This window comes from Ochlerotatus camptorhynchus, unplaced genomic scaffold (genome assembly GCF_037179485.1).
Source record: "Ochlerotatus camptorhynchus isolate MF236.1 unplaced genomic scaffold, CSIRO-AGI_Acam_v1.1 ptg000047l, whole genome shotgun sequence".
Taxonomy (NCBI): domain Eukaryota; kingdom Metazoa; phylum Arthropoda; class Insecta; order Diptera; family Culicidae; genus Ochlerotatus; species Ochlerotatus camptorhynchus.
In genome coordinates, this window is record NW_027040538.1 from 1 (window position 1) to 57,305 (window position 57,305).

The 57,305-nt window shown below is 38.0% G+C and overlaps 3 protein-coding genes across 3 annotated transcripts; 1 reads left to right on the forward strand and 2 right to left on the reverse strand.

Annotated features, from left to right (window-relative positions):
* Positions 1 to 1,632: 1,632 nt before the first annotated feature.
* On the forward strand, positions 1,633 to 2,435 carry LOC135717131 (ovalbumin-like; the record flags this gene model as incomplete). The annotated part of the gene is made up of 1 exon (XM_065239081.1): positions 1,633 to 2,435. A coding segment is annotated over one exon (761 nt), but the record flags the coding sequence as incomplete, so codon positions are not given.
* Positions 2,436 to 10,643: 8,208 nt separating this feature from the next.
* On the reverse strand, positions 10,644 to 30,665 carry LOC135717122 (solute carrier family 2, facilitated glucose transporter member 4-like). Its single transcript, XM_065239070.1, has 5 exons — positions 30,565 to 30,665; positions 29,799 to 29,995; positions 19,863 to 19,956; positions 11,654 to 11,773; positions 10,644 to 11,587 (listed from the first exon to the last, which is right to left on the reverse strand). The coding sequence occupies exons 1-5, from the start codon at positions 30,602 to 30,604 to the stop codon at positions 10,656 to 10,658; spliced, it is 1,383 nt and encodes a 460-aa protein (XP_065095142.1). The 5' UTR covers positions 30,605 to 30,665; the 3' UTR covers positions 10,644 to 10,655.
* An 8,878-nt stretch (positions 30,666 to 39,543) lies between these two features.
* On the reverse strand, positions 39,544 to 56,581 carry GCS1 (mannosyl-oligosaccharide glucosidase). The gene is made up of 5 exons (XM_065239071.1): positions 56,283 to 56,581; positions 44,970 to 45,118; positions 41,439 to 41,773; positions 41,204 to 41,346; positions 39,544 to 41,106 (listed from the first exon to the last, which is right to left on the reverse strand). The coding sequence occupies exons 1-5, from the start codon at positions 56,472 to 56,474 to the stop codon at positions 39,550 to 39,552; spliced, it is 2,376 nt and encodes a 791-aa protein (XP_065095143.1). The 5' UTR covers positions 56,475 to 56,581; the 3' UTR covers positions 39,544 to 39,549.
* Between the last annotated feature and the right edge of the window lie 724 nt (positions 56,582 to 57,305).

The window sequence follows — 57,305 nt, forward strand, 5'->3', positions numbered from 1 at the left end:
ATAACTAATTCCGATTAATTTTTATTCTCACAGCACAATAAACTCAATAAATTCCTCCAACAAAAAAAGCGTAAGCAATATTTAATCAAACATCAAGAGAAAGCTTGTGTAGTGATTAATGGATAATCGGGAAAAGGTTGAATAAGCGCCTTTCAAGTTCACACGCAACTAAATAGCAGATTAACAGCTGTATAGAAGCGTAGATGGATATGCAATAAGAACTTGTCCCAACGGTCCCAAAGGCCATAAGTAGCTAACTAAGCTCGCCAGATTTGCTTGTATAGAGGTTGAGTAAAGGTAGCCTTATATCGTATAATGTTTGAAAACAGCTTGAGGCTGTATAAATGAAATGAGTAAAGCGTTTAAATTGTGAATAATGTTAGTTGGGTATTGAATATTTTCGGAATCGGGTCAACTGGTCCGGAGAAACAACCTCAAAAATAGGGTTACTAGAAGTTCAAATTAAAAATGAGCTCCATTAATATGCATGAAGGATCATCCAAATTAACGGGTCTACACGGTACACTGAAAATAGTATTTCATGCGCTTGTATGGTGGTCTACACACAGTATTTCTATGCGATAGTCTACACTAATAAAATTTCAAATATTGTTCAAATTGCTGAAAAAATATTTTTTTTAAATCTTTATTTAAGAGATTTTTAGCCATAGGCTAGTTCATCTCTGCTGAAAAAATAATTAAAAGTTCATAAATTTAGCGTAAATGGCAATAACAGCAACAAAATAGGCAAAATTACCTACAACGAATATCACATGAATATTTCGCGATTAATTAAGATTTTATTTGATACACCTCTAAATCATAATAAAACTGAATCTGAGACATAAAAGAAAAGCAGAACAAGTCTTAGCAATATTTTCTCAACCAATCAATCATTCAGTCTTAAACGAAAAATATCCAAAATTTCCAAAACTTTTGAGTTTTCTTCCTAACTAACTAAGGTTGCAAATACTCATTTCAGCTAAAATAATGTTTTTGGGAATAATAATATCAAAAGATGGTATGATGGCATGTTTTACTTGTAACTTACAAGAAGAGGTTACAAAGTATGCGTTTGAAACATAAAACCTGTAAATTTTGCTTTCTATGAGTCACAATCAGCGATTTGCTGATCGCTGAGTGAGTGAGTGAGCGTGTGAAAAATCGCTGATTATGACTCTCAGGAAGGGAAATAAATAGGTTTAATATGTCAAACACATTCTTTGTAACCTCTTCTTGTATCCTACCAATTCTAAATATGATCATATTATCTAATTATTTCATAATTAAAAAAAAACATTGTTTTAGCTGAAATGAGTATTTGCAACCTTGCAACTAACCACCAAGCCCTTTAATAGTCCTCTTTGAAATATAAGGAGTAAATACTGCTTTACATTTTTATATCAACCTTATAACAGCATTATAATTGCACTTGTGTTGCATTGTGCATTACACTTTATGTGGTCTTGATGGTTACGTGGGTTGTTTGAATTAACAATAATTTTATAAATAAAATTTTCTTTTATAGTTTCTCTTCAATTCCGTAATTCATCAGTTAATCTATACTTTTCCTTTTTATGTAATTGCGACTAATCCTGTAATCCTGTATAGTAAATGTTATTGTTAATGCAGTTTTTTTTTTACTTTTTAATTCACAGCTCAAATGTCCCACTACGGATGATGGCTCCGAAATTTTCTTTCACATTATTGACGCGCAAGGTAAACGTAAGCTTATTGAGTTAGCTGCTGCAGCCTATTCAGGGAGCTTTTTATTCGGTTATAATACAGAAATGGATGTTACTGTTACATCTATTTTCTCTGAATCACGAGATATATCAACTATATTACTGATGCCAGGACAGCAAGGTGGAGTGTTAGAAAAAAATAGTCTTCTCAGTTTAGAAAACGATATATTTACTCATAATTTCCCATCAAAAATTAAACTACTGGAAACGAAACTGAAACCTCACCTTAGTAGTATCCTCCTTATTCCACATCTCAATCAGCAGTCATTTGTCAATATTTCGGACCAACTACATCAATTAGGATTAGGTGAACTTTTCAATAGCGAGTCATCAAATTTGAGAGGAATTCAAGAAACTACGGCTGCACCAATTCACCTTTCTGAAGTATTGTTGATAAATCGAGTCAGTCTTTGTAATGCAGATCGTAAACAAAGATTAAGTGATAGGTATCCGTCATTGATGGATTTGAAAAGTAATTTGAGTAAATATATAGAAAGCACTCAGAGCGCTAAAGATCATGATGCGATGATCTATAATGAAAATGTTTTAAAATTAGACAAACCTTTCCTTTATATTATAAGGCACAACCCGTCACAGCTTATTCTATATGTAGGTCGGTTTAATCCAGTAAAAGTAAATTATTCGTGAGTTGTTTATTACATTAGATAGAATAAATTATTTATGTCTCTAGGTTATAATATAATGTAATTCATCAATATTTCGAAATGTTCCTTTTCGTCTGTTTTTCCCAGCCCTCTAATAACTTAACAGCTCCCATGTGGTACATAATGGTGAAACAAATAGTTCAAAACTCTTCTACTCTACTATAACTCGAAAATAGTAGGCTGTGGAGTTTTGAATTCTTCAGAAGAGTTGTTTATTTTATCAAGATAAACAACTTTGGTGAAGATGTCAAGTCTTCAAAACGCCATTTCAATGCATTAAAAAAAAAGATATAGAAATAAAACGTGCTCCACTAAAATGATGAAATCTCAAAAACACCAAAATATACCTCTCTCAAATTTTGATATTTTGTTTATCGAGTATTGTTAAATTTTTGCTGAAAATGTCAGGTTGCGATTTTTTGCGCTTTCGGAGATATTAAAGTTCAAAAATTGTAGTTTTTTTCGGTTTTTCAACAATATCTTTAAAATTTGAAGCTTGAACCAGTATGTTGGTTCACAAAAGTTATTTATTTAATGCATTTGCATATGAGAAAAATATAACATTATATGGTTGTCAGCAAAAAAACCTGTGAACTTGCTTGTGGGGTGGCGCGGTGGTTCACCTAACACGTGTTTGATTCGCTAGTGGTAGCACTCTAGAGACGAACGAGGGCCCTACTGCGGAGACAGTGAACAGTCGGCTAGTTCGCTCGGTGGTTCGTCACTTGGTATCGCTTCCACCACTTGGCGCACACGTGTCACACAACTCATGCAGACGTCGCACACTTGTCGCCCCGTTTCGTCGGATGTTGCACACGGCCAAAACGGTATGTTTCGGGAATGTATCCTGCTGTCGTATGTGGGTGTCACTTCGACGTGTCCCGTGGAAGGTTTAACCTAGGGGTGGCACCTTCGTTCGAAGGAGTTCTTCGAACGAATTTCAAACGAAATTAGGTTCTGCAATATATTGTCGCAGACCAGTTATAATTACCTCTGGTTTCAAAAGTGTAGCTTTATAATTTTTATTGTTCTTCACAATACCAACTGACACTCAGTCTTGACGTAATTCTGACTAGTCGAGGAAACAATAGTTGGCTGGGTGATTGTTCGCACAACTGAACAATGGCGCTTACTTTTCAGAGGTATCACCTTCTGTCTGCACCACTGAACTACTCCACCTACTGGCACTTTTTTTTATACCATTAACTTTAATTGTTATTACTGACTATTTATTCCTCACTAGCACTTTAAAATAGCGTATTAACTGTTTGCTGATCAAACTAATAAAGAACGGCTCATGCAGATGAGGGTATGCTTTAACCCCAAGAACGAACCCGACGACCACTCATTCGGTAGCTTTCGTGTTTTAAATTGCGAGAAGAGTCATTTATGGACGAACCCTTTTATCGGAAATCAAAAATCGCTGATAGAACCCCTTTGGCGTTTCGTAGAGATTTTTTTTTTTTTTTTTTTTTCGTAAAAGTACGTTTATTTGTTGTTGATTGTTTCATTAAAATTACTTACATAATTATTTAAACCTCGACTTCAAAATTAAATTTCAGTGCATCAATATCTATCCTATCATTACAATTATCAATGAAGGTGATATAAATAAAAAGAATCTTCAGTATCAGTGTTCTTTTATTCACTGGCAGTCTCTCCAGTGAGGGCCAGAGGAGATTATCGAGATGGAGAGAGCGTCGACTGCCAGTCACCACCAGCAGCTTTTGTTGAAGTAGATCGTATGCAGCCTGTACTCTAGGGCAGCCGAAAAACTTGTGTTGAATTGTTTCAACCATCACATTACAAAAAGTACATTGTTCTCCATCCGTTCGCCTCATTATATTCATCAGCCGACGATGCGAGATTTTTTGGTTAACCCAAAAGTACAACACACTGCGCTGCAAAGGTAATAAATCACGCACGGCTATATTCTTCCATACACGGGTCCAGTTGATTGTAGGGTTTGTTGTTTCCACTTTTGGTCTGTCTGTACGATCTATGAAGAATCTATGGATGAGATCGGCGGAAGGGTGTTGTTGGATTTGGAAGGGGAAATTTTGGACATTATTAAGGATTAGCTTTAAGCATGGAAGGTCTGAAATGGAATTTGCTTGAGGAGGATTTATCTGGGTTAGGTAGGAGCTATAGTAAGGAAGGGATTTGATCTCGTGTAAGTGGCGGTTTATTAACAGCGCCTTACACTTCATCGCTGGTAGATGCAGATTAAGCCCGCCGTTTTCTCTACTGCGTGCTAGCTGCTGCATCGGAATGGTCGCACATGCTCCACGGAAAAGGTAATTCCGCATTGTGGCTGTCAGTTTCGCCACGTGGACTGCTTTTGGGCGAAGATTTGCAGCTATATACCATATTTTTGATGATAAGAAGGTGTTGAGCAGCGTTACCTTTTGATGCAAAGCCAAGCTGCGCAGTGAGTTTAGCCACACTTGCCGGGCAAAGTTAGTCACGAGCTTGTCCCAGTTTAGTGTGACCATCAATCGCACCGAGTTGGCGAAGATCACTCCAAGAATTTTGATGCTATTTTCTGTTCGAAGCCACAGTACCGTCAAAGGGCTGTTAATGAGGCCAACGTCGATTGCCGTTGTTTTATCTTCATTCAACCGTGCTCCTGCTACTTGCTCAAATCGCCTGAACAAATCTTTCATCGCGTCGAGTTTACCGACGCTGGTGACGATGGCACTGATATCATCTGCGTAAGCGACGATTAGATCTGCTCCACACACTTGTTCTAACCGCCGTAAAAGTGGGTGTAGATAGAGAACAAAAAGATGCATTGAGAGAGGGTCTCCTTGGCGAACCGAACGTTGGATCGGAAATGGTGCAAAGAGGTGCCCATTGATAAGCAGACGAGATGAAGAAGCTGCTGCTATACCGGAAAGTAAGTCAACAAGTGTCGTGTTGAAACCCAACGCTCGCATCGTATTGAACAAAAACCTCTGGTCCACACGATCAAATGCATGGTCCAGATCGAATGAAATCAGTTTGCCCTTCTGTTTGTTCGCTTTCAACTGTGCTATTCTATCTTTCACTGCTAGCGTAGCTTGGAAGATATTTCGTCCAGTGTTAGAACATTTTTGCGAGCCTGACAACACACCATGGGCTCGGAGCACATTTTCGAGACGCTGTTTCAGGATACGACAGAGAATTTTATAGTCCACATTGACCAGACTTATTGGTCTATATGAACGTGCGTTTTCCCCAGTACCGCGTTTCTTCACCAAAACAATCACCCCATCGACGAACTGAGTTGGGAAGTTTGACCTGATTGCATCATTCATTATCAAGTTTAGTTCACGGTGGATCACATTGAAAGTTCGAAGATAGAATTCTTTCGGCAAGCCATCGGGACCCGGTGACTTTTTCGATGCACTTGTTCGGATGGCGGAAAGAATTTCGACTGTTGTTATTTCGCTCATGCAGGCTGCGTTTACATCATCCTGCTCAGGGATGACTCTCTCACAACGAAAGGGACCGTCTTCTGCTTCTTCGTCCACATGACCTTGTGCGTATAGTTCGGTGAAGAATTGAACCATATGATCCTGTATTGCAGCAGAATCACCGATGATCTCATCTCTCTCGTTTCGCAGTTGCTCGATGGTGGTTCTGCGGCGCCTTCGTTCCCCAGCTGGTAGGTCGACAAAGGCTCACCAGCAACGTGGGTTTCGTTGATTCGCACGAACATCTCGGAAAAGCGTCGTTGATGTGAGAGCATTTCGGCTTTTGTCCGATTGATGGTGGTGAGCATGGCACGGTTGTGTTGGTAGCCGTCGTACGCTTGCCGTAGTAGCTCGTAGAGGCGTTGCTGTTCCCGATTGAAATCGTCGAAAGCGATTTTAGATTTCCAACGGAAGAAGGATTGTATTTTGGGCTTTGCGCACGACAACCACCATTCCATCCATGATTGATAATTTCGGCGTTGACGAGTCCAATATTGCCACCGTATTTGGAACTCGTCGATATTTTCTGTGGTCAGGAGGTGGGGACGGAGGGACCAGAAACCACGACCATGTGCTCTCTCGGGAAGAGGAAGGCAGATTCTCAAGGGTGACGGCTTTGTGATCCGAGAAACAGCACACATGGACAGCTGTTGATCTCAGCTGTTCTCGGAGACCGGCGCTTACATAGAGCCGATCGAGCCTGGACGAGGAGTTGTGCGTGATGTAGGTGTATTCTGTTTCGCGTGGCCGAAGCTGTTGCCACACGTCGTATAGATGAAGCTGCTGAACGGTGGCTTGTAGAGCAGGGCTCGAATTGTGCCCCGTCGCATCACATTGTCGAATCACACAATTGAAGTCACCACCGAAGACAATGTGGTCGGTGCGATGACGAAGGTAGTATGCGATGATGATATTGAAAAACCGTTCTCGTTCGGCGCGATAGACGGATCCCGACGGGGCATACACATTGCACAGCGTAGTATTGTGTACACGCAGTGCGAGTAATCTCCCGTCCAGACTCTTCTCTACGTGGGAAAATTTGATGTGTTGTTTAAGCGCAATTGCCGTTCCTCTCCTTGCATGGTCGACGTTGCAGACAACGTTGTAGCCGGGCAAGGTAAGCCCAACTAACAATTTTAGCTGCAGACTAGCTTATACAGCCAAAATTTGCCTTAGGCAGGTAGTTTTTGGCTGTATAAGCTGAATTGCAGCTAAAATTGTTTGTTGGGAGCTGTTCGTTTTCCACCTCCTGTAGGAACACGATGTCGAGCTCCATCGTGCGAACGAACGTGCGAAGGGCGTTTAGCTTGGTTTGGTTGGTGATTGTGTTGATGTTGATGGTTCCGATATTGCAGCTGACGTACTCCATCATTGTTGCATATCTTCAGCGGTAATTTGGACGTATTCGTGTTCGGTGGTGGTGGTGGTGGTGGTGTCTTCTCCGGAGTGTCGCATTTTCTTGCCTGGTGGTTGTATACGCGAACGTCGGCTGCTGTTCGAGGCTTGTGAAGCTTGTGAGCTGTCCGCTTCGTTGCCATCAGTCTTGCGATGGGATAGGATGGTGCCGATCGGGATAGAAGCCGGCGAGAGTTGGATGACAGCTTGCATTGCGGAGGGTTTTGTTGTAGCAGGTGCAGCGGGAGGCGGCATCGTGGTTTTCGGTTGTGTTGTTGCAGCTCGTGTCTCGCTTGCTTCAAGGAGATTTGGGGCCAGTCCCGAAGTACCTGGTTTTCTGGTCACAAACAAACTGTGTGCTGTATTCAAACCCGATGATGTTTTTCGTGGATCTACCCGAGATTTGTTTGACGGAGTTTTGATTGGTTCGGGATTGTTTGCTTTCCCTTTCGTAACATTCGCGTACGATTGATCTGCCACAAGCTTCTGCACCAGCAGTTTTTTGTTTTGTACACATGGGATGCCAATGTGTGCAAATTCATGGCAGTGCAAACAGGTTTGCCGCTGCCCCTTGTAAGCCACCGCAGTTTCCTCGCCTTGAATCGTAACGAGAGAAGGAATGTTCTTCGTTACCACTACACGCGCGACACGAACACCGGTTTTAACACCACCGAAGTCATTGTAACGGTTATCCCATAGTAAGTCACGAACGTAGATGACATCACCGTATTCGGCGAGGAAAACTGCGATTTCTTCGTTGGAGACGCCTTCGGGTAGCTCAAAAAACTTCACCTCCACCGCTCCATCCTCCATCGTAATTCGTAGTTTGTAGGACTTTCCGTCAAACACGAACTCGTGCTTACCATCGTGTTGCTCCACGATCTTCTCGGCAAGTTCGAGGTTGTTAACCTTCACGAAGGTACATCCAAGCCGCCTGCTTGGCTGGAGTTGAAGCACATTTTCGCGCGTTAGACCAAGTTCTTTCGCGACGAACTTGTGGATCTCGTCATGGGAAAGATGCTTCGGAAACTGCGAATAGTCGACGCGAAACGTATTTTCGCGGCGCGGCATCGCGAGATGTGACGTCGCGGCAGAGGCGAACGCGATACTTGGTACGACGGTGGAAAATAACCGACAAAAACGTACAAAATAGTCTGTGAACGACTTCCAAAAAATGCTCGTCCGAAAACATCGACTGATCGGCTCGGAAGTTGAGCGCTTACTGTCGAACCCGGTAGCTTTCGTGTTTTAAATTGCGAGAATAGTCATTTATGGACGAACCCTTTTATCGGAAATCAAAAATCGCTGATAGAACCTTTGGCGTTTCGTAGAGATAAGAACGCTGACTCTTGCATACAAGGGAAGGTTGTTTTCCAATTAGATATTTTTAAAGGTAATATCGGATATCTGTAACTACGTTACATTGCAAGTGTGCGTTAAAAAGGCAAGCTGATCGATAATCTTTGCAAATATTTTCTCCTATTCCATCCGGATAACTGTTATTGCTACTGCGAAGATAAAAATATTCATGTTGCAACAAAAACGTCCTGCAAAACATGAGCATTTTCACGGGGTGATTTCTATCGCAAATAATCAAAGTTGCGAGTTTTCAGGGATTTGTATCCGGCAGACTATGAATAAAGTGACTATAGAGCCGTTAGACAATCACATTTTTTTTGATATAGCATCAAATGACTATGATTTAGAGGAGAAAAACTATGGATAGATTAAAACAAATATACGAAATGAAACAATTTTCACCCGAGAGCTTGCTTTACTTTATTAATACCAAAATGCACTAAATGATGCGAAATAAAGATTTTCTAAAATACTGAAATAATTTCTGCAATGCATAAATAAACAAACTGCTGATGATGACAACTTGACATGTAGCGTCGTTTAAGGTTTGTGTGCTCTCTTACCGTGAGCTTTGCGGAAATCTTTCGATGTTATGAGACATTATGCTGCTTTGAAATAGGGGTTTCAACCAATTTAATTTCGCTGTCAAGCTGTCTCGATTTCTTCTTTATAGGAAGATTTATATTTGGACTCGCCTTGTGGGATTTTCATCCGGTAAATACAACTTGATATGCGGTCTGCATATTTAACATCCCAAGTAACATTGCAAGTTTTATAGTGGTTTTAAAGCATGCTAAAAGTCCAAATCATGGTCTACAGAACCCTCATAAAACCAAAATTGTTACTTGGGATAGGTCGGCCGCTGTCACCTTGAGAGTGAAGTGACAATAGTCAGTCAGAAAACTCTCTCACTCTGATACCAGTAGGCAACAAAGAGTGTCTGTGTTTATGAATGTGATGCGAGAATGGTGAATCATATCCCGCATACAAGACCGTATCTATCTCATCACCACTACGTAAGCTTAATAGGGTAGAGCGCCCGTCTAGCGTACTGAGAGTGTGGGTTCGATTCCCACCTGTAGGCGGTGTACCACCATTCACCATATTCGCAACATATCTCTCCACCCAAACAAATTGTCTTGCCTTCCGGTTGATGTGTCCTACGTAGTAACTGGAAAAGCCATGTGTGTCTGTTTGCTTGATAACTGTTGAGTAAAGTTTAAAACCGTTGGTTTTTTTTTATCTCGAGGCCCTCTGCAACTTCCAATAAACCTTCTCTCTTTCTTTATATACTCAGGTCTTCTTTTACACGGGGTGTGCACCGTGTCAAAAAAAAATGTGAAAAAGACTACCAAGATTTTGATTTTACACATGCAAAATATACAAAAGAAAAGATTTTTGATGACATCCGTAATTTAAAATATTGAGATTTTTTTTAAAGTATGCCATTCGATTACCTCTGGCTTGAAACGGATAATGGGATTTCAATCAAGTCGATAGGTTGTATAATCATCTAAAAATTGTTAAACTCATACAGTGTGAATTGCGGCCCCAACCGTGTAAAAAACACAATGCAAAAAAAACGTGTTAAAATAACTTGAGTGTACAGGAATTTTATTATATTAACAGACACCCACATTCATCAGAATTCACCCATCAAAGTTTTTCAAGTAAAGTTAAAAAAGGCGTATTTTTTTTAATTTACTAGCAGTAGTCAGATATGGACATTCTTTTTATTCTATTTGGATAAGACTGTAGTACAAACGCATTTGATCTTTTTATTTATATGTTTTGGTGTATTGGAATGTAAAAATATCGAAAACATAAACAACTTAAAACCCCCTTTCTGTCGTCCTCTTTTTTAGATTGCATTATTAATCATTGATTTGAACACACATTCTAAAACCAGCAGTTATTTTTGTTTTCCATTTTTATTTAATGTCCGACAGACCAGAAGTTCTGAAATTATATTGTTTGAATACATTCATAAACTTAAAATAATTGAAATCAGGCCCTTGATAGTTATAAATCATTCAATGTTTTGATAGTAATTGAACTGCTTCGCGAGGCGTGCTGTTCCGTGTATCAGGTATGACTAAAACACCGATTAAGCACTTCAGTAATATGACACTTCCAAAAACAATCGTTTTTATGTATGTACTCTGAAGATTGCTTGGTACGTTGAAATATATGATGTAAACCACCATATGTCCCACATATTCACAAATAAGAACCGAAGCTACCGAAAGAACCTTCTTTTTCGGGGGGAAGGCTTCAGAAAGCAATATTTCAGAAACCGGAAGCATTCCAAACGCGTTGAAAACTTCGGCGGTAATGTATAGAAAAGGAGCAATCCACGGTTCGAGAATATCGTGAGTTGCAAGCACTATACCAAACGCTAGAAGGAACGCTCCAGTAACCGTTGACGAAATGGCATACTGGAATCGACGAGGTAGAATGTCGATTATGAAAATTGCAACCAAAGCAGCTACCATTTTGCTGAGCATTTGAATCGGAGGTGCCCAATTGTGACTCGTGATGGTTAAAGTGAACATTTGCGACATGAAAACCATTTTCGCCATATTCATCGAATAGCCGAAAAACAATAAGTTGGCAAGTTTCAATGTTAATACCAACTGGAACGGTTTGAAGTTGCCTTCAGTAACGAATATTTTTGAAAGCATATTACTTTCTGCTACCAGTAATTTCATGTCATTAAATTCTTGAGTAGTATCAGTTGTTTCCAACGCTTGACCTCTTAACTTCAACAGATCCTTTTGTGCAGTTGTTTCGTCCTTGGTAATTAACAGCGTGTAAATAGGTGATTCAATTGTGAGGAAAAAGGCCAATATAAATGCTGCTAAGCTTATTGGTAATATAATGATCCCTAATGCTCTGTTTGGATGCATCTCAGGTTCAATTATGTACACCATATTTGTTGTAACCATGGATATAACAGTAAATACTAGAAACATAAAGTAAAAATAATTATTAGGTTCAACTGATCAATAATGGTTGTTATGTATATTACCTGCTATGCCTGCTACTATAGATGCTGTGAGAAATGTGATTAATTTTCCTCTCAAATGTTTCGAAGCCATTTCTCCGATGTATATTGACATAACGAGATGTGCAATTCCATGGCCAAAACCTGAAAGTATGTTAAGAATGGTAAATAAGTACGGATTAATTCCAGGCAAAATTGCAACAAAAAACATTGAATTTCTTACTCGATCTTCTCTGATTTGCATGAAAATTTGCATAATTGTTTGTTATAGTCATTTTGCATCTTGTAAAAAAACAATTTGGCGTATTCAATATTCTTTAACTCGAACTCGATAACTCGAAATCATCACTTCCAATCGAAATGTCGTCTGAGACCATGTTATAGGAAAAAAAAAATCTTTTTCAGGAAATTTAAAACGATATATCTAAAAAATTCTGGCAAAAAACTTCATGATTGCATATTGAATTTTAACGAAAAAATTAAGTTTTTATAAGCTAACCTCTCAGCTCAAGGAAACAGAAAAAAATGTATGGGGTCAAATGACCTCTTCTTTATTTTTCTTCTAGTTCCATACGATGAACATATTTCTCCATCATAATTTGATGTGTATCTTATAGGAAAAAAATCTCAACTTTCAAAAAGCGTGCTTAGTATATAAATTGATGGAAAATAAGCTTATGAAAAACTAATGTGTTCCAAAAACCCCAATATGGCGCCAAAAATCCAAAACATGCCATTCAAGCCCTGAAGTTTCCCTTTTTAATGGTATGCCAACATTAGCATTTTATGGAAGAATTTTTAGAGATATATTAATTTGAATCATGCAATATTTTAGAACCTCGAAAACCTAGTCGGCAGGTTTCAGCGAGAATCGCTCATATCTTTTCTTAGTACAGGAATCCCCCGAATAGAGCGGTAGGTAGTGTGGTCCACCCACCGCTATTTTACAGCTGTCTTGTTGAGCTGATAAGGGTGTAAGATTAGTGCAGGGGTATTCTACAGCTGTCAAACTCCCTACATTCAGTTTGAATCCAACATGTCTTCGTTTTTAACGTTCCGGTACCTATGGGATTAGAAGTTTTGGTACAGAGGCTTATTCTGATTCAATAGAAAAATTAACAAGTTGCTTCGATATTCCATCAACATGAAGGTTTCAAAATGTGGTTCAGTATTAGCCCCCTGGATTTGTGTCAACCATATACTAGTAAACTATAGAAAATCAGCTAGAATTGGTTGGAGGTTAGTCGAGAAATACCGGTGGGTGGACCACAGCACCCAACGCGCTAATTCGTGATCATTGAATTACATGATATTTTTACATTAATTAGATGTCATAAATTTAACGAGATTATACAAACATACAAATACATTTCCAAAGTTCAAAAGTTAAAAACTTAAAAGTATGTCAATTATAATGTATGTATGTACGTATATCTTCGAAGATCTTGTCTTGTATGCGGCTTCACTCAATAGCAATTCAAATCGATAGCCCACGATCTGAATTCACCAAAAGCGGAGGGGCGAACCCGTAAACAGAGACACTTACGCGACGGAAAGGTGGGAATCTCCTTTCAACGATACGATCCAACAAATCGAATAACATAGTTCGCAATACTTATTAAGATTCCCATGGGATGGTTTGTTAAGAAGGGCACGTCAGTCTCACTGAAATTCTTGGAGTAGAATTCATACCATCACAATCGAATACGTAGGATAATAAAAATGAGAGTGTTCATCCCTCCAAACTCCGGTTGTCACACCACTCCATCGTCTAGTTCCAGCTTGAATGCTACCCTGATGCTTTCTCGCAACGCAGTATTTAATAAATGTAATGTAGTATGTTTAGTATATATGAAATATACAAATACATTATAAAGTGCCTTCCCGTTTATGGCAACACGAATTTTTTTATTTCTTCACTTTTTATAAAATTCGTCGAACACTTATTTCAATTTACGACATTAATTAATCTTTATTTAGGGATCAGAGAAGGCTGGTAATGTGTTAACATTTATTCAAAAAGCCTTACTACACAACTGGAGATAAAAATAACTGATGAGGTCATGTTGCCAAAAATGGGAAAGCACTGTAATATTAAGTAATAAAAATACATTTGTATGTCAATGATGAATGTATTGCTGCTTCCTGCTTTTTTTGGACGTCGTTACAGAATGCGCTACAATAAATTAAATTGTTTAAAATGCAAATATGTGATGGGGTTTCCAAGACCTAGACTTAGATGCCAATAAAGATGCAGCAAGTCCCATTAAGTCTTGAATGACCTGAAATGTGTGTTACCGTGTTTAGAACTAGCGTTATTTTGAAAGATGTAATGTAATGCTATATAGTGTAACGTGGTACAATAAAACACAAAATTATTACAAAATAGCTACAGCAATATTGTTACGTTGGTCCTATACCGTATGCGTGATAATGTTTGCACCATTAAGCAATGTCAAAATTAAAAAAATTCTCAAAAATTTCGTTTTCGAGTTTTTTTATTTATTCAAGAGGGGGATGTTTCTCAGAATCTTAAACTATGTTAATCATCGATCGAGTTTCCACTTGCTGCAATTACGGACTCCATACGATTCCGGAATGCACGGCAGGTTTTAATAATGAGTCTGGATACATTTCTCTCCAGGTACGGGTCAATATTTGTCTGAGGCTTGCTGTACTCGGGTGGCGTTTAGAACAGGCCTTGGCCTTCATGACGCGCCATATTGAGTAATCCAGCGGATTAAGATCGGCGGCCACAAATCCTTCGACCAGAACGGAAGATGTTCCTGCAACCACTTCTGAGTGCGGTTCGAGATGTGGCACGGAGCCCCATCTTGTTGAAATACAACATTTGGCTTCGGACCGTACTTTTCATTGATCCGCGGAAGAACATACTTATTTAAAATCCCGATGTAGACCTCCGTGTTGACCTTGTCCGGGTTGGTTATTTAAAACAGTTCCAGTGTACCAAAATTGATGAAATTTTGGATTTCGATTCCATTTTTCATGCAGATAACGAATATGTATTTACTTAACAACCCAATTGGGTTCTTTAATTTTGAAAAATGTATCGTTTTTTATACATCATCTGAAAGAGCTTTGTTTTCTGAGCACAGCGATATTTTTTTCGAACCCACATACTTCCATCTCGATTTTTAAATCAAGATTTAAAGCAAAATAATAACTTCACTGTTTGACACTAAACTAACAAACTGACAGCTCGCTCCCATACAAAGTGACACAGAGGGGTGCTTATAAGGTGATTTTTGCAAATGTAATCGCGCTTATTTAAAATAGTTCCAGTGTACCAAAATTGATGAATTTTGGGTTTGGGTTCCATTTTTAATGCAGGTCACGATTATGCATTTACCTCAATACGCTTAAGGGGGTATTCCCAATCTTTTGCCTTTTTTCGGCCTGTTTTTCAATTAATTTTTTTTCAAGGAAAATGAATAGTAATGCGCCTAACTCTTTGGGATTCTTGTTTATTGAACATTAAAGTTTACAAATAATTTTTTTTCGACATAAAAAAAGACATTATTGACGTCACAAAATGGCGGCAAACAGACCCCTGTTCGCCGCAAACGCCTGGACGGGCGAAGACTTTTCTCTGGAACGGCTTCATCTGAAACAGATTTCGTGATGAAATTATAATCTGCATAAGATTCTCTGGAGCTTCTCCCGTTGGCAGCAAAAAATCTTGCAAATTAACAAAATGGCGGCCATATGAAAAAACAGGCGATTTTTAGCCCGCTTTTTTGCAGCTTTAAGGTGCTTCAAACAATGTTAAATGTTAATATTTTTGGCTGAAAGTGGGAGAAGCTCCAAAGAATTTAATAAGGAACAAAATGCGCAAAGATTCAAGTCAATATCTCCTATAGTTTCTGAGAAAAATCTTCGCCCGATAAAAAAATGTGGTTTCGAGAAAAACGCGTTTAAAGTTTTGACTTTAGTTAAAAACATTTGGGGGTTCTTACCATTAGTCAGCTATGCCTGGACACCGAATTCGCTGATCGGAAAACGGCTTGGGGGGATGAAAGTATATAGTCTAAAGTACAAAAAAACGTGAAAAAAAAAATTTGATTTTTTGAAAAAAAAGATCGGGAATACCCCCTTAAAGAAGAACCCAATTGAACTATAATCTTACATGTTTTAATTTTCAAAGCATGTAAATTTAATTTAGAGTAATTTGCATGCTCTTTTTATGTGGATGATAATTAATGTAAAACTACAGAATAATTTTAACTGTGTAGTATCCTGGAATATGCGGCCTCCGTCTGAAAACATTAGCACGCTTCGCTGATCATCAACATCGAAATAATTTAGAAACTTTTCAATCGATTCGCACTGCGTAATCTTCCATGGAATGACCCGTTAAATCTGCTTGATTACACTGCACGCTGTATGCTGATTGACTCGAAAACCTTGCGTGCTAGGCACCAAAACATTCAGTAATTGGACTGGTGGTTACGGTTTCAACAATCCATTCGACGCTTGCCTGCGAGCTTTTAACGGTACTAACATAGAGGTAACTCTAAGACCAGAAGGTCCCGAAGAAACGTGTCCAACTTTTTGGCTCAGCTCTGGTACTATCTTCGGTCCCAAGCTAATTGATGCACCCCTCGAAACATAGTTAATTTTTCTTTTCTTTTCATTGATAAGTTGAATGCTCGTGCATGAAAATGATGTGGCCGTCAGCATATATGCTGTTGCAAATCCACGAACCCCTCATTTTATCTCTCAAACTTTCATAGCGAATCAAAACAAACATAGTGTAGAACTAGAATTTCGACTAGAATGGGGTACGTTAATCGATTTGCTTGTGACCAATAAGCTAGTCAAGTACCCGCATAGAAAATAATCATTTCTAGAACAGTTAAAACTTTACTGACACCTTACTAGCTATGTTAACTTTATACAAACTAGTTTTGATATGGTTTACTGAATGTAATAAACACTACTTGTTACAGTTTCTGGTATGTTCCAGCTACATTTGGTTACGGTTGATGAACTATTCGAGACTATATTAAACTAGTACAAAACATTACGAAAAAAAATGTAAGCAACTTGTACAACGCTTACGTGTTTCGCTTATGGTTGCTTTATGTTTTTCATTTGGCACAAATAGAAGAAAACGCTTTTGTTTGGAACGGCGGTCGTGAGTACATTTTTTGGTTGATTTTTCTGAGTTATTGCATTTTTAAACCCTTACTCCAAATGAAAAACCTGTTTTAACCGGTTTTAACATCGAGAAAAATAATAACGTAAGTAATATCAGCTTACAGTATAAAGTATTCCTTAAAAGCGCATGTATTTTCCACAAACATATTTAAGGTCTTTGTCAATCCCAACCATGATGGCTACCCGAGCAGGAAAAAATAACTTATTAATACTAAATTCAGGTATGAACATAGCATAACTGCTGGTACAATTTGAATCTTTTGCGTCTTAAACGGAAAAGGGACAAATGGTACAAAAAGTTTTGTAGATCAAATAATGACAATCATTGGAATAGGTACACAATCGCGCGTAATAAGTATTCACAATCGATAAAGAAAACTCGTTGTGAATATGTTCAAATGAAGATTGATCAGAATCAAAACAACAGCAAAGAGTTATGGAAAATTATGAAATCTTTATTAAAACCTAGTAATTGCAAACCGCGGTCCACAACTTTTAATGGCACGTTAGAACAGTCAGAACAAGTAATTGCAGCTAAGTTTAATGATTATTTTGTAGACAGTGTTTCATTGATTAATCAATCCATTGAATTGGTCGATGAACCTGACGAAATAAAACAGCCAGTTAATAGTAGTTGTAGATTTGAAATTTTTCACCCAATTACATTAGATGAACTCAGAGTTATTTGTTTTTCATCAGGAAAATCGGCTGGAGTAGATAATGTTAATGCTAGAGTTATTCAAGATTGCTTTCATGTCATTGGCCACATCTTGCTGGACCTTATTAATGAATCATTACAAACTGGACATGTGCCACAAATTTGGAAGGAATCCTTAGTGGTGCCTATTCAAAAAGTTGCTGGAACGATTAAAGCCGAAGAGTTTTGTCCCATCAACATGTTGCACACATTAGAGAAAATATTAGAACTTGTTGTTAAAGGCCAGCTGTTGGAGTATTTAAATAGTAATAGTTTGTTGATACCAGAACAATCGGGATATCGAGAAGGTCATTCTTGTGGAAAAATAACTTGGAGTGTAAAGATACGATTGTTGCTGTTTTTTTGGATCTTAAACGCGCTTTAGAAACAATTTGTAGGCCTTATTGTTAAGATCAATCAAGCGCTTTGGAATTACGAGTACTGCATATAAATGGTTTGACAGCTATGTGTCTGATAGAACTCAACGGACTGTTTTTAATGATTCTGTTTCCAGTCCCGTGGGGAATAACCTTGGAGTGCCTCAGGGAAGTGTATTAGGGTCCCTGCTATTTATTATGTATATTAATGGCTTGCGACGTGTTTTAAGATTTTGCGACATTAATCTTTTTGCAGATGATACTGCGTTATTCATTGCAGCTAAGGATTTAGATGATGCCGTTTTACACTTGAATGAAGATTTGCGTTCTCTAAGTAGATGGTTGAAGTATAAGCAGTTGAAATTGAATACACACTGAAGTTCAACTCTCACGTTGACAATGTCATCAAGAAAATTGCCAAGAAGTATGGAATTCTATGTCGACTGAAAAACGATTTAACTATTGCCAGTAAAATACAGCTATACAAATCAATCATCTCTCCTCATCTTGACTTTTGCCCTTCCATTTTATTTCTGGCAATGCAACACAGATATCGAAATTACAGCGCTTGCAGAATAAAATAATGCGTTTGATTTTGAGATGTAATAAATTCACTTCCTCAACTTTGATGCTAGACGCCTTACAATGGTTGTCGGTGAATTGTATATTTGACTATGGTGTTCATTTTTAAAGTAGTTAACGGTTTGCTGCCTCGATATTTGTGTGATCGAATTGAAAGAGGAAGTGACTTTCATAGATATAATACTAGAAACGCGGTTGAAATAAGAACACCACATTTCTTGGTTTGTGCTTCACAAAATTCATTATATTATAAAGGAATAAATGTTTTCAATTCGATGCCTAGACATATCAAACGTTCAGCAACACCTACAGAATTTAAAAGACATTGCATTTCACACGTTAAAACTGTCTTTTGAACAGTTATACAGTGATTTTTTTATGAATTGACAAATTATGTATCTTTACGAAGTTATCTATAACGGATTATTTTATATGGATAGCTATCATAACGACTTTTTTTAATAATTATTGTAGCACTGCAAAAACTATTAAACTATTTCTGTTCGCCACGATGGTGATGATGGAATTTTAATATTTGATTTAATAGTAGATTAATTTACAAAAAGTAGTGTACAAAGGTTTGAGCCTCGCGCGCGTATTACGGATATAGAGGACTGAATTTAATATTTGATAAAAAAAAAGCAATTTTGGAAATTTATTTGGAAGAGTTGAGTTAGTAGTAAGTTTTCTGGCAAATGTTGGGGGTTCGTGAGCATTCCTGACATTGCTGAAAATTATGATAGCATCAGATTGCGGGGTTGCTAGTGTAATTTGCTTTGTTGATTGTTCACTAACTCGATTTTGTTTGCCAACCTGGTTAAAGTTCGATTTTGTTTGCCAACCTGGTTAAAATGTCATATTTAATTATCTTATAGATAAATCGTCCAGCTCAAACCTTTGCAGGGGTAAGAGGTGGGACCATCATTATCATCATCATCATCATCATTACTGGTAACCTAAACATGGTATTAGTGAGGCTGACATATGAGGTAAAATACCAAAAATAATACCTCAAAAATATTCTATGAATAACGAACTAATAAATAATTTAGTTATTACAATAACAAACGTATAACATACGCTTTTTAGATGCCAGAATACCATAATTTGTTATTTTGAAGGTCTTCTAATACCAATTCAATAACTCTTTTAGGTATTATTGTCAAAAAACTGAAAGATCCGATTTTGTTATTTTGGTATTCATTGCGTGGATAAACTTTACACCATTATTTAAAAAACCTTCCGAAGACTACATAACATTTTTTTTATTTCGGTGATGTATTACAAATTCTGTATACCTTTTATACAAATCTGCAATAGAATCTTACATTTACCAATTCGGTGTAGAAACGAAAAGAAGAACCGCCACTATATCATATAAAAAAATCACACTCACCTGCAATAATGCGTGTTGCAACGGTAGCTGGATAGTCAACTGGCATAGCTATGAAGAATATTCCATTAATCAGGAAGAAAAATGAAGACATCATCTGAAAGGAGAATTAATGCATAATTTTAAATCAATTAAAATAAAAGATTATCCCATTCATGACGGGAACCAAAATTTGAATGTTATGTCTTCAGTTTTTGCATATGTACACAGCAAAAGATTAATTTCGATATCACATCAAAGTGGATGCACCTCAATCGTGTCGAAAATATGGTGTAATTATACTTGCCAAAAAGGACAAAATTATTAATATAGGGAATGACATACATGAACTGACATTACGCTGCTTCTACTGCATTTGTTTATTTTTGTGGGCATAAAAATTACATGAGATTTTCGACATTGGATATTGGATGTAATATTAAAATTTATTTTTGGCTGTATATTACCGGAAAATTTTACGCAAAAAACTGGTACGAAAAGCTGATCGGTTGTGTTTTGTGTTAGCACCGGGCATGGCACGCAATAATATAATTTATTTAGTTTTTCGAATACAATTTGTTCTCGAGTGGGTTATAAGTTTTTCGGTTGTTTTTGTGGAACGGTGATATAATTTTATTAGCGGTGCTGTGAGGGCAGCCGAGCAGAGCGGTTGTATGTTCTCGCGTGTGATGATTTGATTAAATTAGTTTTGTTCTCTAGTGAGCTTTTTGGTTGTAATATTGTGAACCGGGATCGGATTATATTAATTCCGGGCCCAGGGCGCTGTAGTTCCATTTAACCTAATTGATTAATTTTTTGCAAACGTTTTTTACCGGAATTACAACTGCAATAGTGCATTGTGTGCTACTCTCATATTTTTTTTTTGTGTTTTTTTTTGTTTTTTTTTTACTTGTTTTTTTTTGACTGAACGAGTGTGGTGTGTTCGAAGTAGAAAAGATACCGAAAAGTACATTCGATCTTGCAGCGTTTGAGCTGGGCGGGAGTGATGGTGATATGGAAGATGTGTTGATCGTATCGTGCAGAGGGTGTGCCGGGAAGCTTCTATCTAGATCGCTACCAGACGCTGATAATAAGTTGATGTTGTGAGTGCGTTGCAGTTAAGGGGTGATCTTTTTACCCTTCTTACAAAGAAGGGTATAGATATCACTTGAAAAACCGACTATCGATCCGAGGCATGAAATGCATGAAATAGCAGTTTTACAGCTTTAAAACATTCCAACTTTAATCATGTACAAAAATCAGGATACATGTCATCGCTGATTGAAACCAACATGAAAAGGAACATTTAAGCAACCTGTTTTTTACCATTGATTCAGCATAGGACTCTAAACCAATACCTACCTATAATCCCATAGAAACAGAACGTCAAAATCGAACACATGTTGGATTGCTGTGTTCCATGAGGTAAATTTTCACTTACATTTTATACCCCGTTCACATTACAGCCTATATCACGTAATATAGACTGCCTTGCAATGAGCACTCATACATAGGATTTCCAGTGAAAACTAGATGTATAAGTGCTCATCGCAAGACAGCGTATATCACGTGATATACGCTGTCTTGCAATGAGCACTCATACATCTAGTTTTCACTGGAAATCCTATGTATGAGTGCTCATTGCAAGACAGCCTATATTACGTGATATAGGCTGTAATGTGAACGGGGTATAAAGTGGACCCTACACGATTACTTTTATTGACAATAATCGTATTGTCAATACATTCTATATTGACGTCAATATATCGAGATTGACAATATTTCTGAATTCACATCATCAATATTATTGTCAATAATTCCCCTTCGCGTCAATATATTGATGCGTGTGGGGTTTGCTTAAGGCTCTAACTTCACTATCAGGTAGAGGAAATTTTCCCCTATTTGATGGTAGTGTTAGTATGCGTGGGCAAGCTACCAGTTACGCCAGATCGACAATCAAATGCATTGTTTACAATCGAGATTTGGTGAATTTTCACTTGAATTTGACACTCGAAAATAAATTATAATGTTAGAAAATCTCTCTGTTGTTGATCATCCGGATTTCGAAGAATTGTTTGTCAAAACTGATCCCTGGTCTGTCAGAAATAAGTCTGGTAGAATAGCAGGTTTATTTTAAAATTTTACATCTGGCAAATTGAAGTGAAAATTCACCAAATGAACCACAGCCTAAATGTAGGGGGGTTGACAGCTGTAGTATATACCTGATCCCACTGTCGAATGGCATTTGCTATATAAGATGAGGTTGCGATTTAATTAAACAAATATGCTCTGCAAACAACGCTATTTGAAAAAAGTTTTATAAATATGTTAGTGGAAAAAAATGCAATTATTAAAAAGGAGGGCATTTTCGGGCAAAAGGAGGATGTAGAGAAATTGTTTAAAAAGGAGGATATGTCCTCCTTTAGGATACCATATGGTAGCCCTACCCTCAGTAAAGATGATATTTTGCGCTCTTTTTTTATCAAAACAATGACATCAAAATCAGAGGTGTCCCATTTTTCAATTACTCGATCAACAACTAATCGATTATTTTTTGTTCGCTGTGCAGTCATTTTTCCACCAATGAGAGTGCAGCACATGTTTGAAACCATGGTCGATGATCCTCTGGAGAAGTTAATGCGTATATCGGCATGATATAACCATAGAAGTAACTCTAAGACCAGAAGGTCCCGAAGAAACGAGCTCAACTTTTTGGCTCAGGTCTGGTACTATCTTCGGTCCCAAGCTTACCGATTCACCCAACGAAACATAGGAAAATCCACTAATCTCTCATTTTATCTGTCAAACACCGTTCGAAAAATTCATGTAAATTTCTGCGAGATATAGCGCACATAAAATTAACGCTAGATTTGGCATACATTTACGCGATATTTCGTGTAAATTAAAGCGCAATATCGCATAGATTAGCAATATTGTATGCAAGCTTAAAAACGATTTCGCTCTTTATGCCAAGTATAGCTCAAAATTAAACGAAGGGAGATTTTACGCGATAGTTAAAATTCAGAATTTTTTTCTGTGTAGTGTAGTACTGGAATTTATACTAGAATGGGGTACGTTAGTCGATTTGCTTGGGACCAATAGGCTAGTCAAGTAGTGAGCCAATTTAAAAACGTTAGTTTCGTATTGATTGTTGATATAACCGATTACATATATTTTACTTTTCGGTTCGATAATCGATTAATCGAAAATCGGCCATCACTAGATGAATGTGAAACGTCATTTCAAATATAAGGGCCATACATAAATAATGATATAATTTGAAAGGGACCGGGATTAATCACAAATTACGTCCCATGGTAACTGAATTAAACACGAGTGAATTAAACACCAACCGGTGAGTGGTCCAACCGTGTTTGCTTACAGAGTAGAAGACCGTTAGATTCATACCAGGCTACTTTACATTACTTTTGAGCATTGGCGTAGCTAATGGAGGTGCCAGGGGGGCAGGCCCCTCCAGAATTATCTAGGCCCCCCTCCAGATAAATTGTCTAGCTACGCCAATGCTGTTGAGTTGATAGGGTCGTATCAAAGAAGAATACTAAGATGAAACAGTAGGAGAAAAAACTATCGATTTCAGTGTCCTCTTTCACGGTCCCTTTCATCTAATGAATACCCCCCGTATGCAAGGTAATTTTGTGGTTTTGCTGCCCCCTCAGTAGAGATGATATTTTACGCTCTTTTTTTTATCAAAACAATGACATCAAAATCAGAGGTGTCCCATTTTTTAATTACTCGATCAACAATTAATCGATTATTTTTTGTTCGCTGTGCAGTCATTTTTCCACCAATGAGAGTGCAGCACATGTTTGAAACCATGGTCGAAGATCCTCTGAAGAAGTTAATGTTTATATCGGCATGATATAACCGATTACAAATATTTTACTTTTCGGTTCGTTAATCGATTAATCGATTATTTGAATGAAAATTGGCCACCACTAGATGAATGTGAAATGTCATTTCAAATATAAGGGCCATACGCAAATAATGATACAATTTGAAAGGGACCAGGGCTAATCACAAATTACGTCTGCACGGTAACTGAAATAATTATGAGTGCTGACCGGTTGGTCGTATCGCTTGCCTACCAGGCATTGAAAGACCGCACGTCTTATTCGCGTCAATTTCGGAAATTAATTCATTGTATCAAAACTACGCTCCCATCAAGGTGAATCCTGATCCATCGTACCTAACCTACTAACAAAATCTCCATCTTGTGACCTTTCTGGGGAAGCGGAGGTAAACACAGTCCCCAAAACAACAAAGGTCATTATAATATTTCAACCCTACTCCCACCCAACTCCCAATGACTTGGCCAGCTCCGTTATTGATCATTGAATATGGATTAACTGAAACTTGTACATTGAGAATGGATGGTCACTGCCAGTCCAATTCAGTTGATTCAATGTGTAATTTCACTAATACTGATCAATCACGGAGTAGCAACCATTGATATGGGCAGTCAGTCTAAGCTAAGCTATTACCGTAAAGTTTCAAGCAGTTGTGATAATTTTGTGTAATATGGATATTTTGTATTGTGTAGATATGTATTATTCGCCAATATGGGAAAACATAAATTTAGAATATATCACAAAATACTACAAAATGAGCGGAGTTAGGCACTGCGTGAAATTAGGGCAACTCACATCTTGTCTAATATAAACTTGTATGATATACGACGCTCCATTTATGTGCAGTTCTGTTTTGATATTTTCAACTTCATACCAGGGTGCCTTCCATTCATTTTAACCAAAAAATATTATTATGATAATGTTTTAGTTGTGTAAGCAACAAGAAAAGATTGTGAAGTTTGTATTTGGCAGGTATTATTGCCAATTTTGGTACATGAGAGTCGAAAATAAGCGATTTTGTCATTCATCTCACCCACTCTTCGTTCTTCACTTTTCGTGAAGAGGCGATCAGAAAATCGCTCCTTGTGACTCTGTCAATTCTAAATTTGTAGGTTTTATGTGTCTTTGTGTTACAATCTTTTCTTGTTAAAATATTGCTGATTGCATCTGAAACTGGACTGTCCCACAAATGCAAAAAGTGTGATAAAAGTGCACGTTTCCGTCAAATCGTTTTGATGTCTTCGGAGCACTTATTGCTTGCATCATAAGAAATAAGTGCACGCAAGACACCAAGACGATTAGACGTAAACTTGCAGTTTTATCGCACTTTTTAATAAGTGAAAACGCGCTTATTAGTCCAATTTGGTGTGAAACGCGCAATATCATAGTAATACCTTATGATCCCATAATTCCAAACAACATTATTTTAGTCAAAATGAATGAATGTAGCTCCGAAGGCGAGATTTGCTGATACTAAGTTCAACGGACGACAAATTGAAATTATTTATAAATTAATCAGCAATCACTCAAGGATGGCAGCTCATCTAAGATCTATCAACGTACACAAGACCTGGCAACTTCAAACTAGCGGAATATTTCAGTAAGCAAAGAAACGCATCTTAGTCCTTGTTTATTCTGTATGCCATGTTAATAGTGACAAGATTCGGGAGCTCCACCGAGGATGACCTTTTTTATTTAAGAGGTTTTCAGCCTAAACGCTGGTTCGCCTCTGATATGATGACCTTGAAACAAGAAAAATGAGTTGATAATTCTTCATCTATGCATGTATTGATGTCATTTCTTGATTTTGTTGCTAAGGAAACCACACTGACAAAGGGGCCCTCCTTTGGAGGGTGCTCTAATACCACAAACGAAGTGACAGACGGAGCGGCTCGAAAACTTTGGTGACTAACCTTATATTGCAATTTTTCAGTGTACCACATGGCAACACTACTATTGGATTGAACTAGCATTTTCACCAAATGTACTAGAATGTTTTGGTTCTATATGGTTCTATCTCTTTCACTCTACTCAAAACTGAAATGCATAAAATAATGACAAAATGATACACTCTTTGCACACTGTCAAAGAATCATTGTACACAAAATCAACTTTGTGCAAAACCAAAACAAAAATACTATCCCATATGGTGGATGATGGCACAAGCTGCTAAGAAAATTCTATTATAGCGAACCACATTATTTTAATTAATTTCTTCGCCAGTTAGTCGTCTGTAACTTCGTTTGTGCTAATACCATCGACAGACATGATTGTAGTAATGTTGTAATCCTTTAATCCAGTAGTGCAATCGCCGTAGTAGATTAAAGGAGTAGTTGGAAACTAACGATTTTAAATTGGCTCACTACAGATTACAGAATTTATTAAAAGAGGCATCGCAGCAATCATGATGGAGGCATATGGAGGTGCCAACAAGCCACGGAAAAAACGGAAATTCACGTTGCTCCAGCATACTTTCCTGGAGACGTGGGCCACGTGGGAGATGTACCTCCACCAGAGGTTGCACATTTTGTGTCTTACTGCAAGAAACAAAATAAAGCATTCATACTTGAATATGACGCAAATGCCCATCATACATTGTGGTTCAGTTCAGACATCAACAGCAGAGGTGAGTGCCTTTTAGACTTTGTCTCAAAACATGAAATAAATATATGCAATAAGGGGGATGATCTAACTTTTATAAACACAATTAGGCAAGAAGTTCTTGACTTAACACTATGTAGTCCAACGATTTCTGACAAAATCAAGAATTGACACGAATCTGATTAAGTATCTTTGTCCGATCATAAGCAAATCATATTTAATTATGAAGTTAATCAACAAATCTTTGAAACTATAAGATATCCCAGGAAAACTAGCAGGAAGCAATACAACTCAAAGCTTATAGTTGGAGTTAAAAACATGCAATGAACTAGAAAAATACTAATCAGCTTTCAAGCTTAATCCAATAAGTTTATTACGACAGCTGTCCTGCAAAACCTTAGATAAACTTCGGAAGAAAAAAAACCAGTAAGCTATTTAACCGGGCGAAAATAACAAGACAATGGGATCAATACAGGGAAGCCCTCACATGTTATATGTAATAAGGAAATCCGAAGATCTAAAAGGAAGGACTTGAGGCATACATGTGAAAACATTGAAAATACTCCAGTTGCTGCCAGATTGCAAAAAATTCTTGCAAAAGATCATTCTCAGGCTTAGGAACTCTTCAAAATGAAGACGGAACTTTTACTAGATCTGTGGAAGAAACATTAGAAACAATGATGAAAACACACTTTCCATGTTCAAGTACCAACATAAATGAAGACCAAAATACACGTGCAGCGCAAACTGGCTCTGAAAAAATCAGGACGGAAGTTCAGACAACAATGAACGAATCGACTGGGTTAGAGATTGCCAGGAAAGACGCTCGTAATCTGGCCAATAAAATTTTTACAGAAAAACGAGGCGAATGGGCGATCGATTCTTTTGCACTTTTCAAATCACCAGGTAGGGACATAATTTTTCAAGTACTACTTCAGAAAGGAAAAGGAACTATGCCACCAATTCTAACAGGCTTGTTTAGAGCAAGCTTAAGATTAAGTTATATTCCGATAACTTGGCGTCAAGTAAAGGTTATATTTATTCCGAAGACTAATAAAAAAGATAAAACTTCTTCTAAATCCTTCAGGCCGATCAGTTTATTATGCTAAAAATAACGGAGAAAATAATAGATCAGCATATAAAATCAACGTACTAGATTGCAATTCCTTTGAGTAAATATCAGTTTCCATATCAACCTGGTAAATCAACAGTAACAGCTCTTCACACGCTTGTTACAAAACTAGAAAAAATTTTGATTAAAAAAAATGTCACTAGCAGCGTTCATTGATATTAAAGGAGCATTTGATAATGCATCTTAGTACTACATGAAAAACACAATGTTGACTTTTTTGCAACTTTCACGAACAGTCAAGTATCTGGGAGTCATTCTTGGCAGTAAACTTAACTGGAATTCACATATAGAGCAGGTTGTTAATAAGGCAATAAATGCTCTTTGGATAAGTAAAAAAACTTTTGGTAGGAAATAGGGCCTAAAGTCAAAAATGATCCACTGGACTTATTTGACGATTGTAAGACCCAGAATATCCTACGCATCATTGGTTTGGTGGCCGAAAACTAATGAAAAATCGCCTCAGAGGAAGCTGGGGAGACTGCAAAGACTTGCTACTCTCTCAATAACTGGTGCGATGAACAGCACCAGGGCTGTCTTGCATCAACGTAGAGAGAGCAAAGTCAGTGATGAAAAATATTGTATCATTATCTACGTCGCACTCCAAACAGCGCATGACAAATTCCGTATAAAGACTGTCCTCTTTCAATTACGTCGTGAAAAATAAACTATCTCAGTACTTTCTCTCTCTCTCTCTATCTCTCTTAAGCGAACCCCACACGAATCAATATATTGACGCGAAGCTAACTGACCTAAAGCTAACGGCCCAGTATATTTAGGTAATTCGATCCGAAATAGTGTTAGGTTTTGAACGCTTGTAGCTTTGACATTTATAGATGAAATAATAATCCAAATACGCTAATCGATAGGATATTACATTACAAATCTGCTGTTTATCCAAATGTTCATAAAAAAAACTTTTGAAAAATGAACAAATGATAATTTTATCACTGTTTTCATGAAATAAACGTTTGTCCCAAATCCAGTCGTCATAATCAAGTACCACTTGGTTGCACATCGTTCTGCTTGAACCTGGAAAGATATAAAAAAGCACTGCGGCCGTGCCTCAGCTCATTACCGCTTCGGACGGCGTGGCACTGGGTCCTGCAGTAAGCAGGAGCAAGTCAGCGGTTAAAGGTGGATCACAGCGATGGGGTGGAAGGAGGCTTGGGTCCCGCTCAACTAAGGGGCTGTTCATTAACTACGTAGACAGTTTTGAGGGAGGGCAAATGTCCAATTGTATTGCTGAGATAATTTCCTTATCATTTCACTACACGATGCTCTATGAACGCGATGTTCTGAAAAATCCGAAAACTTACACTAAAATTTTCCACCCGAACTTTTTGAAGTTTTTATTCATTCAACCATAAACTCTACTTGTGGGCATAATTTCATAAAATTCTAAGATTGTTCGGTCAATTTTCTCTGCTAATAAAAAAATAAATCCCCATTTGTTTCCATGCACTAGAAAGTATAACAAACTTATTGTAACATTTCATCAAAATTGAGAAAATATGTGCGTCCGCAAAGTATGGTACCGTAAAACGGGGTATCTTTGATAATGCGGGTAACTTTGATAGTATAATGTAAAGATTAAGTTTACTCGTTGTGCTTTTTCCAAATTAGAAACATTGGTTCCATATTGTAGCTTAGGGTATTTTCGTTGATATTGTCTATAGTTTTTATATAGTATGTGTTACCTATTTTACAAAAATATTAAAAAAACAATTTTCGTGTTTTCGCCTGTTTGATAAAATAATCAAACCATCAATTATAAAATGTATTTCCGATATAGCCATCACAAATTCAATGTGGTAATCTTATTGCTTATGATGTTTTCTGATTATATACTCATTCAAAGTTTCATATTCAAAGAACAAAATTTTTTGAGTTTCAACCATATTTTTCTACATTCATCGAGCATTATCAAAGTAACCCCAAATCAAAAAACTGAAGTTCGGTCACAAAACTAAAAAATAGTACAAATGCTTTAATTTCATTTAAACATATTACTGACAAACTGACTCTTGGATCCTCAGTACTTGTTTTAAAAATATAAAATTTGAAAACCATTCATTGCTGTAAATATTATTTAGAATATACTTTAAATAACTATCAATGTTACCCCGTTTTACGTTGAAGTACCGTCCAAATTTATCTGAATTGAATTCAGTTAACTAGTCCAAATTGATCAGGACGGTGTATTTGATTACTGAGGTTTTTCATTGTTGTTTGTCCAGGTATTTTAATTTTTTCATATATTGTTGCATGCTATTATTGCCCTTTAATGGGAAATATTAGTGATTAAATTGACCCCGTTTTACACAACTAGCACGGTAATGATTCCTTCATTTTACTTACCAACCATATTCGCGTCGAAAGCCATTCTTTTGAGAAGGTCAGTATGACGAGTATAAATCCAACTCCAGTGAAAAACGATAATATCGCGAAACGGTACTCATCAATAGTGATTCCTACTGCCCATTTATTTCCTTCCATATACAAATGGAAAATACTCCATCCGATATGAATTCCTCCACAAAAGACCAGCAGTATACCTAAAAGACGTGAAATCAAAAATACATTGTAATGCTTAAAACATATATTTTGTCGACAAAAAAATTGCTCTTAGTTCGTTGGAAAGGTGTAAGGTGGGGCACAACTGCATCATGCTCTGACTCTTATTAAGCCGTATTCTAAACAAACTGTTATTATTCTTACTATGTACATCAATCGTGATTCTATGTAGGGGAAATGGCTCTAATGTTGGCTAAAAATCAGCTATTTATCCATTTTATCTAGATTAACGCGTCATTGGGACGGTACTAATGGATATTTTTTGGTCGCTATTGAAAATTTAGTCGATTGCTGAATTTATGTATGGGCCCAAATTAGGGGCATTTAGGCCGACATTACATCCATTTTCCCTACTTGTGAAGTGAGTAACTGAACACTAAAACTGTTGAAAGGATGATACTGAAAGTTGTTTTACGCATACCAAGCATGCATGCCAAGCACTGGCCTTGCACGACGAAGTAGTACTCAACCAGAGCAAAGGTTAAATCTCAAAGTTAAATCTAGCGATAGCTCTTATTGCAAGTAATCAAAATTTAATGTTGAAACGTACCGCTTAATACTGCTCCAAGTTGCCGCCCCAATCCAGACATTTTCACGTTGCAGCTTCGAAACAGTCAGCAAGGAACTAAATCGAGTAACATTTTATCGTTTTCACATTTCGATTGCAATCCCTTTATCTATTGCAAATCCATAGCAAAGATTAACCGCGGTGGTCGGATCGCTATCAGGAGAGAACGTTTACGTCGTTACACGTCGGTGATTCAGAAGCCAAAAGCTGAATAAACCCACATGAATTGACCACATAAATGTTGATAAATTTTAAAGATATAACTTTAGGGCTGCCTAACTTCTTGTTTAACGATAATTTTTTTGCTTTCGTTTGTACATACTCTCTGGGTGTGTTGGTTCAGGAAAATAATTCTTTATTGATTTATTCTACTGTTAAATTTATCGGCCCTGAGCTTATTTTCTCCAGTCTTTATAGACAAAGATGCATTATTTTGAGAGTGCAACTCATCATTAAAGAAGCTGAATGAAAACATATATGGCCTTGTATACCTACATAAAAGGCTGCCCATAAGCTACGTAGACAGGTAGGGTGAAGGCGGGAGGTTTCGGAAATGACTACGCGTGTTTACGGAGGGAGTGAGGGGTACAGCTACTGTCCACGTAGTTTTTATGGTTAACTGAAACCTGTTTGATATTTACATGCAGAACTTTTTGTTTTGATTAAAGAAATTTAAAAATCAAAACTAGATAAAATTCAAGCACAAATCTCTTTCATTGTATTAAAAAGTTTAAACCATATTTTGTTGTTGTTGTTGTATTTAGTTTCTTGCTGCTTCCCTACCAAGGGACGTATTTGGATCATTTATCACGGTTGCCAAATCATCGTTTAGATCTTCCGATGCATGCATATGCAACCTACCAACGCAGCCGCTCAACCAACCGGACTAACGAGGACAACAACGGACGCTTTCAACAACAGCGAATACAAGTCAACGAACTGCAACATCTGCAGTATAACATAGCATGTGAGCTGCAACGACTTTCCGAGCAGTCAACATAACTATACACCTTCCTGCGGAGCTCGACAACGTGTTCATCGGACGTTGCAGAAGGATTTAGCTGACTCCAATTGGGAGGCAGGGGCCGAGGGTAGGTACACACTATGTTTTTTTTTAGAGTATACTGTAATTTTTTTTACCGAATATGGAACAGCTGAACAAGTTAAGAATGTAGCTAAACATTTAAAATAACATTATACCAAATTTTCATGTGCGTAGTCCACTGCAACAGCCGAACGTACGAACGAATAGGGTGACTATAGCGCATTTTATGAAAACGTCACAAGTTTTTATGGCTGTTTTAAATCAATAATTACGAAGAAACCATAAAGCCTACAAGGTTACTACCAAAGGCACAAATCTAGGGAACTGCATGGAAAATGTTTTGTAGAACAACTAAATAAACAGAAATGAAAATTTTCAACTTAAAAACACTAAAATGTATGAAATTTCACCAGTTTTTTTGGTACTTTCAACATACTTTTCAATTTTAATGTATGATAATTAACTTTAATCGAGTTCTTTTTCAAAGATCATTTAAGATAAGACTTTAATCTTTCATTTGGTATGTTGAAATCAGAAAACCACATCAAGATTAAAAAAATATAGGTAACCAAAGTTGGCAATACAAAAAAACATAAAATGTTGAATAACTCACTTAGCAGTCATTTCCGACCCTATGTTTCATGGGGATTTTTTCATAACTTTAGGAGCCCTATCTACCCTGAAAATATGTAAAACCCGGAACCAAACACCCTGTATATGTATGCCCCTGAGAGGCCTCTCCGTCAACGCAACTTTCTGTTTTTGGAACCACGGCGCCGAAATTATACACAACACGAGCCAATTCGAGCAATCAACCGGCAATTCAACAATTTCTTTTATATGTTCGACTTCAATGTATCAGCTGACGTGTTTCGTCATCGGTTACTTGGCCTTTTCCGTACCGTTGACCGTAACTATTTAGTTTAAGTTTATTCATTTAGACAATAATTGTCAGTTGAATTTTTCAGTATACAAATAAACAAATACAAATAAAGAGGCGTCTTCTGGCTAGTGTATCGTCGTCGATACTGAGGTAAGGAGGTCCAGCCTGGGATGTAGCGCTACAAACTCAGAAGAACCAAAGAAAATTGAACAGTACGTTCCGCCTCATGGCCATGAGAGTCGTAAGTACGTACAGAACAATTTCGTCGGACGCAGTATGCGTTATCGCCGGTATGATACCCATCGTCATCACCTTGGCGGAGGACACCGAGTGCTATATGCGAAGAGATACCAGAGGAGTATGGACATTGGTGCAAAAGACTGTACAAAGCAACCGAGGTGCATGCTCTGCAAAAAGGAGGACGGAAACGGCCATGCGACGGGAAGTTTCAGGTGCCCAGAGTTCAAGAAGGCGATGGTGGGCCAGCAGTAATGAAGGTAACCCAAATAAATCTCAATCATTGCAACACAGCACAGCAACTGTTGTGGCAGTGAACAACGGAGACAAAGTGCGACGTTCCTATCATTGCAGAGTCCCTCTCGATAATGGTAACTGGGTGGCGGATAGAGCAGGAATGGTGGCCATACAACTCATGGGCAGGTATCCCATTCAACGAGTGGTGGTAGGTATCCCATTCAACAGTGATTGATAGAGCCGAGAAAGCTTCCAAACAGAAGCGAAGAGTAAATCGATACTGCGCCGTGATAACGATTGATGTGAAGAATGCATTCAACCGCGCCAGCTGGGAATCCATCGCCAAGGCGCTCCATAGAATGAGGGTTCCATAATACCTCTGCAGTATTCTAAGCAGTTACTTCCAGAACCGGGTCCTGGTCTACGCGACAGACACGGGGCATAAATCACTTAGAATCACGGCGGGAGTTCCACAAGGCTCCATTCTAGGTCCCACGCTGTGGAATGGAATGTACAATGGCGTGCTGACGCTCAAGCTGCCCAAAATAGTTGAGATCGTTGGCTTTGCGGACGATGTCGTCTTGACGGTAACCGGTGAGCCGCTGGAAGAAGTGGAAATGCTGGCGGCCGAGGCGATAGATATGATTGGTAACTGGACGCAAGGAGCGAAGCTGCAGATAGCCAACCACAAAACAGAAGTGATGTTTGTCAGTAACTGCAAAGCAGTGCAGCGGACAGAAATCACCGTTGGAGAGCACCCCAAGTAGCAATTGGGGTTTTATGAGAGTTCTACAGACTATGAATTAGACTTGTAGCATGCTTTAAAACCGTGATAAAACTTACAATGCAATGGGACACCATTGGTTCGAAGCGCGTGCTGAAGTATCTGGGAGTGATGATCGACGACCGGCTAAACTTTAACAGCCACATAGAATATGCTTGCGAGAAGGCGGCGAAGATCATCAACGCAAAAGCCAGAATCATGCCGAACAGTTCTGGTCCAAGCAGCAGCAAGAGGCGTCTTCTGGCTAGTGTGTCCTCATCGATACTAAGATACGGAGGTACAGCCTGGATTGAAGCGCTGGAAACTAAGCAAAACCAAAGGAAATTGAGCAGTACGTTCCGGCTCATGGCCATTAGACTGATGCAAATTTTGACATTTTCGCTCCACAGTGCTCAAACGGTTCCAAATCGGGTCCTGATTAGTCTCCCAAAATTTGAACTCATTTGAAAAGAAACTGACTTGGCACAAACCATTTGAAGTTTATATGGAAATTACTATAGGAAATCCAAACTTTTTGTTCATTGTCTTCTAACCCTTATTCCATATTGCACTGTTCAAACATTCAAAAGCTATACTTATGGAAAATTTTCTCAGCTTCAACTTAGCAGGATATAGTTGTTGAGTTAAACGTCAAATAAAATAGTTATTAATTGTTTAAGAGATTGATAATCTTATGGCATGATCAAGCAGCTATTTTGTGAGCAACACTGTACCTTGCAGTGTGACATAGTAGCCATGATTTTTGTGCTCTATTCCAAGCGCCAGAAACACCAATGTTGCCTGCTGAACAGTTGATTGAGCATAATCGTAAGACATTAGTGGCTTGAATTATTGATAACTTTTGATGCTTACATTATATTGAAAAGTGGTTTAAGACAAAGTTGTAGCTGAGAAAATTTTCTACTAGCTCAGTTATCATTTTTTTAAGCAGAGCGATATGGTAAATTGTTAGATGAATATGAACAAAACATTTGGTTTTCCTATAGTAATTTCCATATAAACTTCAAATGGTTTGTGCCAAGTCAGTTTCTTATCGAATGAGTTCAAATTTTGGGAGACTAATCAGGACCCGATTTGGAACCGTTTGAGCACTGTGGAGCAAAAATGTCAAAATTTGCATCAGTCTAATGGCCATGCGAGTCGTGAGTGCGTACAGAACCATTTCGATGGAGTGTGGCATCTTCTCTGGTTTTAATATTTGTTGGTGCCCAACTCGCATCAACCGAGTCAGCCCCAGTGGAACTTCACCGATAACTTATCGGTACGTGGATGTGATATCTTTGTACAACTGGACACAACCGATGTTGGAGTTAGAATGTTTTGTCTTTATTTCTATGTATAGTAACCAGCTACCTAACATGAAACATGCTGACGAGGAGTCATTTTTAGTTGAACAGTTTACGGTGAGACACGATGGAGGCAATCGTTCCCATACTTGCTGGTTATGCCAAAATGCTGACTTAAGCAGACACTGAAGTAGCGTTGCTTAATGTGTCTATGTTCAATTTTGATGGAAGCATGTAGGTACACTACAGGAGGCAGTATGCGTTATCGCCAGTATGATCCCAATCGGCATCACCTTGGCGGAGGACTACGAGTGCTATATGACGAGAGAAACCAGAGGAGTACGAAAAATGGTGAGAACGATGTCGATGGCTAAGTGGCAGCAGGAGTGGGATGCAACAGAGAACGGTAGATGGACACACAGGCTAATACCGGTTCTTTCGACCTGGGTGAACAAGAAACAAACTTGACGCAGTTCCTGTCTGGTCATGGCTGCTTCAGGAAGTACCTGCATCGGTGCGGATACACAACGTCACCCTTCTGTCCGAAGAGTTTGAATTTGGAAGAATCACCAGAGCACGTGGTCTTCGAATGTCCTAGATTTGATGCTGTGCGAGAGGAGATGCTCACCCTTAGCACGAAGAATGTAGTCGAAGAAATGTGTCGAGAGGAGGGCACCGTTAACGCCGTCAGCAGAGCAGTAGCGCAGATCATGTCAGCGCTACAGCGAAAATGGCGAGAGGACCAGCTAGAAAGTAGTAATGTGCTCACACAAGTGCGAAGTGAAAGCCGAAGCCGGGAGAACTCTCCGTCAGAGTAGGCTGAATCCACCACCAGGGTTAACCGAGTAGAACGCTACGCTGGGAGCTAAATGGCTCACAACTTGGAGAGACGATCAGCGGACTGGAAGCGCCAGTTAGCTGAGATAAAGTGAGGTGCGTAATGCACGGCCCCCTCCGAAGTAATACGACAAGTGGTTCCGGGGGAAAAGGGCAAGGAGTCCAAGGAGGTGGCATGATGACCTTTTGAAGGTTTCCTTCTGGCCAAAAAAACACACACACACACACATTCACATAAATCAGATGGACAGTCTTTCCAATTTAAATCTGTCATACAACCATGCGTCATTCAATGCCGTCACAACAATATCAAGCGGGATCACTCACGTCTGTATTCGTGTCCTCTCTCCACTGTCCCACTCTACCCAACCTGGGCTGACAAGATCACACGGACTCTTCCCGTCTAAACACAATAGCCTCACATCTACTACTATGAAATACAGCATGACAGTTTCCAAAAGCTGTATGCTCACTCCGACTATAATCCGTACACAGAAAGTTAGGACTGCTGTTTTGAAACATCACAATTTTCAACTCAACTTTTACTCATGGCAAACTTTCGCTATATCACCCATTCCCTCATTTTCCCTGTCATGCATAACAGTACACCTCCACCAAAAACCCAAAAATTGAGCTTAGCGCATCGTGCTGTTACATTCACACCTGTACACTCATCTCTTTATTACAATCGGCTACCGCACCACTCCATACACTCAAATGCCTCACACTACACATCACCTGTCTAGTCTACGGCAACAATCACTCCAAAGGGGGAGTTTGGTAAAGAGAGATAAAAAAACCGATTTGTACCTTCCTTAAAAGTTGTCCTAGCTCGCTTGTCTAATATCTATATACAATCTTCACACTGCCGTACTCTAACGGAACTATCAACTCTATGCTTTCATCTACTCCATCTATCGTATAAAAATTACCACTACAGTCTGTTATTTGAAATTAGCATCTTCAACTAAAAAAAACAATCACATGTCAAATACGAGTCAGAGTCAGTGCCGACACAGAGAACAGACGTCCAAGTTCGGTCAGAAACTTGTGTAATGTTAAGTGGAAACGTCGCCGTTACGTAGCGCTAGCATCTCCTGATTTCCCCTAATTTATCACTTTCGACCAATTTGGCGCTAGTATCGATAAATTATCTGTTGAAAATTACCACTTGGCGCTACCAGTACTTAGTGTCTCGTGTAAGTTTTGCAACGCCAACGCCATCATGTTGTCAAAGAGGATTTTTTAAGTGGGGAAGTCGCCGTTAGTGGCGCTTAAGTCAAATAGGAACATTTACACAAGTTTTTATGGAAATTTTGTTCGAGCCTCAACGTCTGTTCTCTGTGGTGCCGATACGCGGCACAGGCAAAAAAGAAGGAAACCACCACGAGTCCTCAAAAATAAACCGGAAGTCGCTTTTTAATACCGTCACAGCTCGAGCTCCATTCATTGCCTCCTTTTTTCTGATTTAACTTCACAATTTCACTTGTGCATCACAATATGCCACCACTACCGTCATAATAAAGCGCTTATTCATGCTCACTGCACTAGTTCTCTTATTTTTACTCTTATAACCGTATACGGCCTATACTGCCGCTCTTCGCATGTCGATCCCAAAGCAATTTTTGTCAAAACTGAGTTTTACAATGCAAATGGTAGCTGATCACCCATATTTTCATAATACTGGATGAACTCATAAACTTTGTTCTGAAAAAGATTGGAAAGACAGCCAAATTGGTTGTCTCATCACATAAGAAGCAATCGTACGAATCAAGCTTAAAATGCGATTTTCTCGCTGATGCTGATTTTTGCCATGGGACCGACATGCGAAGAGCAGCAGTATAGGGCACACACATCACGATTGCTTGCCAACTGGTCAGTCGGTATTGTACGCCCAAACGTATGTGTATAAACGGGAAAAAGTAACACAACCATAAGCAAAAGGAGAAAAATGGCTACACACTCTGTTGAACAAAACAATCGAATTACAATTTCAAGCACATATTTTCTTCGCAATTCCATCCGTTTTGAATGCACCGACCACTAATATTTGTGATTAACTACACTAACCGACCGAAAAACACATGAAAATTTACACAAATATTCCACGCGAAAAACAACGCAAGCGATCTATATGCCGTGTACTCACCTTCTGAAATATCTTGGGTTAGTACTAAACCAAAAATTAACTTTTAAAGATCACATTGAGGGCTTTCATCAAGCCAAATGTAATAAATTTATAAAATGTTTGTATCCTCTTATAAACAGGAAATCCAAACCACAGACAAACAGACATAACACTCATAAGTTGTTCATCCAACAGCATTTAACGGTCAATTTGAAACTATTTCAGTTTGTAGTACTGCCACCTGTGGCGCGTATATATAGTGAATTCCCATGCGTTTGACGTTTACACACTACCGCCATCTGTTCAGCGTAGTACCATAGAGGTAACTCTTAGACTAGTAGGTCCCGAAGAAACGCGCCCAACTTTTTGGCTCTGCTCTGGTACTATCTTCGGTCCCAAGCTAATCGATGCACCCCTCCAAACATAGGAAAATCCACGAACCCCTAATTTTATCTGTCAATCTTTCATAGCAAATCAAAACAAACATAGTGTAGTACTAGAATGGGGTCCGTTAATCGATTTTCTTGGGACCAATAGGCTAGTCAAGTAGTGAGCCAATTTATATATCGTTAGTTTCCACCGGTTGATACTACCCACCACAGTGTACTCAACAGATGCCGGTAATGTTTTAGCGACAATGTTTTACAATCAGAAATATTCAATGTGTTATGTCTGTTTGTCTGTGTCTAAACTTTGCCTAACGAATAAACTTCTAATATTTAAACAAGTATTTAGACCGGCCATGCTTTACGCTGTGCCAATATGGTCTAGTTGTTGCACTCGGAACTTTACATGAACGTTTGTTTGATAAAGTTTTAACCTTATGTATTCAGGTTTTTTGAAAGTGAACCTTATAAATAATGGGTTGTTAAGAACCATTGCCATTACAAATTATTGTTTTCTCCATACATTTTTGGGAAAGGAATTGGAAACATTTTATTTATGATTTCAGAACTTTAATGGTAATGGTTATGGTAGTCGGTAATGTTGTAGATGGTTTTGTAACATCCATCAACTTTATGTGGAATATATAGCGGACTGGTTACTCTCTCCGAAAATGTATGGAAAAAAAAAACAACTATTTTGAATGGTAATGGTTCTTAGCAAACCCATTATTTGTAAGGTTCACTTCCAAAGAACCATAATACATAAGGTTGAAACTTTATCACACAAAGGTTCATGTTAAGTTCCATAACCATTTCAGTTAAAGTTTAGCAGGGATTATAAACAATTTTTAACCATTTTCGGTAAGGTCATGTTATGGTTCGCGTTTTTGCGGGAAGTCTGGAATCGTTGACTGAACAAAGATCAAAGAAGAAAAAAAAAATAATTGGTTCCTAACTTGGTACCATTGCTAGAAAACCTACGAAGAGAATCTGTCAATGTTACTTAGAACCTAATCCATGGTTTGTCTTGAAATAAACAAGAGAGAAAGTGTTAAGAAAATAACGTATCGCATTTGCCGATATTTAAATGGATCAAACAGCATTCACAACTAAAACACAAAGCTCGATTATTCTGAAAACCATTTTACAAATATATTTCAGCCATAATCATCACAACAAGTGAACTCCATCCTGTGAAAGGATAACATCCTTTACCTTCTCCAGTATCGTCTTTATAATTTTCCCATACATATCCTGTCTTTTGGTACTGTCGGTACATATTGCTCACGATATTTTTCCTCAATTCGTCATATATTTCTTGAGCTAATATTTTATTAGGGCCTACCTTGTTCCTATAATGATTAAGAGCCCCTAGCACTAAGTAGTTCATATTTATCCAAATTTGACCTCTCCAATAAGGAGGGTCATGCTCTGTATTACGCTCCATATATAAAGTAGATTTCTTCGACAACGAACGTATTCCATAATCGGTCCACAAAATGTCAGGGTTTCGCAAATTATCCAATGTTGTTTTGAGAGATGAGGAATCACTTGGTAAAATTTTCATGAGGAAAGGGAAAAGACTAATGTATCCAAAAACATCATCTACTAATTTATAACTTGGTGCTTGCATAACTTCACGTACCACAGCTCTTTCAGATTGGCTTTGAACTAATTTTAACCTCACCTTGTCAGTGTGCAATCCGAAATCAGCATAAGTGTTTGTTCTAGGCGATAAGTGAAGCGAATCTAGATGCTCGACGTTGGATAAATATTCGTATGTTTCGTAGTATTTAGAATCGTCTCTACCCAAAAATCTGGCTAAATCAAACATCACATGCGATGCTAATTGCATCCAGCACAGTAAATCAACGTGTCTTTCCTGATTATCTGGATGTGACGCCCTAGGATAGTCGTCTAAACCTGATGTCAAAGTCTTAGGATTGATTTCTTCGATAGTAATCGATCTACCTCGCCAACGATAACTACCTGGATCGGGTCCTAATTGCGTTTTGTTAAACCAAGAGTACCATGCCTGCAACCTAGGATATATTTTATTAAGACTTTCTTGGCGCCTAGGCTCTTTTAGTTTCTCTTCATAATTGTTCAGTAAGTATCTAAGCGTTAAGAAAAACGTAGGAGGATTTGCGTTTGAGCTACGTTGTACAACAAAATCAGCAGGTACCTTTGCTAAAGCCTCGCTACCTAGAATCTGTTCTCTTGGTATCCATCCGTCGATGTTCATGAGATCAAACCAGTGCTTCATTATATCTAATGCTATGTCTATATCCCAGGTTGACACTAGTAACGTGTGGAAACCTTCATCCCACAGGAACCCTCTTGGGAAAAACGATCTTGAAGGAACTGCCGTATATAGCGGAGCTTTCCAGTAGTTAATGGGATTTTCGTTGTATTCACTTTGAACTTTAGAGGCACCGTAAAAGTAACCAATACCTCCTATCAAATTACTCATTGTTGATTTCGCAAAAGCCACCTCACTAGGTGTAAATCCTTTGGCTTCAAGATTGAAGATTGAGTTGAATTTATCTGTAAATTTTTGCTTATAAAAATTTAGATTCTGCTGGAACTGGTTTTCCGGTGGAGACTCATCAGTGGGCCGATCGCTAGTATTGTGCATTGTAATGAGAAATGAACCGGGCACTTCGAACGTGACCAAAACTGCTGCCACGTTACATGGAACCTGCAATACAATAGAAAAGTTACAGTACATGCAAGGAAAAATTACTCGAGACAATACTTCGAAACACAAAATAAGTTGTATCTCTGTTTTCACTTACCTTTTCCGCCTTATTATCTAAATAATATTTTGTGGTTTGACCATCTTTTGTAAAGGCGAGTGTTTCTACAATTGCTTCTTTCACTTTATCGATGCTACTGGAGAATGTACATGATGTTGATATCTCGGTTGCTGTATTTACATCTGAAGAAAAAATAATATTAGGTATTAAAAAAAAAAGTAACTGCAGTACATGACGGTTTTCCTCTATACATATCTATAACGTAGGTACATACCATTATTCAAAAATTTAATCTCCATTCCACCTAGTGTGAACGACATTGCCTCTATACGGGGTTGAGCATTCTCTATTGTAACATTTAAAAATCCATCCTCAACGGATTCGAAAGCGGTATACCAAATCAATGATATTTTGGTTTTGTTTTGGGCAGATTTCTTCTGCTTAACATCAATTTTAGCAGTCCAGCTTGGTAGATTGTCGTGGTTGGATTTCACGAAAGAAGTTTGAAGCGAAATGGAGTCATCTACAATTTCTTGAATGCCAAAATTTCGTCCATCGTGGTGTGACCATCCATATTTTCTCAAATTATCACTAATTTCACAAGAATGTCTGAAAAAAAAATGAGATCTATATACTTAACAATATCCTTGTCGATTATAATGTAATTCTTCTTTTACTTTTTTTTGCTTTATTATAGAAACTTTCAGCCCTGAGCTGAGCTGGTTCGTCTCTATTAGAATTAAATTATATTTGAAGGAAGGGTGGGAAGGACTAAGATAATGTATTTATTAAAATTAAATGAACGATCTGCATACAATATTTATACGTCAATCTATCGCTTACACCACTATTTTGCTAAAAAAATATTACATTGCGATTTAATTAAAAACTTTTTCGAAAAATCGTCCTCAATTAATAGGAACACTGTTCCAGTAGTTGTCGTAGTTATTAACTAAGGTTTTCATAATAGTGGAGCGTATTGATTTCTTATGAGATTAACTATTATATGAACACTAGGCTAAGTGAGCCACTCAAACTAAAATATGAAATAGATTTGCATTGTTTTTTTTGCGTAGATATAGTTCATTTTCATTTTGAAAACAAAAGTTGAAAGCTAAGCTACTGGGTGTTTGTTACTTAGGTATGCAAGATTACATTTATATGGGGGAAAATTTTTATCATTTTTTTCAACGGACCAACCCTCGGACCAACCCCTAGATTAGGTGAGAAAATCACTCTCTGAATTTCAGCTCATTCGGATGTAACACGAGCTGGTGCATTTGATTTAAAATTTATATGGGGATATTGGTTGAAATGTATGGAGAAATAATATTCCTTCGCCATTTCGTGCATAGAACTGGTTCAGCAAACTCGATTAAGCTCAGAATGTCATCACACGTAGCTCAAGACAGCATCACGATTCAAGTTAGTATTATGGAGAAATTAATTAATTATTAATTATTTATGATCGATGGAGTGTAGGAGTGTCATTTTTTCATGTATTTTATACAAATTCCCTATACAAAATTCAAACTAAAAGTTCCAGCTCATCTTAGAACCAAATGAGCTAAAACTTTCAGAGAATGGTTTTCTCAACTAAAGGCACAAATCTAGAGGTTGGCCCGTGGGAAATAAGAACTTTTATTTTTGTGGGCAAGTCTAAATGCAAGGTACTATCTAATTCGACGTTCATACCTAGCCGCTTGTAGAGAATATTTGTTTCGGTAACAAAAGCCGATACTAAAAAAGCAGCATACGCATATATTTTCAATCAATTACAAGCAGGAAGCAGTGTGAGGCATTATTTTATGAAATTGTTTGAAGAACAGTGATTCAGTGCTGTAATACAAAGTTTTATTTTTGACGTAGAATTACGTCTTTGTGAGTGCAATTAAAAAAAATCAAAATCGACCGCGTTATAAACAGTGGTCAGGGTTTGACCACTTATAACACTGTCAATAGCTGATCGATTTTAATTCTAAACAAATAGCCAAACGATTGGAAATTTTTCTACGAATCTGCTCAAATGAACACTTTAACAATTATCAATTGGTCACTATTGAAAATTACCAGTGGCGTCGCGTCCACATGTGCAACTTGTGCACGACACAGGTGTAAATAATAAAAAAATGCGTTTAGATTTTTATAGATTTTAGGGTCACATTATAGCAGTACTTCTTTACTCCAGACCACAAGCAACCATTAATACACTATTTTATAGTGTGGCTTGATTGATTTCTAAGAATGTCGATATCACTACCATGACAAAACTCGTTTAATAGTGCACCTAAAAGCGAGCTTTTTTGGGTGGCGGGTGGCAAGTTTGTTAATGGTCAAATACCTTGGAAGCCAAGTAGACCTTTATCACCTCTTGAAACATACCACAAAATTTCCACAATAAATGGCGGTTTGCACCACTAGTTGCAATTGAAACTTACTGCAGTGACACGTCAAACGCAACACGGAAGAAGAAGTCTGGTACGCTTTGGACGTGTATGATACTTGCAGACCGGTTTGAATGTGTGACGAATTTAAATTAGAAGAACACCTGTGTTGAACACCCTAATAGCTCAGCCATCACAACAAAACGGTTTTTTGGACCAAGAGTTAATTTTGATTGAACGTTCGCTCACCATGCTGCCAGCCACATCACCCCCAAAGCTCTTTGATAATGTACCCACAACCAAACGTTTGTGGTCAAATGCGTAACAGTATTGAAGTAGTACATACAGATTCACGCAATGGCCGAATGCCACAAAACCTAGTCAATTAACCAGAAACATAAAACAGCAAAAAAGGTTATCTTCCATTTAGTTCCACTTAATTAATTTTGGTATCCATGACAGATACATATTTCGACTACAATGTGCAGTCTTCATCAGTGTCATTCCCACTAAAGAACTTATCAAAATCTAACCCCCTTAAGTACTCAGCCCTAGGTAAAAAAGTCAAGATCACAGGTATAAAAATGAAACTACAATGTGTTGAATCGGAACCTACCTAACTAATAAAAACGCGCTTTTCGTTAAAAATATTCTCAAGATTGGACACTGACAATTAGTAAATTTCAAGAGTACCCAGGCCCTTTGGAGTGAGTTTCGACAGAGTTGTTGAGCATATAATTTCGTATTATGGTGTTGGGCTTCGTGAGGTTTGGGACGGCTTGGGGTTTCCGACCCCAGTTTTTAGCTACTGCTGGCCAAAATTCATCAATCTTTTCTAATCGTATGAGCACTTTAGTCGGAATTTTTAATAATAAGCATGGTCAGATTTTTATCATTGGAGGATTAATTCAGGTTTTTAAATATGTTCTCTAAAAAATCGTGGGTAGGACAAAGCTTTGACTGTCCCACCCAGGTATTTTTGTGCGTAGGACATGTCCCACCCAGTCCTCGCGCCTCTACTGGGTATAGCACAAAAAGCTCTCAAGTCGAGAGCTGGCGTGAGCTCGTATAATATCGTCAATGTCAAATAGAGGGAGTGTAATGATTTATTGGAAAACTCTTAATAAAAACATAAAACACAAATCTACGAATTGTTTTGTTAAAGCGGACTAATTGCACTAAAATAAGAGTTCGCCAACTACAAAACTCTTGAGTACGGCTCATCCCTCACATAAAGTAAATTATACAAAAGCTGGTGGAGATAATGCTATATTTCTCTACAATTGATACCTCATTTCTTTTAAATCTCTGGTAGAAGCTCGTCCCAAAACTGTATATGATTAAATGATTATAGAACCCATTCTCTATCAGGACTAGGTATGTATTCAAATAAACTGATCTATTATAAACAAAACACTTACCTAATATCTGACAGTGATCTAAGCGTACTAGGGAAGTACCACATTAATCCATTAAGAACTGGATGTTCCTCTCTCGTTTTCAATCCAAAATAAACACCTGGGCGGTATGATCCCCATAGCATATTATTATCATAACCACTGGAAACGAGCTGAAAAAGAAAAAAATTGGACACATTTTTATTTGGCTAGCAAACCCTAACTAGAACTAACTACTCAAATATGAGAAAAAATTACGAAAATTTTACTCATTCTAGGAGTATACTAATAGACTGAGTGACATCTCTCTCGATTTTCCTCATATTCGAAAACTTTTAGATGAAAGGGTTAATATCGTTCTAGAATTAGATTTGGTACGTACGGAGACTTGATATCCTACACGTCATTAGCCAAATACTTCGTGTCCCTTATAGGTACCCGTTGTAATTGGTAATACGCCCATGTACTGAATGGGCACCTTTTTCGTATGTTTGTCATGTCTCACTTTCATATCGTCATTCATCAATCATGTGTGGGCTACTTAGTATCCTCTTCCAAAAACTTTTTTTTTTTGCTTTATTAGAGAGATTTTCAGCCTTGGGCACATCTTCCAAAAACTAAAAATAAATTAGACTCCACGTCGATAACTATAACTCTTACTATTTTACTAATTATAACTTTTATTGTTTCTGTGAAAGTTGTGCAAACAATTGCAAAAACTTTGTACTTTGGCAGAAGAAGCATTTTAACCGATTTTGAGTAAATTGTATTGAATATTAGGGATAGCATAATATGAATTATGGCTTCCTAGTATGATTTGCAAGAATGTTAAAAAAGGCGCAACACAAGTTCACATTTTTTTTTAATCTGTTTATTTGTAAGACTCTTATGTCTAGAAAGACTCAACGCAGCCAAGCATCATAAAAAAACAATTCAAATATTTTTGTCTCGTTCATTTTGCTGCGCTAGGTACAAAGCATCCACTTTCTGCTTGTAATCCTCGATCAAAGCACGTTTCTGCTGTTCATCTTCAATCCACTCAAACGACGGGATCTTATATGGTCGTAGGGACAAATATAACTCACGGTGGTCAGGCTGCAATCACTGTCACTGGAAGTTGATTCGTTCTTGTTAACTTTTTTCGTATGGTTGATTGTTGTTTCCGATTCAACGGTCCTTTGTCGCTTGTTCATCACTGCTCTATTGTTTATGTGTAGATCTGCATCAGTTGCCGGTTTAGGAAGAGAAGGCCACTGCTTATCTTTAGCTGCGTCCGCAAGCTTGCTATTGCCGTTGGTCTTCGTGTTGTTGTTGATGTTACTGTTGCTGTGATTTTTATCGCTGCTGGGTCATTTTTCCCCATCTCCGATTGAGAATCCTGTTTTTTTGCTGCTGCTACCACTGTTGCCACTTCGGAGCAACGTTGTTTCGGGTGAGATTTTCCGTCAAAGTTACGGCAAGTTTTGACTTGGTTTTTGTATGACACCAAAGTCACTTCGTCGTCCACAGTAATGTAAGAGGGAATCGGATGATTAAGCTTCATCCTTACGACGCGAACTCCATTATTGAAGCCTGGAAAGTAGCTTTTCCAAACTTCACTTCTGATTGCAATTATCTCACCATACTGGCGCATATGGTCAACGATAACCACATTATGCATATCCGACGGGAGATCGTGAATCCGTACGTCAACAGCACTGCTCTCGACGTAGATGGGTAATGGAAACTTTTTCCCCTCACTTTCAATACAATGCTTAAAATGATGGGCTGAAGCAATGTTGTCGGCCGCGTCCTTGTCTCGCATACCCAGGTACACAACGTTCTTTACGTTGTGAGGCTGGATCCTTGTCACAAACGACATATCGAGCTGCAGCTCATTGTCCAAGAATGTTTTTATGACCGAAATACACTGTCACTTGGGAAGGATCGATGTGTCTAATACGACACAGTTTTCTCGTAACACTTTCATAGTATAGTAAAAAGCACACGCTCGCACGCCGCACCAAAGAATCTCGAATGTAGTGTCTGGTGATCGGTTCGAGAGATGGATAGCAACTGAGAAAATCACATAAAACAACGTAAAAACCGTGACACATAAATAATGTAAATTCTAAAAACTGCGTACCTGTAAAAATATAATAATTTTGAAACCTTCTTGAATATAAAATAATAGCAATAAATAAAGCAATAAAGTCCTAAATACACGTAAAAGAACAAAACTATGCTTACGAGGAAAAACAAAACAAATAGGGGAAAGTGGGGCAGTTGGCCACCCGAAAATCATCACTAATCATACAAAATTTAGTGGAAAATTAGAATGATGTTTAACCAAATGGATAGTTTTAAGCTCTATTTACACCATGAACACAAATTGAATATTAAAAGTAAACGTTTGAATTTTATGAATGAAAATTTACAATATGTTCGTTTTGTAACCGAAATTAAACCGTTGGGGGGAAATAAGCACCCTGTCTATGAGCAACCTTGAAAATAACAGGTGTTCTCTTGAGGCTTTATGAAGGGTCAACAATGAACAGTTGTAGCACAGACAAACAGACATAACACATTGAATATTTCTCACTACCAACTACGATACTTTTAAATTGACCGTTAAATGCTAGTTCGATGATCTACTTGCGAGTGTTATGTCTGTTTGTCTGTGGTTGTAGCATAAAAGTATTGAACAGAAACAATTATTTTCTGTAGAATAAATTAAATTTCAGAAGTACTGCCTATTTAAGGCTATATTTTTTTCAGTTTTGTGAAGGACTGATTTTTTACCAAATAAGCTATTTAAAAAAACGTGATTTCATATGATACTGTCTTATTTATGAAAGGAATAATGCAAAATTGAAGAATTTAAGATGAAATATCAGTGGTGCTCATATTGCCCCAAATGGACTTAAGTAATATTTTGTTAAGGAAATCTTTAATGTTTATTAAAATCTAGAAAAAAAAACATCGTGTCATATAAGAAACCAATGACCATTTACCTCACCCCAGCAGGCCTGGGTTCAATACCAGTCGGCACCGCCAGGATGTTCTGAGGCATAACATCTCTGATTACGCCGGGAAGTAAAGCCATTGGTCCTCGGATCATGAGTTGATGGGTCGATAGGTAGGGTCCAAGTGTGGGAGCTGCCTCCCTGGCGTCGGTAGCATTGGTGCTCAGCACGGAAAACAAATCAAGGAAGAAAAAAAAAGTTTTGACATTTTGAGCTAGTCTAACATTTTTCGAATATTTGCTCTAGAGAAAAGTAGTGACCACCATTGCCCTCACTTTCCCCTAAATAAAACCATAAATTTAAAACTACGCATGAAGACAAAAACAAAAACAAAACTTCACAAATTTAAATTTTAAATTAGTGTATTATACTATAATCCTATTGATGAATCTACGTTACGGTCGGCCAGCAGATGGAAATGATGTAAAAATGATAATGACGTTTTGCTAGCTGTCAAATCGTATGGAATATTTTTTAGTACATCATCACTTTTGTGGTTTTGGATTTCAAACCTAGGTGTCGCATGCACTGGTGCAGTTTCGCGTAGATTCATCAATAATCCTATTGATGAATCTACGCGAAACTGCACCAGTGCATGCGACACCTAGGTTTGAAATCCAAAACCACAAAAGTGATGATGTACTAAAAAATATTCCATACGATTTGACAGCTAGCAAAACGTCATTATCATTTTCACATCATTTCCATCTGCTGGCCGACCGTAACGTAGATTCATCAATACTACTACCACCGAGTGTTTACACAGCAACACCAGAGCGACGCGCAGCGTGGATGATCATCAGTCCGCGTGTGCAGGCGGTCTTCGTTGGTGTGTGCTTGTATCAGGCTCGGCACTCAGCTGAACATGGATGATGGATGAGCGGATTAAATGCGGAAGCAGATGCTGACACTCGATGATGATGATCCGTGTGCAGGTATGCGTGGCCACGCACCGATGGTGCGCAAAATAGTTAGCGAATTGCCAATCGCAAACATAGTTTTCCTTCCGATGATGCCGAAAACACACTTTCTTCTCAGAAAAAAAACTCACTTTTTCATTAATTTACCGGGAATTATACCAGGAATCACTAATAGTACGTTCAGACTACAGAGTTATAACATGTTATAGCGCTATCTTGATGTTAGTTTTTGTGTTGCAATTATTTGACAACCGTTATAACATGTTATAACTCTCCAGTCTGTACAGCGTTTAAGCGAGAAAAAAAAAACTGGTAATTTACGTCAAGAGAATAGCGAATAGGAACTTGCAAATTAACGGAGCGCGAAACAAGTTGCTAGAACGCAGTGGTGTTATTTTCCGTAAATGTTTAAAAAGTTATTTAAAAAAGGAAAAACATCATCAATAAATATTAATATAAATAAAATAAAAATTATAATCACACCACTCGGATTTAATGCAGTTCAATTAGCAATATTAAGTTACTCAGTTAGTTCAAGTATTTTTGATTTAGCGGCGCCGGTGGTGTAGTGGTAAGCGTGATTGCCTCTCACCCCAGCAGGCCTGGGTTCAATCCCAGTTTGCGCCGCCGGAATGTTCTGAGGCCTAACATCTCTGATCACGCCTTCTTTCGGAATGGGGTCGATAGGTAGGGTCCAGGTGTGGCAGCTGCCTCCCTGGCGTCGGTAGCATTGGTGCTCAACACGGAAAACAAATCAAGTAAAAAATAAAAAAAATAAACTTGATTTTGACCTATGTTTATTCTATCTTCATGTTTATATGTATATCTATGTTTATTCTATCACAAGTGACACCTTCATGTGACTAAAAGCTTCACTTCGAAGTTTATTCGCTAGCTGATGTTTAATTTGAATAGGGTATATATTCCAACTACGCTCGGACGTGCAGCACCGCAACAATACGTATGGGTATGTTATTACCAAGCTGGAGGCGGCGTATTCGATTCCCGGTCCGGTCGAGGGAATTTTCGGATTGGAAATTTTCGAATTGGAAATTTTCTCGACTTCCCTGGGCAAATTCATGCATTGGCGAGCAGGTGAAATGGGTATTGACATTTTGATATCTGTTAAATTGAATGGATTTTTTTTAGTACATCATCATTTTAGTAACTGAGGATCTGAAAACTAGGTGGCGCAAAGCAAAGCCAAATCTAGCCATGCGACACCTAGTTTTAAGATCCGCAATTACAAAAATGATAACGTACTAAAAAAAAATCATGCAATTTGACAGATATCAAAACGTCATTACCATTTTCACCCACTCGCCATCTGTGAGTCAATCGTCACTTTGATTCTTCAATTTTCATCGAATGCTCTCAATTAATAACTGTGGAAGTGCATTTAGAACACTAAGTTGAGAGCAAACAATTGGCAAATCAAAATTGGTACTCGTGGAGAATAGAAGAACTATGAGAGTGATGATGTTTTCAAAATTTTACACGGTGAAGTATACGAGTGCAATCTTAAAATGCTATTATTTTGCAAATTGAGCATTTTATTTAAATCTGGTTATTGTTACGTTAGTAGAAAACTTAAGGACTACTCAAAATGCATATAATATAGAAAAAATAATTTATTTTCAGATTTTTATGTGTAGACATAGATTTCAGCTTTTCTACCACTGTAGCAGAAACCAGATTTAAATAAAATGCTCCATTTGCAAAATAAAAGCATTTTAAGATTGCACTCGTATACCTCCCCGTGGAAAATTTTGAAACCATCATCACTTTCATAGTTCTTCTATTCTCCACAAGTGCCAACTTTGATTTTCCAATAAGCTAATATGCGATAAGCAATAAACTTGATATGCGAAAAAGAAGATGTTACAATAGAAGCACGCCACAGCGAAAATCCCGAGCCATAGTCCAAATATTTACTTGAAATCGAATATGAACTATATATGAAATATTTACTATGGTGCTACAGGTTGTTCCCTGTAGGGGTTAGGAAATTAAGCTGTTTTCTCGTTAAAATTAAAAGCAATAGTGAATTACATGTATTGCCTAAATTCTCTTAAGCATTATTTTGTTGTTTACATACATGAAAACTTTGAAAAATTACCTTTGAAATTGATTTGAGAAATTGATAAAATTATCTAGAAATGCCACTAATAGGGGCAAAATGCACCCATGCTGGGATAAAATGCACTACAACAAAGGGGCAAGAAGCACTATAATGATGAGGCAAAATGCATCCAAACAATGGGGCAAAATGCACTACAATAATGGGGCAATATGACTCTCCTTGCCGTCTTAGAAAGTATCATCACATGGAGACGAACCATCCCAGGGCTGAAAGTCTCCTTAATAAAGATATAAAAAAAAATATCATCACCAATTGTTGCAGAAGAACGTTTTCGTTTTTGGCTGCCTCCAGTTCCGATCGTAGCGTAAATAAAGCTTGTTTACCAAAGGATCATTTTGCCCCGAACTTGAGTACATCTTGCCCTGAATGCATAAAGAAAATGTTTTTGACCATAAAATAAAAAGAATCATAATCAAGATTTGAAAAAAAGCTTAATAATGTTTGAATCGCTAAAAAATCTTAACGCAGGACAAAATTACACTATATCCAATGCCAACTTGTTTTTGTTTTTATTTCCATTATCTGATAACGTAGAGCTGCCAAATTGATACGGTGTCCAAAGTAAACATAGATTTAGCTTGTAGGGTAACTACTTTGTTGTAAACATGGTTTATAGGCTTAAAACGAAGGAAGTGCATCTTGCCCTAATGGTGCATGTTACCCCAGGTACCCCTATAATACTTCAATAGCAACAACAATTAAAGCTTGTCACGCAAGTAGAAGGAACACTATTGGGCGCTTCCTGAAATATTCTTAAAGCACCTCAAACCCAAATCAAACAACTGTATAAAAAAGAGTGATTTGCGGCAATACCCGTTAGTATCACACCTATACATAAGTCTACTACAACGCGACTCTCAATCAAAGGAGTAACATGTGTAATACTATCACTTCGACGGTGCTATCACTGCAAGGCTAGATCTTTAGTTCTCTGATGCAATGGTTCATCAGAGAGGGGAGGCTCAGTAATCCCCATCGCGAGCCCCATAGCCTACCCATAACAGTGTTATGGTGTTATGATATGATGTGTTATGATAACACCATTTTACCGCGGCATGAGCCAGCGACGCCGGCCAAAAACCCACCGTCTCCAATACTGCATTGTGGAGCATGAGATTAAGCCCACCCACCAGCGGCAAAGTACAAAAAACTAGCCAAGTCTAGTCTCGATGTCAATCCGAATAAGGAAGGCGTACAACGAAGCTCTTTCAGATGATGTATAAAAAACGATAAATTTTTCAAAATTAAAGAACCCAATTGATCAAATTTTGGTTCCATTTTTAATACAGATTACTCTTTCATTATTACGACAGTCAAAACAATGCATTACATTATGTAAAAGAATCACATGCACTCTATTCAGCTTGAACAAAGTAGATTTAAGTAGTACGCTGACTGATCCATTGACCGGACACTGTACGAAAACATAATCTTAAAAAAATAGTTACGCCGATAGATGATATAGCTTCTGTAATTTTGAAATTGAAGCTTCGGAACACTTATTGTGTTAATGCAGTGCATTAGTTCAGACTCTGGATTCTCGGCAAGTGTGTTTCCTTGCCTAACGAGATCTGGTCTACTGTTTTAGTTCAGTAAGAAACTAGGAAACTGGTAAGAAACTTCATTGAGAAAGTTATACCATAATATCAGATTGGAGTTCATACATACCACAATACACTGGCCCACATTTTTATAGGGTAGTTAATTTTTTTTTCAACGGGCCAACCCCTACGTTTGTGCCATTAGGTGAAAAAACCAGTATCTGAAAATTTCAGATCATCCGGATGTAATACGAGAAGGGGCTTTTGATTTAAAACTTATATGGGGATATTAGTTGAAATGTATGGAGAAATAATATTCATTCACTCTTTCGTGCATAGAACTGGTTCCGCAAACTCGATTAAGATCAGAATGTCAGCACACGTAGCTTAAACTATAAGGAACAACTTTGCTGCAGACAGCATCACGATTCAAGTTAGTATTATGGAGATATTATTGCACATATCTGCTCGTTCATTGCAACAAAATATAAGCAGTTTATGCAACGTATCATCTTTTTTTCTTCCTTGATTTGTTTTCCGTGCTGTGCATCAATGCTACCGACGCCAGGGAGGCAGCTTCCACACCTGGACCCTACCTATCGACCCATCAACTCATGAACTGGGGACTAACGGCTTTACTTCCCTTCCGAAGGAAGGCGTGATCAGAGATGTTATGCCTCAGAACATCCCGGCGGCGTCGACTGGGATTGAACCCAGGCCTGCTGGTGTGAGAGATAATTACGCTTACCTTTACGCCACCGGCGCCGCTAACATATCAAAAATTACCACTAATAAATAAAATTTCATATTTTCCACAGACCAACATCCAGGCTCGTGTCTTTTGGTGCGATAACCACCATCTAAATGTTTTAGCTCTTTTTGACGTTGCATGGGCTGGCACTTTTGGTTTATTGTTCATATAAGAGATTTAGTTGACAGAGCTATCCGATTTCATTAACATCGAAAATAATATGAGATACCCGATTGACTGATAATTGACATTAAATGGGATGATTCATCATAAATATCATAAAAGAAACTAACATCAACCACTTAATGAAGTACCGTTCAAATTTTGAAAGGTATTAACAAAAAATGAATTCAAGAACAGAAATGAAGTAAAATCATCCAAGTTAGCCCCATGACGAAAATCATAGAACAACTGTCATGCGATTAATATCGTTCCAGTTTCCCGTTGCGTTTTGGCTTCGCCATTTTATATTCGCAGCTGGATGAACGCGCACTGAGCAAAGGGGCAACATTCGCAGTTTTTGGTGGCTCCCAGTGATCGAAAAATTGGTGAAAATTAGTGAAAAACTGTCGCAAAGTGGTGCAAAATTACTGCCGGAAGCCGCGGGAAGCAGCTGGTGCCAAGTGTGACCGCAGAAAAGGTGCATTTCAGTGCACCGCAGTGCTAGCCTTTCTCCGCTGCTTTTTGGCTGGTTATTTTTTTCCTATCCGTGAGCTTCCGAGAGTGTGTGTGGTGTGCGTGGGGTTTCGTCCGACGGACGGACAGAACAAGATAAAAAGCAGCTAGAAGCTAACAAGCAATTCCGATTGCAAAGTGAACAGCTAGGGTACGGACGGACAGGGAGCGAAGAATAAAATTGTCCGCCTGCCATGGCTGCCCCGTAGAAGCTGGCGCTGGCTGATCCTGCCTTGATGCTGCTGCTGAATTGTTGTTCGGTGCAAGGTGTGGTGTGGGTTTTTTTTTCTGTCGGAAAGGAACTGTTGTAGGACGAGAGACCACCGAAGAATTCGGAATAACACTATCCGGTGGACGGGAAGACCAGCCAGGAGACCGGTAAGCGATGATGATCTTTTTGTTTGTGGTAGATATCACGATGGAACCATCTATGGCGAGTTTTTTTTTTAATGGAAAACATCGAGTAAAAAAAACTGTTCCAAAACCCCCCACGAAATATTTCGACCGACTCAAGTTATTGAACATCATTAATAATATATATCTTTCCAATCCTAGGAATCAGATGCAGGAGTACCTTCCCAAGGAGACCAACGACTTCCGCTAGCTGTGAGATTCTTCAGTCATTACAAAACATTGACCCCATGGCACTGAACTTCGTGCTTGACCTCCACAAGCGACGCAACATAACACGGAAGGATGTTTTTGATGTCCAGACTAGCGTCAAGAAATTATATAGTCACCTTGAAAACCTGATCCGCTCCATAGTACCTTTGCAGGCATGAGACCCACAAACACAGTATATTACAGACGTGTATCTACAAAACATGTCTTCAATGTTTAATTGCATTGATACAGAGCACAAGTTCTTTAAGTTTCTTATAGAGGCGGACCTTTTCAGTAAACCGAGAGTATTTATTGCTAAAAACGGTAGTATCGATGAAGCAGGAAGTGACACGAACATCAAAACTACACATTTAATCTTAATGAACTTAGAGTTTCAAATCAGAAAATTTCTCGAAACCGAAGATGTGCTGTCTGAAATAATTAAAAATATGTACAATCTAAGGAAAACAAGTAATAGATATTGCAATTTTGTCAACGGAGCGCTGTATCAAAACAATGTAATGACAATTTTCGATGGCCCTCCTTTTACATTAGAAGAAATGGGAAGAAAAGTTATGTTTCGCAGAAAAATATATTAAATAAATGAATAACACTATTGTCCAACTTTTAAAGCAAAAGCGTTTCATTTACAACATTAATTTACTGTTCCAACGATTTAGGACAGATATATTTTGTTATGATCACAATTTTTAAACTGTAAAATAAGCTTTCTTCTTTTTATATATTTTTCATTCAGATTGCACTTATATTTCATTTGAACATTGCATGACAATTTATTTTGAAATTGTATGACGAGTCCGTATCATTCTCAATGTTAATCATACGATTTGTTCATTGCAAGTCTTCCTAAGAATGGATGATAATCATGCTGATTTAGAACTGATGGTTTACAGTGTGCAGAATGAAAATCATCCTGTTTTAGAATTGATGCTATTCAGTTCTTCTGTGCTTTGAAAGCTGAATCAGAGAATGATAATCTTTCTCAAATAGAAAAATAATCCGTATGGGGCTCAAGTGAAGCAATAATCATACATTCATGTGTGGACAATTTGGTTCAGTGTAACACAATCAATCTAATTACTGATCGCAGTTATTGAAGGCCAGGCGCCCACCGGTGTGGCGGTGATGTGGCATCATACACCATGTCGTAATCATGTGGCGAACGTCGACATGATGTTTTGTCATGCTAACTGATGCCTCATACCCACACCATCAGTGGGCACCTGGGCTAATAGCGAATTCGTTTATTATTCAGTTCCAACCTGGATTGGGTATCAAGATTGGGTCTACTTGTTTTCTGACAAACGTCAGTTTGCTCGTTTGTTTTTAAAACCTAGCTCAGGTTGAGGTTTGCACTGGGTTAGCGCTGGTTCCAACCCCGATAATAAGCGAATTCGCTATAAGTCTCCTATGAAAGAACAACCACACAGTTTCAAAATAAACAAGGGGGTCCCAACTTTTTTCGTGTAAAACAAATAAGGATCAATGGCATCGCTGGGTATGCGAGGAAAGGGCCTACAAAGGTTTGTGTACTAAAAGCTTTTCACATGTTGTTCTTGATATGTAAATTACGGTAAAATAATGTTATTCTAGTGATTTCTTGAGGCAAATTAATTTTCAGGAGTTGTTTATAATATAGGTTTTACAAGAATTGTTTATAATACATAAGTATACTTACTTTATTTTGGCTAAAAGGAGCTGAAACTCTTGTTTCGAGAAAACCCTGATAAGCAATCGCAGCCACGACACCAAGAACAGCTATGCCAGTACATGTTACCGCAATTGTTTTCCAACTTTGTCCTGCACTAGCATCAGTCGTTAGTTTCCTTTTAGTTTTCTTAAAGTCAACCCGTTTTTGTTTATTCGACATAATCAAACAATTTGATTAGTTATTTTCTAACTCAATCAATCGCACAGTTAAAAGATAGATTATGTAGAATTTATTTTAATTTTATAGCCGGTGAAAAGCGAGCGTCGTGACACCAGTAGTAAACAACAGATAAAAATGATAGGTCTGGTCTACACGGAGATGAAAAACTACCCAAAATTAAGTACTTTACCCTCAATTCCAAGTTTCAGCCCAATAACCCAAATTTGAGTAAATCGCATACACGCTTTTTCAAAACTCCCCAAATTTGAGTAGAATCCACCCAGATCGGTCGAAGACTGAACCTACCCAAAAATGGGAGAACTGTGTTTGAAGCTCGGTTTGAAGTGACAAATGAAGAACATCGACATGAATCTAATCGACGTTGCTCATTTGTCAACTTGTCACTCCCAACACAGTTTACCCATTTTTGGGTAGATTCAGTTTTGACCGACCTGGGTGGATTCTACCCAAATTTGGGAAGTTTTGAAATAGCGAGTATAGTAGTTTCCATTTTTCACCAGCAAAAATAAATAACCTACTCTTAAGTATATTCTACCTAAAATTAAGTACACGGAGAAAAAATACTTCAAAAAAATTTGAGTTCTTTTTACTTACCCAACGATATAGTTCAGCCCAATAAGTTACTTTTGAGTAAATTGCATATTCTCAAATTTACTTAAGTATTTTTTCCAGCCCAGTGGCAGGCGCGGAGGCAACATGTTATACAGTGACAGCGGGCCCAGCACAGCAAAATAAATGATTTGAGCCCGGAACATGCTGCCTACTGTCAAACCACAAACGAAGTGACAGACGACTTACTGGCGAAGAAAT

What these genes read in the sequence shown, in the direction of transcription:
- LOC135717122 (XM_065239070.1), bottom strand. Translation starts at nt 30,604, where the DNA reads ATGTCTGGATTGGGGCGGCAACTTGGAGCAGTATTAAGCG. An exon ending in ACTTGGAGCAGTATTAAGCG is followed by an intron (nt 29,996 to 30,564) that starts GTACGTTTCAAC and finishes CACGTCTTTTAG; the next exon opens with GTATACTGCTGGTCTTTTGT. An exon ending in TGCAACACGCATTATTGCAG is followed by an intron (nt 11,774 to 19,862) that starts GTGAGTGTGATT and finishes ACATACTTTCAG; the next exon opens with GTTTTGGCCATGGAATTGCA.
- GCS1 (XM_065239071.1), bottom strand. Translation starts at nt 56,474, where the DNA reads ATGTCGAATAAACAAAAACGGGTTGACTTTAAGAAAACTAAAAGGAAA. An exon ending in AGATCACTGTCAGATATTAG is followed by an intron (nt 41,774 to 44,969) that starts GTAAGTGTTTTG and finishes TTTTTTTTTCAG; the next exon opens with ACATTCTTGTGAAATTAGTG. An exon ending in GATTAAATTTTTGAATAATG is followed by an intron (nt 41,347 to 41,438) that starts GTATGTACCTAC and finishes TTTTTTCTTCAG; the next exon opens with ATGTAAATACAGCAACCGAG.